A 71,927-nucleotide genomic window follows, 5' to 3' on the forward strand; every position below is an offset into this window, starting at 1 on the left:
ACTGGGGTACAGTTCCACACACACTGACTCTCACTGGGGTACAATTCCACACACACTGACTCTCACTGGGGTACAGTTCCACACACACTGACTCTCACTTGGGTACATTTCCACACACACTGACTCTCACTTAGGTATAATTCCACACACACTGACTCTCACTGGGTTACGGATTCCACACACACTGACTCTCACTGGGGTACAGTTCCACACACACTGACTCTCACTGGGGAACGGGTCCCACACACACTGACTCTCACTGGGGTACAGTTCCACACACACTGACTCTCACTGGGATACAGTTCCACACACACTGACTCTCACTGGGGTACAGTTCCACACACACTGACTCTCACTGGGGTATGGGTTCCACACACACTGACTCTCACTGGGGTACGGGTCTCACACACACTGTCTCTCACTGGGGTACGGGTCCCACACACACTGACTCTCACTGGGGTACAGTTCCACACACACTGACTCTCACTGGGGTACAGTTCCACACACACTGACTCTCACTGGGGTACGGATTCCACACACACTGACTCTCACTGGGGTACTGTTCCACACACACTGACTCTCACTGGGGTACGGATTCCACACACACTGACTCTCACTGGGGTACAGTTCCACACACACTGACTCTCACTGGGGTACTGTTCCACACACACTGACTCTCACTGGGGTACAATTCCACACACACTGACTCTCACTGGGGTACAGTTCCACACACACTGACTCTCACTGGGGTACAGTTCCACACACACTGACTCTCACTGGGGTACAATTCCACACACACTGACTCTCACTGGGGTACGGATTCCACACACACTGACTCTCACTGGGGTACAGTTCCACACGCACTGACTCTCACTGGGGAACGGGTCCCACACACACTGACTCTCACTGGGGTACAGTTCCACACACACTGACTCTCACTGGGATACAGTTCCACACACACTGACTCTCACTGGGGTACAGTTCCACACACACTGACTCTCACTGGGATACAGTTCCACACACACTGACTCTCACTGGGGTACAGTTCCACACACACTGACTCTCACTGGGGTACAGTTCCACACACACTGACTCTCACTGGGATACAGTTCCACACACACTGACTCTCACTGGGGTACAGTTCCACACACACTGACTCTCACTGGGGTACAGGATCCACACACACTGACTCTCACTGGGATACAGTATCACACACACTGACTCTCACTGGGATACAGTTCCACACACACTGACTCTCACTGGGGTACAGTTCCACACACACTGACTCTCACTGGGGTACCTCACTGTACCCCAGTGAGAGTCAGTGTGTGTGGAACTGTACCCCAGTGAGAGTCAGTGTGTGTGGAACCCGTACCCCAGTGAGAGTCAGTGTGTGTGGAACCCGTACCCCAGTGAGAGTCAGTGTTTGTGGAACTGTACCCCAGTGAGAGTCATTGTGTGTGGGACCCGTACCCCAGTGAGAGTCGGTGTGTGTGGAACCCGTACCCCAGTGAGAGTCAGTGTGTGTGGGACCCGTACCCCAGTGAGAGTCAGTGTGTTTGGAACCCGTACCCCAGTGAGAGACATTGTGTGTGGGACCCGTACCCCAGTGAGAGTCGGTGTGTGTGGAACCCGTACCCCAGTGAGAGTCAGTGTGTGTGGAACCCGTACCCCAGTGACAGTCAGTGTGTGTGGAACCCATACCCAAGTGAGAGTCAGTGTGTGTGGAACTGTACCCCAGTGAGAGTCATTGTGTGTGGGACCCGTACCCCAGTGAGAGTCAGTGTGTGTGGAACCCGTACCCCAGTGAGAGTCAGTGTTTGTGGAACTGTACCCCAGTGAGGGTCATTGTGTGTGGGACCCGTACCCCAGTGAGAGTCATTGTGTGTGGAACCCGTACCCCAGTGAGAGTCAGTGTGTGTGGAACCCTTACCCCAGTGAGAGTCAGTTTGTGTGGAACCTGGACCCCAGTTAAAGTTGGTATGCTGGATTTTATTGCCCCCCCCCCCGAGATGTGGTTGGATGCGAGGGGGCACGAGTATCACGGCAGGTGGCGGGGGGGTGGTTGAGATTCCATCTGACTGGGAGGCAATGTTGGTCAGTGAGCACTGGGGAGATGGGTAAATGGGACTTGGTGCGAGTTAAGACATGGACAGCAGAGTGTTGGATCAGCTCGGGTTTACAGAGGGTAAAGTTTGGGCGACAGGATGCATTGCAATGGTTAATCTGGAGGTAACAAAGACATGGATGAAGGTTTCAGCAGCAGATCAGCTCACCCACGGGTGCTGACTCGCGATAGTGCAGAGATGGAAAAAGATGTTCTTCGTGATGTAGAGGATACGGAGTCAGGAGCTAACCTCGGGTCAGTTAGATTGTGAAGGCTGTGAGTGCAAGACTCCCCACTCTGAGAGTTAGAGTCTCCCCACCCTCAGCACAAAATTCACTGCATTCCCACCCTTTTCTTACTTTGAAACAACTTTTGCCCCAAGTGACAGGCGGGTGCTGAGGCTTGGGGTTCTGTGCCTTTAAGGAGAAACTTTCGAAAGATCATGGCCCATGGATAACTCTCTCTCTCACTCGCTCTCTCTCTCATCTTATTTGGAGGAAAAAGGGCTTTGGTGAGCAGCAGAACGGCAGGAAATGAGCAAGAGCGGGTTGAGAATCAACTGCGTGCAGAGAAAGAGGAAGGAACTGGTCGGCCAGTTAGACACAAATAAACTATCAGAATTAGACGGTCAGTCTCTGACCCCCACCCCCCCACTTCTGCCAGTCCTCTTAAAGGGGCTCCCGTCAATCAGGGGATTCCAATCGTGGGCTCACCAACTGTGTCTTTGCTTTGGAACCGGGGGCTGCCCGGAGGTGAGTGACTCTCATTCCTGTGTGTCTCTCCCTCTCACAGACACCAGCACTGTGCTGGCTTGCAGTTCCTCCTCACAGTCCTCCTGCTGTTGTTCTCTTGTGTCTCCCCCACCCTCGCACCCCCCCCTGCCCCCAACCCCGGCTGAGAATTTGAAAGGAATGTCTGTGGCGCCCTCACCGAGAGCTGTCACTAAGCCATGAGGCTTAGGGGTAGGTGGGGGATGGGGATTTAAGGTAGGCTGGAGTGAGGGGGCTTTTTTAAGGTGGTCCTGGATTGAACTTTGTTGAAAGGAACAGTTAACAGAGAATTTGAATGATAGGGTCATAATCAGATGGAATTTACCAAGATCTGGGAAAGCTTGGGATTAACTGTTGTGTGTATGTGTGTGTGTGCACGTGCACATGGAGTATGTAACACAACAATAACTTCTTGCATTTATCTAGCACCTTGGGGCATTTTACTATGTTAAAGGTTCTTATTCATTCATCGGATGTGGGCGTCACTGGCTAGGCCAGCATTTATTGCCCATCCCTAATTGTCCTTGAGAAGGTCATAGTCATACAGTTATACAACACAGAAAAAGGCCCTTCGGCCCATTGTGTCTGTGCCGGCCATCAAGCACCTAACTATTCTAATCCCATTTTCCTGCACTTGGCCCATAGCCTTGTATGCTACGGTGTTTCAAGTGCTCATCTCAATACTTCGTAAGTGTTGTGAGGGTTCCTGCCTCTACCACCCCTTCAGGCAGTGTGCTCCAGATTCCAACCCCCCTCTGAGCGAAAAAAATCTTTCCTCAAATCCCCTCTAAACCTCCTGCCCCTTACCTTAAATCTATGCCCCCTGGTTATTGACATCTCCGCTAAGGGAAAAAGGTTATTCCTGTCTACCCTATCAATGCCCTCATAATTTTGTATACCTCAATCATATCTCCCCTCAGCCTTCTCTGCTCCAAGGAAAACAACCCTAGCCTTTTCAGTCTCTCTTCATAGCTGAAATGCTCCAGCCCAGGCAACATCCTGGTGAATCTCCTCTGCACCCTCTCCAGTGCAATCACATCCTTCCTATAGTGTGGTGACCAGAACTGTACACAATACTCCAACTGTGGCCTAACTAGCGTTTTATACAGCTCCATAATAACCTCCCTGCTCTTATATTCTATGCCTCGGCTAATAAAAGCAAGTATCCCATATGCCTTCCTAACCACCTTATCTACCTGTGCTGCTGCCTTCAGTGATCTATAGACAAGTACACCAAGGTCCCTCTGACCCTCTGTACTTCCTAGGGTCCTACCATCCATTGTATATTCCCTTACCTTGTTAGTCCTCCCTAAGGTGGTGGTGAGCTGCCTTCTTAAACCACTGCAGTCCATGTGGGGTAGGTACACCCACACTGCTGTTAGGAAGGCAGTTCCAAGGTGCTATATAAATGCAAGTTTTTGTGTGTTATTATTGTGGATTTTTACACATCCGGTTTTGCTCTCAGGAGCTCCCCTAACTGAACACTTTTCCCACAATCCAGAATCTGGACATTCCCCATAATCTGGCCTTGTAGGCCCTTGAATTACTGTAATGGGTCCATTCATTAACCTCATACTACACCCCAACATTCACATCAGAGGGAAAATGTTAAAAAGCAACTAAATATTTATTATACTATTCAATCCCACCTTCTCCCCGTATCCCTCAATCCCACCTTCTCCCCGTATCCCTCAATCCCACCTTCTCCCCGTATCCTTCAATCCCACCTTCTCCCCGTATCCCTCAATCCCACCTTCTCCCCGTATCCCTCAATCCCACCTTCTCCCCGTATCCCTCAATCCCCTTCTCTCTCCACAAACACATCCTTTGACACTGTTTATACCGTCTGCTTCTATATCCTTCTTTTCTGGGAGATTAATGTACAGTTTGATTTGTCTTTGGATGTTTACGTTCCCTGGATTCGCATCTTACTCCATGCTTCCTCATTTTCCAACATCTATTTGAACCACAACTGAACAACAATTTGCATTTATATAACACCTTTTTCACAGTCAGATGTCCTAAGGACCTCAATAATATATAATATAAAAGCAAAAAGTGCTGGAAATACTCATCAGGTCTGGCAGCGTCTGTGGAGAGAGAAGCAGAGTTAATGTTTCAGGTCAGTGACCCTTCATCAGAACTGGCAAAGGTTAGAAAAGAATTAGAATTTTAGCAAGTGAAGGGGAGGGGGGTGGGGAAGAGAACAAAGGGGAAGGTATTTGATAGGGCAGAGGGCAGGAGAGATTAAATAACAAAGCTATCCTGGGACAAAGGCAAAGAGTGTGTTAATGCTTGTGGTGAAAGACAAATCATTCGTCCAGAGAGAGTTAATGGCAGAATAATGAGCAGATTTGACCTCATGAAAAACAGGCACATGATTAAAAAATAAAATATTAAAAAAAGGGCCAGTCAAGCTCTGAAGTTATTGAACTCAATGTTCAGTCTGTAAGGCTGTAGAGAGCTTAATCGAAAGATCAGGTGCTGCTCCTCGAGCTTGCGTTGATGTTCACTGGAACACTGCAGCAATCCCAGGACAGAGATGTGAGCATGAGAGCAGGGGTGGGAGTGTTGAAATGGCAAGCAACCGGAAGCTCAGGGTCACGCTTTCGGACTGAGCGGAGGTGTTCAGCAAAGTGGTCACCCAGTCTGCATTTGGTCTCCCCAATGTAGAGGAGACCACATTGTGAACAGCAAATACAGTATACTACATTGAAAGAAGTACAAGTAAATCGTAGCTGCACCTGAAAGGAGTGTTTGGGGCCTGGGATAGTGAGGAGAGAGGAGGTAAATGGGCAGGTATTACACCTCCTGCGATTGCAGGGGAAGGTGCCGTAGGAAGGGGACGAGGTGTTGGGGGTAATGGAGGAGTGGACCAGGTTGTCACGGAGGGAACGTTCCCTTTGGAATGCTGACAGGGGAGGGGAAGATGTGTTTGGTAGTGGCATCACGCTGGAGGTGGCGGAAATGGCAGAGGATGATCCTTTGGATATGGAGGCTGATGGGGTGGAAAGTGAGGACAAGGGGAACCCTGTCGCGGTTCTGGGAGTGAGGGGAAGGGGTGAGGGTAGAGGTGCAGGAAATGGGCCGGACACAGTTGAGAGCCCTGTCAACCACAGTGGGGGGAAATCCTCGATTGAGGAGAAAGGAAGACATATCAGAAGCGCTGTCACGGAAGGTAGCATCATCAGAGGAGATGCGTTGGAGACAGAGAAACTGGGAGAATGGAATGGAGTCCTTACAGGAGGTAGGGTGTGAAGAAGTGTAGTCGAGGTAGCTGTGGGAGTCGGTGGGCTTATAATGGATATTAGTAGACAACCTATCACCAGAGATGGAGACAGAGAAGTTGAGGAAGGGAAGGGAAGTGTCAGAGATGGACCATGTAAAGGTGAGAGAAGGGTGGAAATTAGAAGCATAGTTGATAAAGTTGTCCAGTTCGGGGCGGGAGCAGGAAATGGCACCAATACAGTCATCAATGTACTGGAAAAAGAGTTGGGGGAGGGGGCCTGAGTAGGACTGGAACAAGGAATGTTCAACATATCCCACAAAAAGACAGGCATAACTAGGACCCATGCGGGTACCCATAGCAATACCTTTACTTGAAGGAAGTGAGTGGAGTTGAAGGAGAAGTTGTTCAATGTGAGAACAAGTTCAGCCAGGCGGAGGAGGGTGGTGGTGGATGGGGACTGGTTGGGCCTCTGTTCCAGGAAGAAGCGGAGAGCCCTCAGACCATCCTGGTGGGGGATGGAGGTGTAGAGCGATTGGACGTCCATAGTGAAGAGGAGGTGGTTGGGGCCAGGAAACTGGAAATTGTCAAAATGACGTAGGGCGTCAGAAGAGTCACGGATGGAGGTGGGAAGAGACTGGACCAGGGGAGAAAAGATAGAGTCAAGATAGGAAGAAATAAGTTCAGTGGGGCAGGAGCAGGCTGACACAATGGGTCTGTTGGGACAGTCCTGTCTGTGGATTTTGGGAAGGAGGTAGAAGCGGGCTGTCTGGGGTTGTGGGACTATGAGGTTGGAAGCTGTAGAAGGAAGATCTCCAGAGGAGATGAGGTCACTGACAGTCCTGTGGACAGTAGCTTGATGTTCGGTGGTGGGGTCATGGTCCAGAGGGAAGTAGGAAGAAGTGTCTGTGAGTTGGCGTTGAGCTTCTGCAAGGTAGAGGTCAGTACGCCAGACAACAACAGCACCACCCTTGTCTGCAGGTTTGATGACAATGTCGGCCTGAGAGAACGGATTGCGGCAAGTTCAGAGGGAGACAGGTTAGAGTGAGTGAGGGGGGCAGAGAAATTGAGATGGCTGATGTCTCGCCGACAGTTTTCAATGAAAAGAGTGGATAAGAGGCCAGAGGGAGGGGTCCAGGTAGAGGGAGAATGCTGGAGGCGGGTGAATGGGTCTGCTGGTTGGTCGGGGAGGACTCCTGGTCAAAGATGTGAGCCCGGAGGTGGAGGCAACGGAAGAAGAGCTCAACGTCATGCTGAGCACGGAATTCATTGGGGTGGGGGCGTAAGGGAATAAAACTGAGACCTTTGCTAAGTACAGAATGTTCAGCGTCAGAGAGGAGAAGGTCAGAGGGTATTGTGAATACACGGTAAAGGGTCAGATTAGGAGAAGGGACGGGGTCAGAGGGAAGTGAAGGGGAAGAAGGATCTGGAGGGGTATTAGTCCCCATCAGCTGCTGGAGCTTGCGTTCCTTAACATCTGAAAGGAAGAAAAAAGTTTTTTGTTAATGCGTCGGATGAGACGAAGGATGAAATGAAATTGCGGAGTAGAACAGCTTTGAGATAAGGTATTGTCCTAAGGAGGTTCACAGGCACATTATCAGTCAGACAACGATGGAGATATTAAGACAGGTGATCAAAAGCTTGGTTAAAGAGGTAGGTTTTAAGGAGCATCTTTAGGGGGGAGAGGGTGATTTATGGAGTGAATTCCACAGCCTAGGGCCCAGGCAGCTGCAAGCACAGCCACCAATGGTGAAGCGAAGGAAACGGGGCTTTGACCCAAAATCATCTGACTCAGGGGTGAGACGGAGATCACTGAGTCTCGGATGACACACGAAAACTACACGGGACTTGATGTGAGTTAGGATACAGGCGGAAGGGTTTTGGATGAGTTCAGGATTACGGACGGTTGAAATGTGCGAGAACAGCCAGGAGAAATTAGAAATAATCAAGTCTGGAGGTAACAGAAGTGTGGACGAGGGTTTCGTCAGCAGATGAGCTGAAGCAGGGGTGCGGTCAGGCACTCTGACTGAGGTGGAAATAGTTGGTCTTGTGACGAAGAGGATATGGGGTCAGAAACTCATCTCGGGGTCAAATAGGACGCCAGCTCTGTGTATACTCTCACTGACAGAGTGCTGTGTATACTCTCACTGACAGGGTGCTGTGTATACTCTCACTGACAGGGTGCTGTGCATATTCTCACTGACAGAGTGCTGTGTATACTCTCACTGACAGGGTGCTGTGTATATTCTCACTGACAGGGTGCTGTGTATACTCTCACTGACAGAGTGCTGTGTATACTCTCACTGACAGAGTGCTGTGTATACTCTCACTGACAGGGTGCTGTGTATACTCTCACTGACAGGGTGCTGTGCATATTCTCACTGACAGAGTGCTGTGTATACTCTCACTGACAGGGTGCTGTGTATATTCTCACTGACAGGGTGCTGTGTATACTCTCACTGACAGGGTGCTGTGTATACTCTCACTGACAGGGTGCTGTGCATATTCTCACTGACAGAGTGCTGTGTATACTCTCACTGACAGGGTGCTGTGTATATTCTCACTGACAGGGTGCTGTGTATACTCTCATTAACAGTGTGCTGTGTATACTCTCACTGACAGAGTGCTGTGTATATTCTCTGACAGAGTGCTGTGTATACTCTCACTGACAGAGTGCTGTGTATATTCTCTGACAGAGTGCTGTGTATACTCTCACTGACAGGGTGCTGTGTATCCTTCTGTACTAAGACATTTTCTCTTTCTCAGTTTATCTCTCTTACTATTTCTTTCTGTCTGTCCCTTCTACATTCAAGTCCACCCAAGCCCAAATTCCTGTGAATCGTGAACTCACTCCACTGGAATCTGACACGTGCGATCTCTATTCCTATTTTGAATTCTCTAGCCTGTTCCTTTTAATAATTGTAATAGGGGATTCTATAGTCAGGGGAACAGATAGGCACTACTGTGGCCGTCAACATGACTCCAGGATGGTGTGTTGCCTCCCTGGTGCCAGGGTCCGGGATGTCACTGAACGGCTGCAGGGCATCCTGAATGGGGAGGGTGATAAGGCAGAGGTCATGGTACATGTTGGTACCAATGACATAGGTAGAAAGAGGGATGAGGTCTTGCATCAAGAATTCAGGGAGTTAGGCAGCAGACTAAAAAGCAGGACCTCTCAGGTTGTAATCTCTGGATTACTCCCAGTGCCACGTGCTAGCGAGTATAGAAATAGGAGAATAGCTTGGGTTGTTTTCACTGGAGCAGAGAAGACTGAGGGGTGACCTGATCGAGGTGTACAAGATTATGAGGGGCATGGACAGGGTGGATAGGGAGCAGCTGTTCTCCTTAGTTGAAGGGTCAGTTACGAGGGGTCACAAGTTTAAGGTGAGGGGCAGGATGTATAAGGGGGATTTGAGGAAGAACTTTTTTACCCAGAGGGTGGTGATGGTCTGGAATGTCCTGCCTGGGAGGGTGGTAGAGGCAGGTTGCCTCACATCCTTTAAAAAGTACCTGGATGAGCACTTGGCACGTCATAACATTCAAGGCTATGGGTCAAGTGCTGGCAAATGGGATTAGGTAGACAAGTCAGGTGTCTTCTTTAATGCATTGGTTCAGACTCGATGGGCCGAAGGGCCTCTTCTGCACTGTATTATTCTGTGATTCTGTGATCTCAGGTTTGGCTGTGCTGCACCTGACACTGCCATTCTGCATTACCTGACCTCAGGCTCTCCCTCACCTGCTCTGAGATCGCTGGGCTCTGAGTACTGACTGCTCCTAAGCTGCAGGGATGGGTGTAGTAGCTTAACCCTGAAGCCTACAGTCACAGTGTTAAGTTGATAACTGATACAGGACATCATGGGTTTGATTATTTGGGACCTGTGTAAGCCCCAGCTGTCTCGGAGTGGAGAGTGAGCCTCACCTCCATCAGAGAACAAAGACAATCATCCAGTCTGCACTTGCTTTAGAGGCAGATCATAGAGGTTAAGGATGTGTCTGCCCTAGTGCCCACTCAGTGCCCACTCAGTGCCCACTCAGTTCCCACTCAGTTCCCACTCAGTGTCCACTCAGTGCCCACTCAGTTCCCACTCAGTTCCCACTCAGTGTCCACTCAATGTCCACTCAGATCCCACTCAGTTCCCACTCAGTGCCCACTCAGTGTCCACTCAGTGTCCACTCAGTTCCCACTCAGTTCCCACACAGTTCCCACTCAGTGTCCACTCAGTTCCCACTCAGTGTCCACTCAGTGTCCACTCAGTTCCCACTCAGTGTCCACTCAATGTCCACTCAGTTCCCACTCAGTGTCCACTCAGTGTCCACTCAGTGTCCACTCAGTGTCCACTCAGTTCCCACTCAGTGTCCACTCAGTTCCCACTCAGTGTCCACTCAGTGTCCACTCAGTGCCCACTCAGTTCCCACTCAGTTCCCACTCAATGTCCACTCAGTTCCCACTCAGTTCCCACTCAGTTCCCACTCAGTGTCCACTCAATGTCCACTCAGTTCCCACTCAGTGTCCACTCAGTTCCCACTCAGTTCCCACTCAGTGCCCACTCAGTTCCCACTCAGTTGCCACACAGTTCCCACTCAGTGTCCACTCAGTGTCCACTCAGTTCCCACTCAGTGTCCACTCAGTGTCCACTCAATGTCCACTCAGTTCCCACTCAGTGTCCACTCAGTTCCCACTCAGTTCCCACTCAGTTCCCACTCAGTGTCCACTCAGTTCCCACTCAGTTCCCACTCAGTGCCCACTCAGTGTCCACTCAGTTCCCACTCAGTTCCCACTCAGTTCCCACTCAGTGTCCACTCAGTTCCCACTCAGTTCCCACTCAGTGTCCACTCAGTTCCCACACAGTTCCCACTCAGTGTCCACTCAGTTCCCACTCAGTTCCCACTCAGTGTCCACTCAGTGTCCACTCAGTTCCCACTCAGTGTCCACTCAGTGTCCACTCAGTGTCCACTCAGTTCCCACTCAGTGTCCGCTCAATGTCCACTCAGTGTCCACTCAGTTCCCACTCAGTGCCCACTCAGTGCCCACTCAGTGTCCACTCAGTGCCCACTCAGTGCCCACTCAGTGTCCACTCAGTGTCCACTCAGTTCCCACTCAGTGTCCACTCAGTTCCCACTCAGTGTCCACTCAGTGTCCACTCAGTGTCCACTCAGTTCCCACTCAGTGTCCGCTCAATGTCCACTCAGTGTCCACTCAGTTCCCACTCAGTGTCCACTCAGTGTCCACTCAGTTCCCACTCAGTGTCCACTCAGTGTCCACTCAGTGCCCACTCAGTTCCCACTCAGTGTCCACTCAGTGTCCACTCAGTGCCCACTCAGTGTACATTCAGTGTACATTCAATGTCCACTCAGTGTCCACACAATGTCCTTTGTGTTCACTCAGTGTCCATTCAGTGTCTACTCAGTGCCCACTCAGTGTCCACTCAATGTCCTTTCAACATTGACTCTGTGCCCACTCAGTGTCCACTCAGTGTCCACTCAGTGCCCACTCAGTTCCCACTCAGTGTCCACTCAGTGTCCACTCAGTGCCCACTCAGTGTACATTCAGTGTACATTCAATGTCCACTCAGTGTCCACACAATGTCCTTTGTGTTCACTCAGTGTCCATTCAGTGCCCACTCAGTGCCCACTCAGTGTCCATTCTGTGCCCATTCAGTCTCCACTCAGTGCCCACTCAGTGTCCACTCAGTGTCCATTCTGTGCCCATTCAGTCTCCACTCAGTCTCCACTCAGTGTCCACTCAGTGTCCATTCTGTGCCCACTCAGTGTCCATTCTGTGCCCATTCAGTCTCCACTCAGTGTCCATTCTGTGCCCATTCAGTCTCCACTCAGTGCCCACTCAGTGTCCACTCAGTGTCCATTCTGTGCCCATTCAGTCTCCACTCAGTGCCCACTCAATGTCCTATCAGCGTTGACTCTGTGCCCACTCAGTGCCCACTCAGTGTCCATCGGCCTTTTGGACTTTTCTCGAAGGTGTTGATCTGTGAGTATTGCTGGTGCTGGGAGGTTTAGCTCACAGTTATTCACTCAATAACAATGATTATTCCTTATTGTAGCATAGAGTAAACATCTGAGGCTGACTAGCTCCAGCCCAGTCTCATGGGTTAACTCCACACAGAGGTGTTCACGGGTGGGAAGATAGGAATTACCAAACAGGAGAAGAATGAGGTCACTCTCATTCGCCTCTCAACATCCTGCTAGTCACATGACAAAATGCTAATGGAATTATTGACCAATCACAGCGATCAATCTTTACTAATGGTCCACAACAGAGCCAGGCACAAGGTGCGGAAATCCCCCAGTGGGGGAAAGCTTTGGGAACCATTGGCCCTAAAGTTCCTCCCAGCACGTCACACGCACCACATGTCATGTCCCAAAATACTCAGATCTTAGATCCCAAAATTTTAATTTCTGGAAGAAATTGATCTAAGTTGCACAGGAAAATCAGAGAGAGCTGTGGCTGGGAAGTTTGATTCAGGACCCAGCTGACTGTGGGTACAGGGAGAGCGAGTATTGTACGTGTACTGGGGTGATTGTGTGTCCACCCAGGCTGCAGCAGACAAAGCCCTGGGGTGATAACTGGCTCAGGCCCGGGCTTACAGCTCCAGTCACCCTTTCCTACTGAACGTGGCACAGACAGCTGGATAAGCACATCCTGAGGCAAAGGAATCACAGGAGAAACTGGGGCTAATTAACCTTGAAAAGAGGGGCTGAGAGAGAGAATTACAGAGTATACAGACTAATAAAGAACAGTGAGGGAAACCTGCAGTGGGTAAAAACTTGAAAAAGAAAGTTTAAACGGGCTGGGTGACTGGGACTAATGTGGGAGAACTTTTCATTAGAGTCAACACAGACATGATGGGCTGAATGGCACCTTCTGCTGTGTAAAGTTCTATAATTCTGCCTTCAGCTGCCTGGGCCCTAAGCTCTGGGATTCCATCACCAAACCTCTCTGTCTCTCTCTCTCCCTTCCAACATGGTGCTTCTTAAAACCTGCCTGTTTGATCAAGCTTTTGATCATCTCTGCTGATATCTCCAAAAGTGGCTCGGTATGAAACTTTGTTCGATAACGTTCCTGTGAAGGACCTTGGGACATTTTATTACTATAAGTGCAGGTTGTACAGAAATATTACTTCAAAATAAGCATGACAACAGCTGAAGGTGTGCAGCTGGGAGGAGAAGCCGAATACAGTGTGTGAAATGGGGGTGGAGGGGGATATAGATGCCTCTATTGGGGGCTGGGAGGGGCAGTAAACATTTCTCTGGAAGGAAACATCCAGCTTAGTCACACAGGCCCCTCCTCTCCCAGGCACACTGACAGCTCGGAGGTTTTACCTCAGTCACACATCACTGTCACCTCTGGACAGAATTCTAGAAAATGTATTTTCAAACAAGCCCTTTGTACGTACTGATGACTACAAAACCAACTGAAAAGGATACAAAAAATCCCAAAACTATTGTTAGCAGAAGCTAATAATTAAATGTTGTAGCTTTAGTGAACACCCAACCAAGCCTCCCCCTCCCTGAGGGAGCGCTGCACTGTCAGAGGATCAGTACTGAGGGAGTGCTGCACTGTCAGAGGGTCAGTACTGAGGCAGTGCTGCACTGTCAGAGGGTCAGTACTGAGGGACTGCTGCGCTGTCGGAGGGTCAGAACTGAGGGACTGCTGCACTGTCGGAGGGTCAGAACTGAGGGACTGCTGCACTGTCGGAGGGTCATTACTGAGGGAGTGCTGCACTGTCAGAGGGTCAGTACTGAGGGAGTGCTGCACTGTCAGAGGGTCAGTACTGAGGAAGTGCTGCACTGTCAGAGGGTCATTACTGAGGGAGTGCTGCACTGTCAGAGGGTCAGTACTGAGGGAGTGCTGCACTGTCAGAGGGTCATTACTGAGGGAGTGCTGCACTGTCGGAGGGTCAGTCCTGAGGGTCATGTGTTCTGAGGATCCAGTGTTTGATCCAGCGTTTGGTACTGTGTTAGGCCCTGTGTTTTGTTCCTCTGTTTTTTTTTTTATTTGGTATTATATTTTGCTCCTGTGTTGGGTCCTGTCTTTGGTCCTGTGGTTTGCTCTTGTATTTGATCCTGTGCTTGGTCCTGTGTTTGATCCTGTGCTTGGTCCTGTGCTTCGTCCTGCGCTTCGTCCTGCGCTTGGTCCTGCGCTTGGTCCTGCGCTTGATCCTGTGTTTGATCCTGTGTTTGGTCCTGTGATTCTTTGCTTGGTCCTGTGTTTGATCCTGTGTTTGGTCCTGTGATTCTTTGCTTGGTCCTGTGTTTGATCCTGTGTTTGATCCTGTGTTTGATCCTGTGCTTGGTCCTGTGTTTGCGATGTTTCTCTTTCCCTTGGATTTTCTATCCGGGGGTTTGCATTTTCCAATTTGATTCTGATTTTTCTCTTTTCCTCTGCACAGATTTGGCTGGCCATGCCGGTCGGGATTTTAGCCGTGTGCCTGCTCATGGCTGCGACAGTGATTGATCACCCGTTCACCTTCCAGCAGTCCAGATGGAGCGTGGAGCGGGAAAGGGAGAGGGAGGCTCTGAGCAGGATGAAGGAGCGGGAGGAACAGCTCCGAGACGAGATGCAGCGGCTGGAGGAGGAATTTGAGGAGTCGTTCCCAGCAGGAATGGGATCGGGATCTGGCGGGGAGCTGGGAAGCGAGCAGGAGCACAGCTGGAATCTGTGGACTGCTCTGTACATCGCAGTGTTCCTCCTGCTGGAGGTCTGGAGACAGGACACAGACCCCCAGTCCTCGCAGGAACCGAGTGGCGAGGATGAAGATTCAGATGCCATTGGATTCTCGACGAGGTTTGCGGTGCTCCCAGACCATCAGGCACTGACCTGGTTTTACGACAAGTGTATCTGGGTGCCGGGTAATGAATTGTCTAGGACCCAGGAGCTGGTGGAGGGATGTGCTGATGATTTGCTAGAGGCCCTACGGAGTGTATGTAACCGGGATCTGGACATGGAGGTGGAGGAATGTATTGGCATTGGGAGTCTGTATGAGAATTGGAGGGTGAAGAAGCCCCTGGTGTGTGATTTGATCGTGCCCTTCACTCCCCCTGAGCCTTACTGTTTCAGGGCCGACCTGATGTGCTCGGGGGAGGGTGGGCCGGGTGAGCTCGGCTATGGGAAGATTCATGTGATCAACCCACGAGACGACTTGTCTGCTTGCCTCTGTGGCCGAACCCACTTGGGGGAGGACATGTTGTGTCTGGTACATGGTGAGCAGAGCCTGGGGTGCAAGCCGGATGGGAGTGAGCAGAAAGAGGAGCTAATCTGGTCAGCAACTGCTCCCTATTTGGCCAAGGGTCAGGTGATGAGGTGGTTCCAGACAGCCTTGACCAAAGCTTGGGCCAAAATCTCACACAAGTACGACTTTGATCTTTCCTTTCAGGATCTGGAGAGACCTGGTGCCCTGAAGATCAGATTTCGTTCCGGGAAGGCTGTACTTTTTAACATCTCCCCTGTTGTGGAGTTTGAAAACTCCGATGTTTACTTCATGCCCATTTTTGCAAGTGACACTCAGCCAGGCACCGTCCAATCAAATGACACATCCTGGCCCTTTACATTCGCTGTCTATGAGAAACGGTTTCTCAAAATGATGGCAAAGAAGCTTCCGGAAAGCTCCTGCCACCTGATGTGTTTACAAATCGTCTCCTTTCTGCACGAGAAGCAATGTAACCTAACAGGGGCCAGTGGCCTCACACACTATCACTTCAAGACAGCCCTGTTGCACCTGTTGTCCAGCCAGCCCCTGGGAGACTGGCACCATTCCCATCTCCAGCTTCGCCTGCGGGATCTCCTTAGCTACCTGGAAAAGGCTCTGCTTGAGAAGCGTCTAAACCATTTCATTGTCGGCAACACCTCCGCCCTCCCCGACTTCGACATCCCAGCTATCTTCCGCTCGGCCGAGCCTCTCAACCTGTTCTGTGTGTTTATCATGCAGCAGGCCTTGTACCGAAGGGCACGAGAGACCTTGGCGGAGATGCTGAGGAACACTGCCGTCCTGATTCAGGAATACAGTCTGCAAAGTCTCAGCAGAGACGGTGTCAGAGTGAGGCAGAATGCAGCAACGACAGAACCGAGCTAGTCTCAGACATCAGGATGTACAGCCAGTCCCTCAGCATTGCACTGTATAAGGAGCAGCTTCTGGTCAGGCTGAGCAACGGCTGAATTTGCAGCACTTGCACCAAACAGTAAGGATTGTACTGGGAAAACAAACGGAGGGACTCGGAGTGACTAACGTTCCGTTACAAAACAGTGGCCCTTTACCCAGTGAGATTGGCTCGGAATCCAGACTACTCCAGAGAGAGGGGTCTCTGTATGTGCCGGGGGTAGAGCTGTGAGTGGGGACAGTGTGAGCCCGAGGACCCAAAGAATTGCACTGACAATAAGTGAGCAATCTGAGAGCACTGCAAATAAAATTCACACTGTGCATTCAGGTGCTTTTCTGAACTTGCAGTTAAGGTTTCCGATGAGCAAGGTGTAGAGGGAGCTTTACTCTGTATCTAACCCCCGTACTGTACCTGTCCTGGGAGTGTTTGATGGGGACAGTGTAGAGGGAGCTTTACTCTGTATCTAACCCCCGTACTGTACCTGTCCTGGGAGTGTTTGATGGGGACAGTGTAGAGGGAGCTTTACTCTGTATCTAACCCCCGTACTGTACCTGTCCTGGGAGTGTTTGATGGGGACAGTGTAGAGGGAGCTTTACTCTGTATCTAACCCCATGCTGTACCTGTCCTGGGAGTCTTTGATGGGGACAGTGTAGAGGAAGCTTTACTCTGTATCTAACCCCTGTTTTTTTTTTATAACTTTATTAAAAAACAGAAATAAACAAAAACTCTAATTAAAATGCCATTCTCGGCGTCGACGATGCACTCCAGTCCCTGCGGTGCCCACCGGTCGCGGAAGGCCTCAAGCGTACCGGCGGACACCGCATGCTCCTTCTCCAGGGACACCCGGGCGCGAACGTAACCGCGGAAGAGGGGCAGGCAATCGGGGAGGACGGAACCCCCGACGGCCCGCAACCTGGACCTGTGAATTGCCACCTTGGCCAGGCCCAGGAGCAGACCGACGAGGAGATCCTCCTCCCGGCCCAAGCCCCTCCGCACTGGGTGCCCAAAGATCAGGAGCGTGGGACTGAACTGCAGCCAAAATTTGAGGAGCAGCCTCTTCAGATACTCAAAGAGGGGCTGCAACCTCACACACTCCGTATAAACATGGAACACGGACTCGTCCAGGCCGCAGAAAGTACAGGTGGCCTGGGAGTCCGTGAACCTACTTAAAAGCCTATTGCACGGGACTGCCCTGTGCAACACCCTCCACCCCAGGTCCCCAATGTAAAGGGGGAGGACTCCCGTGTAGAGAGACCTCCATCGGGGTTTCCCCTCGCCGCCAGATGGCAACGTGGACCGCCAGGGCGTGTCCGGCCGGCTGACGAGGGCGAGGAAGTGGAGAGTGTGCAGGAGCAGCCCGTACAGGAAACCCCTCCGCACCGATTGGAATGGCACGGAGGGCATTCCCGAGAGGCGGCTCGGGTTGTGCGGGACCGTCTCCCGAGGAGGGTTTCGGGGCCTGGGTCCGATGAGCAGTTCTGGCCGAGCGGGTGATCAGCTCGTCCGGGAGCGCTCCACACTCCCGAGCCCCTTCGCCACCCGCAGTGAGGGGTGACCCGGGGCTTTCGGCTACTCCTCCGCCCGCCGGACCGTCCCCGGAGTCAGCCGCCTGGACAGCCGAGGCGCTCCCCTCCGCCGGCGGGGAAGCGCCCTGACTGGAGGCGACCATGTTCCAGACTCAGAATAGATCCCGGTAAAAGACAGGCAACTCCCTCAGAGAGGCGCGGCTAATGGACTCCGCCGGGAGCTGCGTGTCGTCTTGAAGGCAGTGACACTGGCAGAAAAAATACGTCGCCAGCGCACACCATCTGGGAGGACGCTCGACGTTCAGGTATCTCTGCAGGGTCCGAAGGCGGACTGTCGCAGAATTTGAACTCACGTCTCTGAATTATTAGCCAAGACCTCTGGATTACTAGCCCAGTAACAGAACCACTCCCGCTGCTGTCCCACTATACCGACAACGAGCTGGCCAAGTGCACAGTAAAAGCTTTTGGAAATTTTGTCAGGACTTTGGGTGCTCAAAGGATTAACCTCCAATTGTTGAAATATATTTATCTATTTATCTTGTTGAAATGCACCTGTTGCAAAGTATCTGCCTTTCTGTTTTGTAGGAGCACAGGAACAGGAGGAGGCCATTCAACCCCTCTATCCTGTTACACAGGAACAGGAGGAGGCCATTCAACCCCTCTATCCTGTTACACAGGAACAGGAGGAGGCCATTCAGCCCCTCAAGCCTGTCCAGGCAGTTTCAGATGGCTGTCTTCTCCCATGTGGATACCTTTTATAACTAAGCCCATTTGTTTTGTACTCGTGACACTCCGAGCCACTCAGTGAGACACTTGGAGAGACTACTGACACTCAGCAGTACTTCTTCATCTTGTCTGTTTGCATTTTTGTTGCTGACAGAATTCTCACAGAAGTTCATGAGGAGGAAAACATTGCAGCCACTTTCTGAACTGCCTGGGTGAGCCATTACTTCACTTGAAGGAGGCTCTGATACTAACTGCAGTGATTCAGGTTCCACCAACTGCCCTCCAATAGCTCTGCCAAGTGTTTGTTATCATGTGTGAGTGTAAACACTGAGTGACTGTGGGATATTCAACTGTGTGGGTCATCGCAGGTGATTCTGCCCTTCACTTAACATCCAATATTGCACATAGACCTCAGATACCATGCAGGAGTGAGACTCCTGGCTGCGCATTGCCATGTCTACCGGGCAAAGTTTTAGGGTGGTCTGTAACAGATTATTATTATCTCACATAGCACAGTTCAGGAGTGGAATGGGGAGTTAACTCACGTGGGGGTGGGGCAGGGGGGCGTGGGGAATGGAATCTGCGGTGGAACTGGGAGTGGAACCAGTTTCCTATGATCTCTGTGGCTCAGCTTCTTCCAGCTTTAAGCAGCCAAGGATTCCTTTACCTGGGGGATGATAGGGCTGGTAATGAAGTGTTTTAACCTTCGCTGTTGCCTGTTCTCGAAACACTCCCTCCCATTACCTTGGAAATCGGAAATAAAAACAGAAAGTGCTGGAAATACTCAGCAGGTCTGGCAGCATCTGTGGAGAGAGAAACAGAGTTAACGTTTCAAATCAGTGACCTTTCAGAACTCCTGCAATTCAAATGTAGCAGGATCCGGGCAAAGGGTCACTGCCCTGAAACGTTAACTCTGTTTCTCCCTCCACAGATGCTGCCAGACCTGCTGAGTATTTCCAGCAAGTGTTTTTATTTCAGATTTCCAGCATCTGCTGTATTTTGCTTTTATTACCCCGGACGCTGACTTGGACAGAGCATCACACAGTCATACAACACAGAGTGTCACAGCATCTGACACTACTGGAATCCTGGAGCCCAGGAACTGCCCAATGAACGAGTGGCAGTTCAGAGCTTGTTGCCTGCAGCAGGTGTTGGAGTCATTTAAACAGAATCTATTTTGTATTAAATGTGTATTTGTTACTGAATAAGAATAAATATTACTGCTGAACATCTTCAATTTATAAAGTAAGTTGTAAGTTCAACCGGAGAGTGATTGCAGGGAGAGCCTTGGCAATACAGATCCTGCTGGTCATCCAGTCAGTGATAGAAAAGAGTAGGGAAAAAAAAGAAAAATCATAGAAAATGTATAACACAGAAGGAAGCCATTCAGCCCATCTCATCTGTGCTGGTTGACAAAGAGTTACCCAGCCTAATCCTACCTTCCTGCAATAGTTTGTCGCCCTGCACATCACAGCTCTTCAAGTAGACATCCAAGTACTTTTTAAATATGATGAGGGTTTCTGCCTCCACCACCCTTTCAGGCAGTGAGGGAGCCCCACCACCCCCTGGGTGAAAAATGTCTCCTCATCTCCCCTCTAATCCTTCTACCAATTACTTTAAATCTATGCCCCTGGTTTTTGACTCCTCTGCTAAGGTAAATATGTCATCATCCTTATTTACTCTATCCAGGCCCCTCATAATTTTATACCTCAGCCTTCTCTGTTCCAAGGAGAACAACCCCAGCCTATCCAATCTTTCCTCATAGCTAAAATTCTAGATTCCTGGCAACATTCTCATAAATCTCCTCTGTATCCTCCCTAGTGTGATCACATCCTTCCTGTAGTGTGGTGACCAGAATTGTATGCAGTACTCTAGCTGCAGTCTAACTAGTGTTTTATACAGTTGTAGCATAATGTCTCTGCTCTTATATTCTGTGCCTCGGCTAATAAAGGAAAGCATGCTATATGCCTTCTTAACCACCTTATCTAGCTGTCCTGTTACCTTTAAGAATCTGTGGACATTCACTCCAAGTGCCTCTGTTAATCCACACCATTTACTGGGTTCCCTTGCCTTGTTGCAACTCCCAAAATACATTACCTCACACTTCTGTGGATTGAATTCCATTTGCCACTTTTTGCCCACCTGACCAATCCATTGATATCTTCCTGCAGTCTCCAGCTTTTCTCCACACTATCAACCACACTGCCGATTTTTATATCATCTGCATCATCAACTCAACCAGAAGTTTAACAGAATCTTCCAATCCCGCAGACTCTGAGCAGATGTTGATTTTAGGGCTGACAGATAACTACAATCCCTCACTGCAGAGGCAATTTTCAGCTGAGTCTAGACAGTGAGGACCTGAAAGTAGTCAAGCTACAACCTTGCCTGTTTGCCCCTCAGGAATCTCTGCTGCCCAGTAACCCCCCAGGCCTGCACCCTTCACTTTTCACAGACTCTCCTGCTCCCACCGAGCCCGAGGGAACTCTCATCCCCTTTGGGTAACCTTCCTCGAAGGCTTCACCCCTGATGGTGCTGACTGGAACTCCCAGTGTACATCAACATCTGGGCTATCTAGGTTTGGCCTGTGTTTTTGAACCCGCCTGTTACTGTTGTGGGACCACCTAAAGAGGCTGTAAGTGAAGGAAACCGGAGGAAGTGATTTCACATCTCACATGACCAGGGAGTTGTGGCTGTAGTCAGACAGAGTGAGATGTATTGGTGTGGCTCCTGTAGTATATATATGTACATTCCAGTTAAGTTATAATGAAACCCACATATTCTTTGGATATTTCTTGGAGTCCTGTGAATCTTACAATAGTTCACGTGCCAAAGGAACCAGTAACATCACAGTTATGGTCAGTGATTCACAGAAAGGGGTTCCTATCTGCCACCCATTGGTCATGGTAAACAAAACAGCCCACACTAGGCTGAAACGTACAAGCCCGCAGTTCGCAGTTGAGCTGCTGGGTTGCAAGAATGTTCCAAGATAGTCCCTCTGCCTGGCACAGGGTGTTGGGGATTATTGCAGCCCCCATCCCCCCACCCACTGCTGCCCTTTCCACATCAACTACCTCAACACCCACCAGGGAAAGGATTGACACACACACCCACATGAGTTTGCAACATCCTTGTTTAATCTGTCTTCATCTTTCCATTAACATATTGACAGCAGTGACCTCGAGACATTCATCATCTTCACCAGGTACCCTGTCAGGCTGTTACACAAACTCTGAGATCAGTCTGACCTTGGATTATCAGTCAGGCTTGCCAGTTTAATCGGTCGAGATAGATAAAGGTGAGAGCACAAACTGCTCAGCAGCTTCAGCGCACCGAGCATGGGGCCAGAAGAGAACAGAAGATAATTGACCAGGACGCTTGAAAAGACGGACGTGAGGCTCTGTGCAGCGATGGGGGGAATGTAGAATGTGTTATCGGAAGAGGGATGATGGCCAAGAGACTAGTGACTGCTCAAATGGAAAAGAAACTCAAACTTGCTCAGGTTTTCCTCGAGTCCCAGTCCATTTCTGGCTGGAATGGGGCCCTGGATAGGTTACTAACTACAAACTGGAATCATGTGGATAATGAAATGATCTGAGCTGTTTTAGCCAGTGTTGTTGTAGGAAACAGCCACAGTTAGACTAAATCTTTATAAAATACTGTAGCTAGATTAATTTCTCCAATACTGGCCAACACATTGTCAGAAGGAAGGCAGGGAACTGAAGAGATTTACCAGAGTGGTTCCAGGGAACAAAGAAACACAAGTATTTGTGTTCTTGATGTGGCGGAAAGTTCTGGTGACTGTCAGAGAGTTAATAATCATTCAGGGGAGGGAGGAAGAGTAATTACATGGAAAGATATTCACATGATATTAATCCTGCCCAGGTCTGCTGACAGGCAGAGAAATAATGTACAAACACCAGGAGGAAGGCATTTCGATAAAAAAAACTCAGGGGATTTGTTGAGTATTTCTGGCATGGAAATTTATCTGATACTGTTCACAAACAACAGGCATGTAGCCAAAATAAATCTTTCCAAAAACTGTTTGCTAATTCAGCAGTGAGCTGAACTGTGGACTCTTTTTAAACTTTGCTGAACTGCAATCAAATTTTCCCCTTTTCTCAGATCTCCAAGGAAACAAGCCACCTCTACCGGCCAGACAGCACAGTCCCAGACAGACAGCACAGGCCCAGACAGACAGCACAGTCCCAGACAGACAGCACAGGCCCAGACAGACCATACAGTCCCAGACAGACAGCACAGGCCCAGACAGACCACACAGTCCCAGACAGACAGCACAGGCCCAGAAAGATCATACAGTCCCAGACAGACAGCACAGGCCCAGAAAGATCATACAGTCCCAGACAGACAGCACAGGTCCAGACAGACAGCACAGGCCCAGACAGACCATACAGTCCCAGACAGACAGCACAGTCCCAGACAGACAGCACAGGCCCAGACAGACCATACAGTCCCAGACAGACAGCACAGTCCCAGACAGACAGTACAGGCCCAGAAAGATCATACAGTCCCAGAAAGACAGCACAGTCCCAGACACCCAGACAGCACAGTCCCAGCCAAACAGCACAGTCCCAGACAGCACTGTCCCAGACACCCAGACAGCATAGTCCCAGACATCCAGACAGCACAGACCTAGACAGCACAGACCCAGACACCTAGACAACACAGTCCTAGACACCCAGTCTGCACAGACCCAGACAGCACAGACCCAGGCACCCAGAAAGCACAGACCCACTCAGCACAGACCCAGACACACAGACAGCACAAACCCAGACACCCAGACAGAACAGACCCAAACACCCAAACAGTACAGTCCCAGACAACACAGTCCCAGACACCCAGACAGTCCAGTCCAAACAGCACAGACAGTACAGACCCAGATAGCACAGTCCCAGACACCCAGACAGCACAGACCTCCAGACAGCACAATCCCAGACAGCATAGACCCAGACACCCAGACAGCAGAGACCCAGACAGCATAGACCCAGACAGCACAGTCCCAGACACCACAGATCCAGACACGCAGACAGCATAGACCCAGACATCACAGACTCAGACGGCACAGACCCAGACGGCACAGTCGCAGATTGCACAGACCCAGACGGCACAGTCTCAACCGTTGCTCTGAGAAAAGAACACATTCAGTAACAATAAAAAGCCGGGATACTGGCAGCACCAGAGCAGCTCCATAAACATTGGGAAGGACTGAAATAAGTCAGACAGGTGAAACCCAGTATTTATTATCTTCAGACCCTCCTGCTCAGTGAATGCCTCCAGTATTCGACTTTCTATTTCTGGCTTCCAGCATCTGCAGGTTTCTGTCCAGGGTTAATATAAAATTAGATTGAATCGGGGATGAGGGAACAGTCAATGTGATTCAGGATCAGTTTTATATCAGCTCCTTGATGTCAGTGACCTCACCTGTCTGCAGAATGTGCTGCAAAGGGAAGAGTGAGTGTACTGGTTACTGGTTACCGATTACTGGTTCCCGGTTACTGATTACTGGTTCCCGGTTACAGGTTAATGATTACTGGTTACCAGTTACCGCTTACTGATTACTAGTTACTGGTTACGGGTTAATGATTACTGGTTACCGGTTACTGATTACTAGTTACCGATTACAGGTCAATGATTACTGGTTACCAGTTACCGCTTACTGATTACTAGTTACTGGTTACGGGTTAATGATTACTGGTTACCGGTTACTGATTACTAGTTACCGATTACAGGTTAATGATTACTGGTTACCAGTTACCGGTTACTGATTACTAGTTACTGGTTACGGGTTAATGATTACTGGTTACCGGTTACTGATTACTAGTTACCGATTACAGGTTAATGATTACTGGTTACCAGTTACCGGTTACTGATTACTAGTTACTGGTTACGGATTGTGGCCTGTTCAGTCCCGGTGAAGTAGGCAGGGACCAGTGCTCAGAGGGTGTAGTCACAGGCTTCGGGATTTCCCTGAGCATACAGCTCATAGAAACCACGATAGGCTTCGATGTCAGCGGCAGTTGCCTTGACAGCAGGATCTTTCTGCATTTCCTGCATCCAGCGCTTGAGTGTAGGCGTCTGGTCCAAGAACCTGTGAGATTCAGTGAAAAACAGAGAAGAGAATCATTAACCAGCACTGGTCCTGAAATAGCCCAGCTCTGGATTTTATACACATCCTCCCTCCACTGAGGATGGCCCACGCTCAGAACTCAGCTGCTTTGTAAACGTGGGGTCATTGAGATACATCCATACATAGAACGTACAAAACAAAATCAGGCCATTCGGCCCAACCAGTCTGTGTTAGCCTTCACCCTACACGTGAGTAAATAGTTCTATTCCCATATCCCCTCCCTTTTCCTTCATCCACCCAGTCAACCTGATCTTCAATGTTCATATAGCTTCTGCCTCACCATTAACCCTGGGAGTGAATCCCACAGACTCAAACTCTCAGTGTGAAGACATTTCTCCTGTCCTCTGGTTATAATCTCTTACGTTTAATTATATTTAGATTGCTCATCCTAAAACCCTCATCCCAGATCCCAAACCACCAGACTCCTCGTCCCATTCCCTCATCCCAGATCCTTCACACAAGATCCCTCGTCCCAGACCCCCCGTCCCAGACCCCTCGTCCCAGACTCCTCACCCAAGATCCCTCGTCCCATTCCCTTGTCCCAGATCCCTCACCCAAGATCCCTCGTCCCAGACCCCCCGTCCCAGACTCCTCGTCCCATTCCCTCGTTCAAGATCCCTCGTCCCAGACCCCTCGTCCCAGATCCTTCACCCAAGATCCCTCGTCCCAGATCCCTCGTCCCAAATCCCTCGTCCCAGATCCCTTGTCCCAGATCCCTCGCCCAAGATCCGACATCCCAGATCCATCGTCCCAGATCCCTCGTCCTAGATCCCTCATCCCAGATCCCTCATCCCAGATCCCTCATCCAAGATCCCTCATCCAAGATCCCTCGTCCTAGACCCCCTTGTCCCAGATCCCTCATCCCAGAACCCTCATCCAAGATCCATCGTCCTACACCCCTTGTCCCAGATCCCTTGTCCCAGATCCCTCAGCCAAGATCCCTCAGCCAAGATCCCTCAGCCAAGACCCCCTTGTCCCAGATCCCTCGTCCCAGATCCCTCACCCTAGATCCCTCACCCAAGATCCCTCGTCCTAGACCCCTAGTCCCAGATCCCTCGTCCCAGATCCCTCGTCCCAGTCCCTTGTCCCATTCCCTTGTCCCAGATCCCTCACCCAAGATCCCTCGTCCCAGACCCCCCGTCCCAGACCCCTCGTCCCAGAACCCTCGTCCCAGAACCCTTGTCCCAGATCCCTCGACCCAGATCCCTCGTCCCAGACCCCTCGTCCCAGACCCCTGATCCCAGATCCTTCACCCAAGATCCCTCATCCAAGATCCCTCATCCCAGATCCCTTGTCCCAGATCCCTCACCCAAGATCCCTCATCCCAGACCCCTCGTCCTAGACCCCTTGTCCAAGATCCCTCGTCCAAGATCCCTCGTCCAAGACCCCTTGTCCCAGATCCCTCGTCCAAGATCCCTCGTCCAAGATCCCTCATCCCAGACCCCTTGTCCCAGATCCCTCATCCAAGATCCCTCATCCAAGATCCCTCATCCCAGATCCCTTGTCCCAGATCCCTCACCCAAGATCCCTCATCCCAGACCCCTCGTCCTAGACCCCTTGTCCAAGATCCCTCGTCCAAGATCCCTCGTCCAAGACCCCTCGTCCAAGATCCCTCATCCCAGACCCCTTGTCCCAGATCCCTCATCCAAGATCCCTCACCCAAGATCCCTCATCCTAGACCCCTTGTCCCAGATCCCTCATCCCAGATCCCTCACCCAAGATCCCTCGCCCAAGATCCCTCACCCAAGATCCCTCGTCCGAGATCGCTCGTCCCAGATCCCTCTTCCCAGATCCCTCTTCTCAGTTCCCTCGTCCAAGATCCCTCACCCAAGATCCCTTGTCCCAGATCCCTCGTCCCAGATCCCTCGTCCCAGATCCCTCAACCAAGATCCCTCGTCCCAGACCCCCCATCCCAGACTCATGTCCCATTGCCTTGTCCCAGATCCTTCGTCCCAGACCCCTCGTCTGAGATCCCTTGTCCCAGATCCCTCACCCAAGATCCTTCACCCAAGATCCCTCGTCCCAGATCGCTCGTCCCAGCTCCCTCGTCCCAGATCCCTCGCCCAAGATCCCTCATCCCAGATCCCTCGTCCTAGATCCCTTATCCCAGATCCCTCATCCCAGATCCCTCGTCCTAGATCCCTTATCCCAGATCCCTCATCCCAGATCCCTCGTCCCAGATCCTTCGTCCCAGATCCCTCGCCCAAGATCCCTCTTCCCAGATCCCTCGTCCCAGATCCCTCATCCTAGAACCCTTGTCCCAGATCCCTCACCCAAGATTCCTCGTCCCAGATCCTTCGTCCCAGATCTCTCATCCCATATCCCTTGTCCCAGATCTCTCGTCCCAGATCCCTCGTCCCAGATCCCTCATTCAGTGTCTCACATTCTGGGCCTCTTGTTCCAGAACCCTCGGTAGTAGTGAACCCTGAATGTACCTCATCTCTCAGCTTTTTAGTGATCATTAGTGGCCAACCTGTAATGCTTGCAGTCATTATTAATTGATCACTAGTTGTAGCAGTCATTAATTACTGGTCACTAGGTGTTGTAGACTGCATTGATCTGGTGCCTTAGGTCTCTGTAGCCAGGGTCCTTGTGCAGCTCATGTCTGTCTGAACTGGTTAAAGATGGAGAAACAGCAGGGGAGGCGGTGGTGTAGTGGTATTATCACTGGACTAGTAACCCAGAGACCCAAGGTATTGCTCTGGGGACATGGGTTCAAATCCCACCACAGCAGAAGGTGGAATTTGAATTCAATTAATTAAAAATCTGGAATTAAAAAGCTAGTCTAATGATGGCCATGAAACCATTGTCGATTGTTGTAAAAACCCATCTGGTTCACTAATGTCCTTTCAGGAAGGAAATCTGCTGTCCTTACCTGGTCTGGCCGACATGTGACTCCAGACCCACAGAAATGTGGTTAACTCTTACATACCCTCTGAAATGGCCTAGCAAACATTCAGTTGTATCTAACTGCTAGCACAGTGGGTGTACCTACCCCACATGGACTGCAGCGGTTCAAGAAGGCAGCTCACCACCACCTTCTCAAGGGCAATTAGGGATGGGTAATAAATGTTGGCCTGGCCAGGTTCGTCCACATCCCATGAATAAAATTTTAAAAAACCCAGAGCTGGCTATGAGACTCAGTAATGTGTACTATTTCCTCAACAATGAGTGGGCCAAATGAACTCTCCCGGTCTGTACATTGCTGTTATCAAAGCAGCTTTATAAATTAAGATTGCAATGTAAAGCAGCAATATTACTCAACAAATGTTAACCTCATCCGGATCACATTCCTCCCTGCAAATTAAGCGGAGGATATTGATACAAGACCATTAAACAATTGGACAGTAACGTCATAGACAGTATTCCTCATTGGTTGGCCTTGACTGTTGGGATTATGTGTGTCCGGAGGTTTGGGAAGGCGGTCCTTATTCCTGTTGACTCATTGAGGAATAAATCCAAAATCAGAAGACTGACCTCTGTCAGTATCTGCAACTTGAGAGGTGTGGGAATTGCTTGGACAAGGACTGAAAAGGTCAAAGTCTCCCTGGTGCCACCGAGCAGGACAGAAACGTGACCAGTGCTTTAAAATCATTCCTGTCTCAATCTTTAAGGGTGAGGCTTCCTCCTTTTCCCCTTCCTGCTCCTAGGTTTCCTCCTGTTGTGTAGCTAAATGACCAGATCCCGGACCCCACCACTCAGCATGACCTCCTCCCCTCCTCCCAGGACAGGTACAGGGTTAGATACAGAATAAAGCTCCCTCTACACTGTCCCATCAAACACCCCCAGGACAGGTACAGCATGGGGTTAGATACAGAATAAAGCTCCCTCTACACTGTCCACATCAAACACTCCCAGGACAGGTACAGCATGGGGTTAGATACAGAGTGAAGCTCCCTCTACACTGTCCCCATCAAACACTCCCAGGACAGGTACAGCACGGGGTTAGATACAGAGTAAAGCTCCCTCTGCACTGTCCCCATCAAACACCCCCAGGACAGGTACAGCATGGGGTTAGATACAGAGTAAAGCTCCCTCTGCACTGTCCCCATCAAACACTCCCAGGACAGGTACAGCAAAACGGGGGTTAGATACAGAATAAAGCTCCCTCTACACTGTCCCCATCAAACACTCCCAGGACAGGTACAGCACGGGGTTAGATACAGAGTAAAGCTCCCTCTACACAGTTCCTGAAGAACATTCTCCATTACACCAGCCAATCAATGTTCTCTATGAGCAAGGCTATGAAGTTAGTTTCAGTTTAGGGCAGCTTTGCACTGCAGGTTTGAACCCACTTGGAAGAGTTCTGTGACTTTCCAAACTCATTTCACATCGGCCCCTAACAATGAGCAGACAGACGAAGCATTTATGTCATTGGCCTGGGTCGGATTTGACCCACATTGCAGCAGTACCTGAACCATGCTCCACCCCCCACCCCCACTCCCCCGTTAACACCAGTTTAATGTTGCTTACTCACTTGCTCAGCAAGAGGGCCTCCAGGCGTTCGAACCAGGGCCACAGCAGGTAGTCGATCATTGTCACTGAGTCACCAGCAATGAAACGAGTCTTCAACCCACCTAATTGCTGCAACAAATCAGAGGTCAGGACAGCAGAGGAAAGAGTGATACTCAAGGGCTGAACGTGCAAGGAGAATTGGAATGTACCTTTACAAAGCAGGTGTGGAAAGAGATGCAGTGGTTTTTGTCGAGGTTCATCCCAAGCAGCTCTGTAACAGGAGTCTGTGCTCTACGGGCTATTCCCAGGGACGTATACCAAGATAAACATCAACTGCTGCTGGACGACTATCGGTTCAGTGAAAGACGCTCTTTGGTCTGCCTGAAACTTGCTGGTCTTCCAGCGCAAAGAGTTGTCCATGACCGAGTGTTGCAGACTGGCACATTCCAAGGTCCAGGACAACGTGCTGAGGGACAGACTAAACCTTGGGGCAGCCACAGCAAAGGCTCAATGGGGAAAGGCCCTCCCGCCATAGTATATTGAGGGTCTGGAACCCGTGTAAAATCCCTCGGGCTGTATGCACCAAAATGTTTTTTACGATGTCACGCCAATGTACATTGCATTTAAAATGGAATGGCAAGAATTGTGAGGCACTTCATGTTTTTCTGTATGGCAGAAATCTGATCTCGATTGTACTTTCCGGAATGTGAAAATTGAACTGTTTTGAACTGTTTTGTAATGGAGTTTTGCAAATTTTTATGAAGAAGGTATATTTTAGGGGGAAAAAAGTACAAGGAGAACTGGAATGGGACATGACTAGTGAGTCCTTCCATCACTGGTTCCTTGTGAGCATTCCCAGGTACCACCAGGATCTCTCATGTACAGGCCAATCATGGAGGCTCCAGGGCATGAGGTGACCGTTCCAATCTCCAGTCCTGACCACTGCACAGGAAACATGAAGAAAAGTGTCAACCTGGTTGCTCGCACAGACTGTATCTGAAGTAGCCCAGCATGTACTTGGTCCACCCATTCACACTCCAGAGGAAAGGTTCTGTTGCCGAGAGATAGTCAAGATAAACTCCCAACTCTACACCCATCCTCACATCTCCACTGTTAAAGCCTGCACTACAGCCCAATGCTTCCCATAGTCAGGATTTATTCCGTAATTAAGCTTTGGATTCTTAGAATAAGGCTTTTTTCCCCTCCTCGTCTCCCTGCTGCCTACATTCTCGACACCACAATGTTCTGCTTCCTCAGCCGTGCCCTTTCCTAAGTGATAAAGTAGAGATTGCAATGCAGCCTCAGGCTTCTTACAGCTGATGGACATCAACACCTTGAATCCTTTAAGAAAGTCTGTTCAGCAATTGCAAGCCTTTCGCCCTGGAACATACACATTGCTGCTGTTCCAACCCACAAACAGGTTAACTCTTCGCAAATGTTCCTAAGTGTTGTGATTTGAAAGTAAGATGCTCCCTGTCCTTTCCCAGGCAGCTCCAAGTCTGGTTACATCAGAGAGAAATCTCATGTTATCAGCTGCTTTAGACGTCTGCCTGACCTTGGGGATGACCTGCCTTGGGTAGAGTTGCTGATTGGGGTGTTCCCTGTGGTTTGTTGGCAGGTCTGGGTTTCAGAGCTCATGACCTCATTGTGGCTCGGTGGGTATTTTCACCTCTGAGTCAGCAGATCATGGGTTAAAGTCTCACTCCAGAGATTTGAACACAAAATCCAGGCTGAAACTCTATTGCAGGAGGATTGATGAGGGTAGTGCAGTGGATGTGGTCTACATGGATTTTAGTAAGGCATCTGACAAGGTCCCACATGGCAGGCTGGTCAGTAAAATGAAAGCCCATGGGATACAGGGGAATGTGGCAGGTTGGATCCAGAATTGGCTCAGTGACAGGAAACAAAGGATAGTAGTTGACGGATATTTTTGTGAATGGAAAGCTGTTTCCAGTGGCGTTCCACAGGGCTCAGTGTTGGGTCCTTGCTGTTTGTGGTATATGTTAACGATTTGGACTTAAACGTGAGAGGCATGATTGGGAAATTTGCAGATGACACAAAAATTGGCCGTGTAGTTGATAGTGAAGAGGATAGCTGTAGACTCCAGAATTATATCAATGAATTGGTTGAGTGGGCGGAAAAGTGGCAAATGGAATTCAATCCAGAGAAGTGTGAGGTAATGCGTTTGGGGAGGGCAAATAAAGCGAGGGAATACACAATAAACGGGAGGATATTGAGAGAGGTAGAAGAAGTGCGAGACCTTGGAGTGCATGTCCACAGGTCCTTGAAGATGACAGGACAGGTAGATAGAGTGGTGAAGAAGGCATATGGAATGTTATCCTTGATTGGCCGAGGTATAGAATACAAAAGCAGGGATGTAATACTGGAACTGTATAAAACGCTGGTTAGGCCACAGCTGGAGTATTGTGTACAGTTCTGGTCACCACATTACAGGAGGACATAATTGCTCTGGAGAGAGTACAGAGGAGATTTACAAGAATGTTGCCAGGTCTCGAAAGTTGCAGCGATGAGGAAAGATTGGATAGGCGAGGGTTGTTTTCCCTGGAACTGAGGAGGCTGAGGGGTGACTTAATAGAGGTATACAAAATTATGAGGGGCCTAGATAGAGTAGACAGGAAGGACCTGTTTCCCCTAGCGCAGAGGTCAATTACCAGGGGGCAGAGATTTAAGGTGATTGGTAGAAGGATTAGAGGGGACATGAGGAAAAACCTATTCACCCAGAGGGTGGTGGGTGTCTGGAATTCACTGCCAGGAATGGTGGTGGAGGCAGAAATCCTCAACTCTTTAGAAAGGTACCTGGACATGCACCTGAAGTGCTGTAACCTGCAAGGCTACGGACCAGGTGTTGGAAGGTGGGATTGGATTGGACGGCAAGTTTTTTCAGCCAGCGCAGACAGGATGGGCTGAATGGCCTCTTTTGGTGCCGTAAATGTTCTATGGTTCTAGGGAGTACTGCACTGTCAGAGGGTCAGTACTGAGGGAGTGCTGCACTGTCGGAGGGTCAGTACTGAGGGAGCGCTGCACTGTCAGAGGGTCAGTACTGAGGGAGTGCTGCACTGTCGGAGGGTCAGTACTGAGGGAGCGCTGCACTGTCAGAGGGTCAGTACTGAGGGAGTGCTGCACTGTCGGAGGGTCAGTACTGAGGGAGAGCTGCACTGTCGGAGGGTCAGTACTGAGGGAGAGCTGCACTGTCGGAGGGTCAGTACTGAGGGAGTGCTGCACTGTCGGAGGGTCTGTACTGAGGGAGAGCTGCACTGTAGGAGGGTCAGTACTGAGGGAGTGCTGCACTGTCGGAGGGTCTGTACTGAGGGAGAGCTGCACTGTCAGAGGGTCAGTACTGAGGGAGTGCTGCACTGTTGGAGGGTCTGTACTGAGGGAGAGCTGCACTGTCGGAGGGTCAGTACTGAGGGAGTGCTGCACGGTCAGAGGGTCAGTACTGAGGGAGTGCAGCACTGTCAGAGGGTCAGTATTGAGGGAGAGCTGCACTGTCGGAGGGTCAGTACTGAGGGAGTGCTGCACTGTCGGGGGGTCTGTACTGAGGGAGAGCTGCACTGTCGGAGGGTCTGTGCTGAGGGAGAGCTGCACTGTCGGAGGGTCAGTACTGAGGGAGTGCTGCACTGTCGGAGGGTCAGTACTGAGGGAGTGCTGCACTGTCAGAGGGTCAGTACTGAGGGAGAACTGCACTGTCAGAGGGTCAGTACTGAGGGAGTGCTGCACTGTCGGAGGGTCAGTACTGAGGGAGTGCTGCACTGTCAGCGGTTCAGTACTGAGGGAGTGCTGCACTGTCAGAGGGTCTGTACTGAGGGAGTGCTGCACTGTCGGAGGGACAGTACTGAGGGAGTGCTGCACTGTCGGAGGGTCAGTACTGAGGGAGTGCTGCACTGTCGGAGGGTCAGTACTGAGAGAGTGCTGCACTGTCGGAGGGTCTGTACTGAGGGAGAGCTGCACTGTCGGAGGGTCAGTACTGAGGGAGTGCTGCACGGTCAGAGGGTCAGTACTGAAGGAGAGCTGCACTGTCAGAGGGTCAGTACTGAGGGAGAACTGCACTGTCAGAGGGTCAGTACTGAGAGAGTGCTGCACTGTCAGAGGGTCTGTACTGAGGGAGTGCTGCACTGTCGGAGGGACAGTACTGAGGGAGTGCTGCACTGTCGGAGGGTCAGTACTGAGGGAGTGCTGCACTGTCGGAGGGTCAGTACTGAGAGAGTGCTGCACTGTCAGAGGGTCTGCACTGAGGGAGAGCTGCACTGTCAGATGTTCAGTACTGAGGGAGTGCTGCACTGTCGGAGGGTCAGTACTGAGGGAGAGCTGCACTGTCGGAGGGTCTGTACTGAGGGAGTGCTGCACAGTCGGAGGGTCAGTACTGAGGGAGTGCTGCACTGTCGGAGGGTCAGTACTGAGGGAGTGCTGCACTGTCAGAGGGTCTGTACTGAGGGAGTGCTGCACTGTCAGAAGGTCACTACTGAGGGAATGCTGCACTGTCAGAAGGTCAGTACTGAGGGAGTGCTGCACAATTGGAAGGTTGGTACTGAGGCTGTGCTGCACTGTCAGCATCGGGTCAGTACCGAGGGAGCGCTGCACTGTCGGAGGTGCCGTCTTTCAGATAAGATGGTAAACTGAGGCCCTGTCTGTCCTCTCAGATGGATGTAAAAGATCCCATGGCCACAATTCGAAGAAGAGGGTCCATTATCCAGGCCTTAACCAACATCACTGATACAGATGATCTGGGCCATTATCTCATTGCAATTTGTGGGATCTTGCTGTGCACAAAGTTTCGAATTCAGCAAAGGAGGACCAAGGGATTGATTAAGAAGGGGTAAATAGAGTACGAGGACAAGTTTGCAGGGAACATAAAAACTGACTGTAAAAGTTTCTATAGGTATGTGAAGAGAAAAAGATTGGTGAAGACAAAGTGGCTGCTGAGTTTCCTACATTACAACAGTGACTACACTTCAAAAATACTTTGTTGGCTGTGAAGAGCTTTGGGCTGTTCTGAGGTTGTGAAAGGTGCTGTAGAAATGCAAGTCTGTCTTCTCATTTATATTTGTATTCAGTATATCGTCCTGTCAGTGTGGCAGCTTGGCTTTATCTTCGATTTCAGGAGTTTGTTAGAAGCGGAGAGCGTGTTGGCCTGTTGGGTCCTGAATCTTAGGAAAGGAAACTACGAAGGTATGAGGCGCGGGTTGGCTATGACAGATTGGGAAACGTTACTTAAAGGGATGACGGTGGATAGGCAATGGCAAACGTTCAAAGAGTGCATGGATGAACTGCAACAATTGCTTATTCCTGTCTGGCGCAAAAGTAAAACGGGAAAGGTAGCCAAACCACGGCTTACACGGGGAAATTAGAGATAGCATTAGATCCAAGGAAGAGGTATATAAATTCACCAGAAAAAACAACAGACCTGAGGATTGGGAGCAGTTTCGAATTCAGCAAAGGAGGACCAAGGGATTGATTAAGAAGGGGTAAATAGAGTACGAGAGTAAGCTTGCGGGGAACATAAAAACTGACTGTAAAAGTTTCTATCGATATGTGAAGAGAAAAAGATTGGTGAAGATAAATATAGATCCCTTACAGTCACAAACAGGGAAATTTATTATGGGGAACAAAGAAATGGCTGACCAACTAAATGCATACTTTGGTTCTGTCTTCACAAAGGAGGACACAAATATCATACCAGAAATGTTGGGGAACACAGGGCTTAGTGAGAGAGAGGAACGGGAGGAAATCGTTATTAGTAGAGAAATGGTGTTGGGGAAATTGATGGGATTGAAGGCCGATAAATCCCCAGGGCCTGATGGTATGCATCCCAGAGTACTTAAGGAAGTGGCCCTAGAAATAGTGGATGCATTGGTGGTCATCTTCCAAGATTCTATAGACTCTGGAACAGTTCCTACAGATTGGAGGGTAGCTAATGTAACCCCACTATTTAAAAAGGGAGGTAGAGAGAAAGCAGGGAATTATAGACCAGTCAGCCTGATGTCAGTAGTGGGGAAAATTCCAGAGTCCATTATCAAAGATTTTATAGCAGAGCACTTAGAGAACAGTGGTAGAATCGGACAGAGTCAGCATGGATGTATGAAAGGGAAATCATGCTTGACAAATCTACTAGAATTCTTCGAGGATGTAACTCGTAAAGTTGATGAGGGGGAGCCAGTGGATATGGTTTATTTGAACTTTCAGAAGGCTTTTGACAAAGTCCCACATAAGAGATTAGCGTGTAAAATTAAAGCGCATAGGATTGGGGGTAGTGTATTGCGATGGATAGAAAATTGTTTGGTGGACAGGAAACAAAGAGTAGGGGTAAATGGGTCCTTTTCCGAATGGCAGGCAGTGACTAGTGGGGTACCGCAGGGATCGGTGCTAGGACCCCAGCTATTCACAATATATATTAATGATTCAGATGAGGGAACTAAATGTAATATCTCCAAATTTGCAGATGACACAAAACTGGGTGGAGGGTGAGTTGTGAGGAGGATGCAGAGAGGCTTCAGGGTGATTTGGACAAGTTGAGTGAGTGGGAAATGCATGGCAGATGCAGTATAATGTGGATAAATGTGAGGTTATCCACTTTGGTAGAAAAAACAGGAAGGTAGATTATTATCTGAACGGCTATAAACTGAGAGAGGGGAATAGACAGAGACCTGGGTGTTCTTGTGCAGCAGTCACTGAAGGTAAGCATGCAGGTGCAACAGGCAGTAAAAAAGACAAATGGTATGTTGGCCTTCATAGCGAGAGGATTCGAGTACAGGAGCAGGGATGTCTTGCTGCAATTATACAGGGCCTTGGTGAGGCCACCCCTGGAATATTGTGTGCAGTTTTGGTCTCCTTATCTGAGGAAGGATGTTCTTGCTATAGAGGGAGTGCAGTGAAGGTTTACCAGACTGATTCCTGGGATGGCGGGACTGACGTATGAGGAGAGATTGAGTCGGTTAGGATTATATTCACTGGAGTTCAGAAGAGTAGGGGGGGATCTCATAGAAACCTATAAAATTCTAACAGGACTTGACAGGGTAGATGCAGGAAGGATGTTCCCGATGGTGAGGGAGTCCAGAACCAGGGGTCACACAATCACAGAATCACAGAATAATACAGTGCAGAAGAGGCCCTTTGGCCCATCAAGTCTGCACCGATGCATTAAAAAAGACACCTGACCTGTCTACCTAAACCCATTTGCCAGCACTTGGCCCATAGCCTTGAATGTTATGATGTGCCAAGTGCTCATCCAGGTACTTTTTAAAGGATGTGAGGCAACCTGCCTCTACCACCCTCCCAGGCAGGGCATTCCAGACCGTCACCACCCTCTGGGTAAAAAAGTTCTTCCTCAAATCTCCCTTAATCCTCCCATCCCTCACCTTAAACTTGTGACCCCTCGTAACTGACCCTTCAACTAAGGGGAACAGCTGCTCCCTATCCACCCTGTCCATGCCCCTCATAATCTTGTACACCTCAATCTGGTCCCCCCTCAGTCTTCTCTGCTCCAGTGAAAACAACCCAAGCCTATCCAACCTCTCTTCATAGCTTAAATGTTCCATCCCAGGCAACATCCTGGTGAATCGCCTCTGCACCCCCTCCAATGCAATCACATCCTTCCTATAATGTGGTGACCAGAATTGCACACAGTACTCCAGCTGTGGCCTTACCAAAGTTCTGTACAACTCCAACATGACCTCCCTGCTTTTGTAATCTATGCCTCGATTGATAAAGGCAAGTGTCCCATATGCCTTTTTCACCACCCTATTAACCTGCCCTTCTGCCTTCAGAGATCTATGGACAAACACGCCAAGGTCCCTTTGTTCCTCAGAACTTCCCAGTGTCAGGCCATTCTTTGAATACTTCCGTGTCACATTACTCCTTCCAAAGTGTATCACCTCACACTTTTCAGGGTTAAATTCCATCTGCCACTTCTCTGCCCATTTGACCATCCCGTCTATATCTTCCTGTAACCCAAGACACTCAACCTCACTGTTAATCACTCGGCCAATCTTTGTGTCATCCGCGAACTTACTGATCCTACCCCCCACATAGTCATCTATGTCGTTTATATAAATGACAAACAATAGGGGACCCAGCACAGATCCCTGTGGTACGCCACTGGACACTGGCTTCCAGTCACTAAAACAGCCGTCTGTCATCACTCTCTGTCTCCTGCAGCTGAGCCAATTTTGAATCCACCTTATCAAGTTACCCTGTATCCCATGTGCATTTGCTTTCTTGATAAGTCTCCCATGTGGGACCTTGTCAAAGGCTTTGCTGAAATCCATGTAAACTACATCAACTGCACTACCTTCATCTACACACCTGGTCACATGCTCAAAAAATTCAATCAAATTTGTTAGGCATGACCTCCCTCTGACAAAGCCATCCTAATCAAATTTTGCCTCTCCAAGTGGAGATAGATTCTCTCCTTCAGAATTTTCTCCAATAGTTTCCCTACCACTGACGTGAGACTCACCGGTCTGTAATTCCCTGGCTTATCTCTACAACCTTTCTTAAATAGTGGGACCACATTAGCTGTTCTCCAGTCCTCTGGCACCTCCCCCGTGGCCAGAGAGGAATTAAAAATTTGGGTCAGAGCCCCTGCAATCTCCACCCTCGCCTCCCACAGAATCCTGGGACACAAATCGTCCAGACCTGGAGATTTGTCCACTTTTAAGCCTTCCAAAACCTCCAATACCTTGTCACTCCCTATGACTATTTGCTCAAGAACCTCACAGTCTCTCTCTCTGAGTTCTATATCTACATCCTCTTTCTCTTGGGTGAAGACAGATGTGAAGTATTCGTTTAAAACCCTACCAATGTCCTCTTGCTCCACCCACAAATTTCCCCCTTGGTCCCTAATGGGTCCTACTCTTTCCCTGGTTATCCTCTTCCCATTGATATACTTATAGAATATCTTGGGAATTCCCCTACTTTTACCAGCCAGAGCTTTCTCATATCCCCTCTTTGCTCTCCTAATTGCTTTCTTAAGCTCCATCCTACACTTTCTGTACTCCACTAATGCTTCCATTGATTTGCTCTCCTTGTATTTGCTAAAAGCCTCTCTTTTCCTTCTCATCATACCCTGAATGTTTCTGGTCATCCATGGTTCTCTGGGCTTGTTGCTCCTACCTATTATCCTAGAGGGAACATGTTGGGCCTGTACCCTCCCCATTTCCTTTTTGAATGCCCCCCACTGCTCTTCTGTAGATTTCCCGACAAGTAACTCTTTCCAGTCTACCTTGGCCAGATCCTGCCTTATTTTACTAAAGTCCGCTCTCCCCCAATCCAAAACCTTTTTCGCAACTTGTCTATTTCTTTCTCCATAACAAGCTTAAATTGTACCATGTTGTGGTCGCTATCACCAAAATTATCCCCCACCAACACATCAACCACCTGTCCGGCTTCATTCCCCAGAATTAGGTCCAGCACTGCACCCTCCCTTGTTGGATCCTCTACATATTGAGCTAAAAAGTTCTCCTGTATACATTTTAAGAACTCCACTCCATCTAAGCCCTTAACACGACGACTATCCCAATTAATGTTGGGAAAGTTGAAATCACCTAATATAATTACCCTATTATTTTTACACACCTCTGCAAATTGCGCAAATATTTGCTCCTCAATTTCCCGCTGACTATCTGGGGGTCTATAATAAACACCTAGCAATGTGGCTGTCCCTTTTTTATTCCTAAACTCCACCCATAAAGCTTCATTTGATGCCCCCTCCAAGATATCATCTCTCCTTACTGCAGTAACTGACTCCTTAACTAATATTGCAATGCCCCCTCCTCTTTTACCCCCTCCTCTGTCTCGCCTGAAGATTCTATATCCCGGGATATTGAGCTGCCAATCCTGCCCCTCCCTCAACCATGTCTCCGTGATGGCTACTATATCACAGTTCCACGTGTCAATCATTGCCCTTAACTCATCCGTTTTACCTGTAATACTCCTGGCATTAAAGTAGAGGCCTTCCATCCTGGTCTTACTCCCTTGAAACTTACTTCCGCTGTATTCCCTCTGACTGGTTTGCTTTCCTGTGTTTAGCTGTGTCCCTATTCTGCTAGGAGTCTGTGTCCCCTCCCCCTGCCAAATTAGTTTAAACTCTTCCCAACAGCACTAGCAAACCCGCCAGCAAGGATGTTAGTCCCCCTCTGGTTCAGATGTAGACCGTCCCGCTTGTACAGATCCCACCTTCCCCAGAAACGGTCCCAGTGGTCCAGGAATCTAAAACCCTCCCTCCTGCACCAACTCTTAAGCCACGCATTCATCTGTGCTATTCTCCTATTTCTATACTCGCTAGCACGTGGCACTGGGAGTAATCCAGAGATCACAACCCGAGAGGTCCTGCATTTTAGTCCACTTCCTAACTCCCTGAATTCTTGATGCAAGACCTCATCCCTCTTTCTACCTATGTCATTGGTACCAACATGTACCATGACCTACGCCTCATCACCCTCCCCTTCAGGATGCCCTGCAGCCATTCAGTGATAGTCATAGTCTAAGGATACGGGGTAAACCTTTCAGGACTGAGATGAGGAGGTGTCTCACCCAGAGAGTGGTGAGCCTGTGGAATTCGCTACCACAGAAAGCAGTTGAGGTCAAAACATTGCATGTTTTCAAGAAGGAGCTAGATATAGCTCTTGGGTCTAAAGGGATCAAAGGGTATGGGGCGAAAGCAGGAACAGGTTACTGAGTTGGATGATCAGCCATGATCATAATGAATGGTGGAGCAGACTCGAAGGGCCGAATGGCCTACTCCTGCTCCTATTTTCTATGTTTTCCACTAGCTCAGGGGAATATTAAATATTCAGCAGCAATTCTCATAAACCCTGAATTCTGTGTCAAATTCCCACACCATCATAATCCAAAGTTCGCTCAGTTCCTGCTCCCAACACTGCCAGCCGATGTATTATTACAGCGTTTCATTGATTCCCCCTTTACCTCTTCAAATTTGCTGAGCTGAACCTGGAAGTCCTCTTCCATTTTAGACGTATCCACGGATTTTCTCTTTTCCATCGGAATCTTGTACATGTAACCCATCACCTGGTGACAGAACAGGTGGAGACATTAACAAGCAGCACTGGAGCACTCAATGATGAAGGTAACACTCAGCATCATAGTTCAGTATAACATCCACAGACACTCACTCACCAGCATTGTTTAAAACCAAGGGTTCAATGAATGTGCCGAGCAGGCTGTGTACTGACTCTACTGGCAGATTTGAACAGCCGCTCACTCACACCTCTGAGACAGAAAGTTTTACATTTGTGTGCTACTCCAGAAATTTGAGCACAAAACCTGGGCGTACTCTCCAGTGCAGTACTGAAGGAGTGCTGCACTGTCGGAAGTTCCATCTTTCAAAAGAGATGTTAAACCAAGGTCCCATCTGCCTCCCAGATAGAAGATCCCATGACACTATTTTGAAGAGCAGGGGCATTCTCCCCAGTGCCCCTGACCAATATTTATCCCTCAATCAACATCACTAAAACAGAGTCAGTTCATGATTGTTTGTGGGATCTTGCTGTTCACAAACTGGCTGCTGTGTTTGCCAACACAACACCTGTGATTAAAACTACTTCACTGGCTGTGAAGAACTTTGGCACATCCTGAGGACATGGAAGTTTTTGGATAAATGCAAGAATTCCCTGCCTTCCCGTCACGGTCAGGGAGATGACAGACACTTTAAAAGGTATTGCTGATGAATAGTAACAGGCCATTGAGTGGAGAAATTGACTGGGAAAGGTGAGAATTACAGGATCTGTCTCAGGACATTATGGTCTGCCAATTCAGCAATAAACAGCTGAGGGTCCAGTTCAGGAAGGAGTTGAGCTGGATAAAGATTATACTGTGACCTTTGCCAGTTATGGCAATGAAACCGGTGGTAGAAGCATGTAACTCTCTCCAAAAGCAGTCAGTTAGCTCAATTAATAACTTTAAATTGGAGAATGATAGCTATTTACTAGCCAAGGATATTGAGGCATATGGGCCCAGGTAGGTGGGTGGGTGGAGTTAGGATACAGATCACCCGTTATCTCATTGAATGGCTGAATGCGCTGGAGGCATTGCATGATCTCCTCCTTTTCTACTCGAACTATCTCAGTGTGTCTGCGAGAGGGAAGAGTTAGAAGACATTGTTCCTGCTCAGGACAGGACCTGGTAACACTGCATGGTCTCCACACTTCACCAACATTCATGTCCAGACTAGCATGTCCTCACCCAGCACAGATCTAATATCAGTGAGAAACGTGTAGGAGTGGAGCTGACCACATGCTGGAGATTTTAACCCTCTCCCTCAATTCCTGCCAGCTTCACCTATACACGTTACATTTCACCTCTCTCTTTTTGAGCTGTTTCTTTCCCCATTGTCTTTTCAATGCCTTATTGAAATGCTCTCTGTAAAGCATTATTTAAACAAAATCCATCTCCAGTTGTTCACCCATTACCTGCTCTTAATGTCAATACCCAGCATTCCGATTGGACATCTTTGGCTGGTGTTCTCTCCTCCCTCCTGTGTTCTGATCAGCCTGAAAGAGGAATCACCCACCTTCCTATCTCAATTCTAACAAAAGGTATTGTAAGGAGGCACAGGTGGGAAAGGGTTAAAAGTGAAGATATGGACTCCAGCAAACAGCGTGCTAGAAAGGGGTTTAGACCAGTTTTGAAGGGGAATGATTGCAGCACCAGAAGTCAAGCAGCAGATGGAGTATAATGTGGGAAAGTGTGAACTTGTCCACTTTGGCCGTAAAAATGGAAAAGCAACATATTATTTAAATGGAGAGAGATTGCAGAACTCTGAGATACAGAGAGATCTGGGTGTCTTCGTACACGAAACACAAAAAGTTAGTATGCAGGTACAGCAAGTGATTAAGAAGGCAAATGCAATATTCTCGTTTAGTTCAAGGGGAATGAACATAAAAGCAGAGATGTTTTGTTACAGTTGTACAAGGCATTGGTGAGACCACATCTAGAGTATTGTGTACAGTTTTGGGCCCCTTACTTAAGAAAGGATATAATTGCATTGGAAGCAGTTCAGAGAAGGTTCACTCGACTGATTCCTGGGATGAGAGGGTTATCTTATGAGGAAAGGTTGGACAGGTTGGGTCTGTATTCATTGGAGTTTCGAAGGATGAGAGGTGATCTTATTGAAACATATAAGATCCTGAGGGGACTTGACAGGGTGGATGTTGAAAAGCTATTTCCCTTTGTGGGAGAGAATAAAACTAGGGGTCACTGTTTAAAAATAACGGGTCTCCCATTTAAGACAGAGATGAGGAGGAATTTTTCTCTCAGAGGGTTGTGAGTCTGTGAAACTCTCTTCCCCAGAGAGTGGTGGAGGCAGGGTCATTGAATGATTTTAAGGCAGAGGTAGACAGATTCTTGACAAACAATGCAGTCAGAGAGTATCAGGGGGAGACAGGAAAGTGAAGTTGAGTACACAAACAGATCAGCCATGATCTTATAGAATGGTGGAGCAGGCTCGAGGGGCCGAATGGCTTATTCCTGCTTCAAGTTCATATGTTCTTAAGACAGAGGAGCTGCTGGATGGAGAAAGACCAAGATCCATCGAGTTTGCCTTCTACCATCCTGGCAGTTCCAGGAAACAATGTTAATAGAGTTTCTGACTCATCACAGCAATCAATCAATGTCTATCAGTTAGTTTCCAATGTACTGGTTATGGGGACAGAGTAAGGGACTATTGAATAGCTTGTTCAAAGAGCTGGCACAGGCACGATGGGTTGAATGGCCCACTTCTGATCTGCATGATTCTATGATCTAACCAAAGGCCACTGGCCCCTTCACTCTCCCTCTGATTCCACTCATGGTTAAAAGGAAAGGCACATTACATACAGTCCAATAAATACATCCACTCCCATTAGTACCTTACTGAAATGTTCTAACAACATCTTCTGCTTGGCCTTCTCGTAGGGATCTGTGGGCAGGAGCCGTCTCGCAGAGTGCATGTCATCCAGAAACTCGCACGTGATTGGAGAATCGTAGACCAGTTGATTCTGGCAGGTCTCCAATACTGGCACCAAACCAAGAGGATTCTTCTCAAAGAACCAGTCAGGCTTTTTCAACAGATTGATGTTGACTGTTTCATACCTTAAAGAGAACAGAGTTGGAATTGAAATCTCAGTACCATCAAAAGATGACACTGCCATCACCATCCCCAGGTATGACCTGTCCCACCGGCAGGACAGACCCACCAGAGGTGGTGGCACAGTGGTATACAGTAGGGAGGGAGTTGCCCTGGGAGTCCTCAACATCGACTCCGGACCCCATGAAGTGTCATGGCAGCAGATCAAACATGGGCAAGGTAACCTCCTACTGATTACCACCTACCGCCCTCCCTCAGCTGATGAGTCAGTACTCCTCCATGTTGAACACCACTTGGAGAAAGCACTGAGGGCGGCAAGGGCACAAAATGTACTCTGGGTGGGGGACTTCAATGTCCATCACCAAGAGTGGCTCAGTAGCACCACGATTGACCGAGCTGGCCGAGTCCTAAAGGACATAGCTGCGAGACTGGGTCTGGAGCAGGTGGTGAAGGAACCAACACGAGGGAAAAACATACTTGACCTCATCCTCACCAATCTGCCGGCCGCAGATGCTTCTGTCCATGACTGTATTGGTAGGAGTGACCACCACACAGTCCTTGTGGAGACGAAGTCCCACCTTCAAATTGAGGATACCGTCCATCGTGTTGTGTGGCACCATCACCGTGCTAAATGGGATAGATTTCGAACAGATCTAGCAATGCAAAACTGGGCATCCATGAGGCGTTGTGGACCATCAACAGCAGCAGAATTGTACTCGACCACAATCTGTAACCTCCTGGCCCAGCATATCCCCCACTCTACCATGACCATCAAGCCAGGAGACCAACCCTGATTCAATGAAGAGTGCAGGAGGGCATGCCTCGAGCAAAGAACAAAGAACAGTACAGCACAAGAACAGGTCATTCAGCCCGCCAAGCCTGCACCGATCCTGATGCCTGCCTAAACTAACACCTTCTGCACTTCCGGGGCCCATATCCCTCTATTCCCTTCCTATTCATATATTTGTCAAGAAGTCTCCTAAACATCGCTATCGTATCTGCTTCCACCACCTCCCCTGGCAGCAAGTTCCAGGCACTCACCACCCACTGTGTAAAAAACCTGCCTCGCACATCCCCTCTAAACTTTGCCCCTCGCACCTTAAACCTATGTCCCCTAGTAACTGACTCTTCCACCCTGGGAAAAAGCTTCTGACTATCCACTCTGTCCATGCCGCTTATAACTTTGTAAACCTCTATCATGTCGCCCCTCCACCTCCATCGTTCCAGTGAAAACAATTCGAGTTTTTCCAACCTCAGCTAATGCCCTCCAGACCAGGCAACATCCTGGTAAACCTCTTCTGTACCCTCTCCAAAGCCTCCACGTCCTTCGAGTAGTGTGGCGACCAGAATTGCACGCAATATTCTAAGTGTGGCCTAACTAAGGTTCTGTACAGCTGCAACATGACTTGCCTATTTTTATACTCTATGCCCCGACCGATGAAGGCAAGCATGCTGTATGCCTTCTTGACTACATTATCCACCTGCGTTGCCACTTTCAGTGTCCTGTGGACCTGTACGCCCAGATCTCTCTGCCTGTCAATACTCCTAAAGGTTCTGCCATTTACTGTATACTTCCCACCTGCATTAGACCTTCCAAAATGCATTACCTCACATTTGTCCGGATTAAACTCCATCTGCCATTTCTCCGCCCAAGTCTCCAACCGATCTATATCCTGCTGTATCCTCTGATTTTCCTCATTACTGTCCGCAACGCCACCAACCTTTGTGCCGTCCGCAAACTTACTAATCAAACCAGCTACATTTTCCTCCAAATCATTTATATATACTACAAACAGCAAAGGTCCCAGCACTGATCCCTGCGGAACACCACTAGTCACATCCCTCCATTCAGAAAAACACCCATCCACTGATACCCTCTGTCTTCTATGACCGAGCCAGTTCTGTATCCATCTTGCCAGCTCACCTCTGATCCCGTGTGGCATCACCTTTTTTACCAGTCTGCCATGCGGGACCTTGTAAAATGCTTTACTAAAGTCCAGATAGATAACATCCACTGCCCTTCCTTCATCAATCATCTTCATCACTTCCTCAAAAAACTCAATCAAATTAGTAAGACACGACCTCCCTTCACAAAACCATGCTGTCTCTCGCTAATAAGTTTGTTTGTTTCCAAATGGGAGTAAATCCTGTCCCGAAGAATCCTCTCTAATAGTTTCCCTACCACTGACGTAAAGCTCACCGGCCTATAATTTCCTGGATTATCCTTGCCACCCTTCTTAAACAAAGGAACAACATTGGCTATTCTCCTCTGGGACCTCACCTGTAGCCAATGAGGATGCAAAGATTTCTGTCAAGGCCCCAGCAATTTCTGCCCTTGCCTCCCTCAGTATTCTAGGGTAGATCCCATCAGGCCCTGGGGACTTATCTACCTTAATGTTTTGCAAGACACCCAACACCTCCTCCTTTTTGATAATGAGATGAGTGAGACTATCTGCACTCCCTTCCCTAGGCTCATCATCCACCAAGTCCTTCTCTTTGGTGAATACTGATGCAAAGTACTCATTTAGCACCTCACCCATTTCCTCTGGCTCCACACATAGATTCCCTTCTCTGTCCTTGAGTGGGCCAACCCTTTCCCTGGTTACCCTCTTGCTCTTTATATATGTATAAAAAGCCTTGGGATTTTCCTTAATCCTGTTTGCCAATGACTTTTCATGACCCCTTTTAGCCCTCCTAATTCCTTGCTTAAGTTCCTTCCTACTGTCTTTATATTCCTCAAGTGCTTCATCTGTTCCTAGCCTTCCAGCCCTAACAAGTTATTCCTTTTTCTTTTTGACTAGGCTCACAATATCCCGTGTTATCCAAGCTTCCTGAAACTTGCCAAACTTGTCTTTCTTCCTCACAGGAAGATGCTGGTCCTGGATTCTAATCAGCTGACGTTTGAAAGACTCCCACATGTCAGATGTTGATTTACCCTCAAACAGCCGCCCTCAATCTAAATTCTTCAGTTCCTGCCTAATATTGTTATAATTAGCCTTCCCCCAATTGAGCACCTTCACCCGAGGACTACTCTTATCCTTATCCACAAGTACCTTAAAACTTATGGAATTATGGTCACTGCTCCCGAAATGCTCCCCCACTGAAACTTGGACCACCTGGCCGGGCTCATTCCCCAATACTAGGTCCAGAATGGCCACATCCCTAGTTGGACTATCTACATACTGTTTCAAGAAGCCCTCCTGGATGCTCCTCACAAATTCTGCCCCATCCAAGACCCTAGCACTAAGTGAGTCCCAGTCAATATTGGGGAAGTTAAAATCACCCACCACCACAACACTGTTACCTTTACATCTTTCCAAAATCTGTCTACATATCTGCTCCTCTATCTCCCGCTGGCTGTTGGGAGGCCTGTAGTAAACCCCCAACATCGTGACTGCACCCTTCCTATTCCTGAGCTCCACCCATATTGCCTCGCTGCATGACCCCTCTGAGGTGTCCTCCCGCAGTACAGCTGTGATATTCTCCTTAACCAGTAATGCAACTCCCCCATCCCTTTTACATCCTCCTCTATCCTGCCTGAAGCTTCTAAATCCTGGAACATTTAGCTGCCAATCCTGTCCTTCCCTCAACCAAGTCTCTGGAATAGCAACATCATATTTCCAAGTACTAATCCAAGCTCTAAGTTCATCTGCCTTACCTGTTATGCTTCTCGCATTGAAACAAATGCATTTCAGACCACCAGTCCCGCTGTGCTCAGCAACATCTCCCTGCCTGCTCTTCCTCTTAATCCTACTGGTCTTATTTACTATGTCCTCCTCATTTATTTCACTAGCTGTCCTACTGCTCTGGTTCCCACCCCCCTGCCACACTAGTTTAAACCCTCCCGAGTGACGCTAGCAAACCTTGCAGCCAGGATATTAGTGCCCTTCCAGTTTAGATGCAACCCGTCCTTCTTGTACAGGTCCCATCTGTCCCTGAAGAGAGCCCAATGGTCCAGATAGCCCAATGGTGGCACAGTGGCGCAGTGGTTAGCACCGCAGCCTCACAGCTCCAGCAACCTGGGTTCAATTCTGGGTACTGCCTGTGTGGAGTTTGCAAGTTCTCCCTGTGTCTGCGTGGGTTTCCTCCGGTTGCTCCAGTTTCCTCCCACAGCTTGCAGGTTGATAGGTAAATTGGCCATTAGCAATTGCCCCTGGTATAGGTAGGTGGTAGGGAAATATAGGGACAGGTGAGGATGTGGTAGGAATATGGGATTAGTGTCGGATTAGTATAAATGGGTGGTTGATGGTCGGCACAGACTCGGTGGGCCGAAGGGCCTGTTTCAGTGCTGTATTTCTAAACTAAACTGAACTAAAACGAAACATATCTGAAACCCTCCCTTCTACACCAGCTGCTCAGCCACGTGTTTAGCTGCACTATCTTCCTATTTCTAGCCTCACTGACACGTGGCACAGGGAGTAATCCAGAGATTACAACCCTAGAGGTCCTGTTTTTTAACTTACTACCTAACTCCCTAAACTCCCCCTGCAGGACCTTGTCACTCTTCCTGCCCATGTCATTGGTACCGATGTGTACCACAACCTCTGGCTGTTCACCCTCCCCCTTCAGAATGCCCCCTGTCCGTTCAGAGACATCCTTGACCCTGGCACCAGGGAGGCAACATACCATCCTGGAGTCTCTTTCATGTCCACAGAAGCGCCTATCTGTGCCCCTGACTATAGAGTCCCCTATAACTATTGCTCTTCTGCACTTTGTCCCTCCCTGCTGAACAACAGTGCCAGCCGTGGTGCCACTGCTCTGGCTGCTGCTGTTTTCCCTTGATAGGCCATCCCCCCCAACAGTGTCCAAAATGGTATACCTGTTAGAGAGGGGGATAGCCACAGGGGATTCCTGCACTGACTACCTGCCCCTTCTAGCGGTCACCCATCTATCTGCCTGCACCTTGGGTGTAACCACATCTCTAAAACTCCTGCACCAGGCATACCTCAAAATGAGGTGTCAACCTGGTGAAGCTACAACACAGGACTATCTGCATGCCAAACTGTATAAGCAGCATGCGATAGACAGAGCTAAGCGATCCCATAACCAACGGATTAGGTCTAAGCTCTGCAGTCCTGCCACATCCAGCTGTGAATGGTGGTGGACAATTAAACAACTAACTGGAGGAGGTGGCTCCACAAATATCCCCATCCTCAATGATGGGGGAGCCCAGCACATCAGTGTGAAAGATAAGGCAGACGCATTTGCAACAATCTTCAGCCAGAAATGCCGAATTGATGATCCATCTCGGCCTCCTCCTGAAGTCCCCGGCATCACAGATGCCAGTCTTCAGCCAATTCAATTCACTCCCCATGATATGAAGAAATGACTGAAGGCACTGGATACTGCAAAAGCTATGGGCCCTGACAATATTCCGGTGATAGTACGAGGACCTGTGCTCCAGAACTTGCTGCACCCCTAGCCAAGCTGTTCCAGTACAGCTACAACACTGGCATCTACACTGCAATGTGGAAAATTGCCCAGGTATGTCCTGTACACAAAAAGCAGGACAAGTCCAACCGGCCAATTACCGGCCCATCAGCCCACTCTCAATCATCAGTAAAGTGATGGAAGGTGTCATCAACAGTGCCATCAAGCGGCACTTGCTTAGCAATAACTTGCTCAGTGACGCTCAGTTTGGGTTCTGCCAGGGCCACTCAGCTCCTGACCTCATTACAGCCTTGGTTCAAACATGGACAAAAGAGCTGAACTCAAGAGGTGAGGTGAGAGTGACTGCCCTTGACATCAAGGCAGCATTTGACCGAGTATGGCATCAAGGAGCCCTAGCAAAACTGAGGTCAATGGGAATCAGGGGGAAAACCCTCCGCTGGTTGCAGTCATATCTAGCACAAATGAAGATGGTTGTGGTTGTTGGAGGTCAATCATCTGAGCTCCAGGACATCACTGCAGGAGTTCCTCAGGATAGTGTCCTAGGCCCAACCATCTTCAGCTGCTTCATCAATGACCTTCCTTCAATCATAAGGTCAGAAGTGGGGATGTTCGTGGATGATTACACAATGTTCAGCACCATTCGTGACTCCTCAGATACTGAAGCAGTCAGTGTAGAAATGCAGCAAGACCTGGTCAATATCCAGACTTGGGCTGATAATTGGCAAGTAACATTCGCGCCACACAAGTGCCAGGCAATGACCATCTCCAACAAGAGAGAATCTAACCATCTCCCCTTGACATTCAACAGCATTACCATCGCTGAATCCCCCACTATCAACATCCTAGGGGTTACCATTGACCAGAAACTGAACTGGAGTAGCCATATAAATACCGTGGCTACAAAAGCAGGTCAGAGGCTAAGAATCCTGCGGCGAGCAACTCACCTCCTGACTCCCCAAAGCCTGTCCACCATCTACAAGGCACAAATAAAGTGTGTAATGAAATACTCTCCACTTACCTGGATGGGTGCGGCTCCAACAACACTCAAGAAGCTCAGCACCATCCAGGGCAAAGCAGCCCATTTGATTGGCACCCCATTCACCACCTTAAATGTTCACTCGCCCCACCACCGACGCACAGTGGCAGCAGTGTGTACCATCTACAAGATGCACTGCAGCAATGCACCAAGGCTCCTTAGACAGCACCTTCCAAACCCGCGACCTCTATCACCTCGAAGGCCAAGGGCAGCAGATGCATGGGAACACCACCACCTGCAAGTTCCCCTCCAAGTCACACACCATCCTGACTTGGAACTATATCGCCGTTCCTTCACTGTCACTGGGTCAAAATCCTGGAACTCCCTTCCTAACAGCACTGTGGGTGTACCTACCCCAAATGGACTGCAGCAGTTCAAGAAGGCAGCTCACCACCACCTTCTCAAGGGCAATTAGAGATGGGCAATAAATGCTGGTCTCACCAGCGATGCCTACATCCCATGAACGAATAACAAAAGTTCCACATCATGTCACATTCAGTTGGTCTGCTCCAGAGGGCAGGAACGCTGACATTTCTAGTTGCTCTGAGAAGTAGTTGGTGACTTTGCTTTTTGAATTGTTGCAGTCCATTGACGCAGTGACACTAAAGGATCGGGAATGAGGAAGGTGATGGTGATCCCACAACTTTGCTGCTGTTCTGCTGAATGGCAGACGTTGCAGAGGAGGGAAGTGCTGTCAAAATTACCATGGTGGGTTGCATGGCGTTTTCTGTAGATAGTACACACTGCAGCCACAGTGCAGCAGTGAGGGAGGCGGTAAATACCGAGGCTGCAGCATCAATCAAGGGATCAACCCTGCCTGGATGGGGTGAGTTTCTTGAGTGTTGCTGTAGCTGCTCCCTCTCAAGCAAGTCGTGAATATTCCAACATACTCCTGATTTCAATCTTGTAGATGGTGAAAATGAATTTGAGGAGTTGAGCGAGCAGTTCATCACAGCCTCTGCATGCTCTTGTACCTATGATGATGATATGACTGGTGATGGTACTGGGATAGTTCTGGACACATATAGCTGGCCAAGAATGGCCTCCCACATCGATTAGGGTGTTGGTTTGCTGTGTTACCTGGAACTTAATAGAAAGAATCGCAGCCCCAGTGACTGGTCCACACAATTGGGTCCCATTAATGGGCTTATATTTTCTGAAGTTTAGAAGAATGAGAGGTGATCTCTCTGAAACATACAGGATTCTAAGGGGGTTTGACAGGGTAGACAATGAGAGGTTGTTTCCCCTGCTCGAGGAATCTAGAACACAGGGGCACAGCCTCAGGATAAGGGGCTGATCATTGCGGACTGAGATGAGGAGAAATTTCTTCATTCAGAGGGTTGTGAATCTTTGGAATTCTCTAGCCCAGAAGGTTGTGGATGCTCCATTGTTGAGTATATTTAAGAACATACGAACAACTAGGAGTTGGAGTAGGCAGTTCAGTCCCTCGAGTCTGCTCCACCATTCAATACCATCATGACTGATCTCATCTTGGCCTCAACTCCACTTTCCTGCCCATTCTCCATAACCCTTCAACCCATTACTAATTAAAAATCTGTCTATCTCCTCCTTAAATTTACTCAATGTCCCGGCATCCACCACATTCTGGGGTAGTGAATTCCACAGACTCACGACCCTTTGAGAGAAGTAATTTCTCCTCATCTCTGTTTTAAATCTGCTACCCCTTATCCTAAAACTATGACCCGTCGTTCTAGATTGCCCCACAAGAGGAAACATCCTCTCTACGTCTACTTTGTCAATCCCCTTAATCATCTTATATACCTCAATTAGATCTCCACTCATTCTTCTAAACTCGAGAGAGTAAAGGCCTAAACTGCTCAATCTCTCTTCATAAGACAAACCCCTCATCTCTGAAATCAATCCAGTGAACCTCCTCTGAACTGCCTCCAATGCAACTACATCCCCCTCAAGTAAGGGGACCAAAACAGTACGCAATACTCCAGGTGTGGTCTCGCTAATGCCTTGTACAGTTGCAGCAACACTTCCCTACTTTTATACTCTATTCCTTTAGCAATAAATGCCAAAATTCCATTTGCCTTCCTTATTACCTGCTGCTCCTGCATACTAGTTTTCTGCGATTCATGCACGAGGACACCCAGATCCCTCTGCGCCGAAGCACTCTGAAGTTTCTCTCCATTTAGATAATAATTTGCCTTTCTATTCTTCCGACCAAAATGGATAATCTCACACTTATCCACGTTAAACTCCATCTGCCAGATTTTGGCCCATTCACCTAACCTATCCATATCCATTTGTAAATTTCTTATTTCTTTATTGCAACTTACTGTCCCACCTATTTTAGTGTCATCTGCAAATTTGGCTATAGTACCTTCTATCCCTGCATCCAAGTCATTTATATAGATTGTAAATAGTTGGGTCCTGAGGACCGAACCCTGTGGCATCCCACTAGTTACATCTTGCCAACCAGAAAAGGACCCATTTATCCCGACACTCTGTTTTCTGTTGGTTAGCCAATCCTCTATCCAAGCTAATAAATTGCCCCTAACCCCATGTGATCTTACCTTGTGTATTAACCTTTTGTGTGGCACCTTATCAAATGCCTTCTGGAAGTCCAGATAAACTACATCTACAGGATCCCCATTATCCACTTTACTTGTTACATCTTCAAAGAACTCTAACAAATTAGTCAAACACGATTTACCCTCATAAAACCATGCTGACTCTGATGGATTGTGTTTTGACTTTCTAAATGTCCTGTTATTACTTCCTTAATAATGGATTCTAACAATTTCCCAACAACAGATGTTAAACTAACTGGTCTGTAGTTTCTTACTTTCTGCCTCACTTCCTTTTTGAATAAGGGTGTTATGTTAGCATTTTTCCAATCCACTGGAATCTTTCCCACATCCAGGGAATTTTGGAATATTATAACCAATGGATCCACTATCTCTGCTGCCACTTCCTTTAAGACCTTAGGATGTAGGCCATCAGGCCCTGGGGACTTGTCTGCCTTCAATCCCAATAGTTTGCTCAGTACTTTTTCCCTTGTGATGATGGTTTTTCTAAGTTCCTCCCTTTCTATAACCTCTGCATTTCCTGTTAGTATTGGGATGGTACTAGTGTCCTCCACCGTGAAATCTGAGGCAAAATATTGATTTAGTGTCTCCGCCATTTCTGTGTTCCCTTTTATTAACTCCCCAATCTCATCCTCAAAGGGACCAACGTTCACTTTAGTTACTCTCTTCCCTTTTATATACTTCTAGAAGCTTTTGCTTCTGTTTTTATATTTTGTGCTAGTTTTCTTTCATAATTTACCTTTGCTCTTTTTATTACTTTTTTTAGCAACCCTTTGTTGATCTTTAAAGGTTTCCCAATCTTCCAGCCTGCCACTGGCCTTTGCAATATGTTTTTTAAAAATTCATTCAGAGATGTGGGCGTCGCTGGCCAGGCCAGCATTGATTGCCCATCCCTAATTACCCTTGAGAAGGTGGTGGTGAGCTGCCTTCTTGAACCGCTACAGTCCATTTGGGGTCGGTACACCCACAGTGCTGTTAGGAAGGGAGTTCCAGGATTTTGACCCAGTGACAGTGAAGGAACGGCGATATAGTTCCAAGTCAGGATGGTGTGTGACTTGGAGGGGAACTTGCAGGTGGTGATGTTCCCATGTATTTGCTGCCCTTGTCCTTCTAGTTGGTAGAGGTCACGGGTTTGGAAGGTGCTGTCTAAGGAGCCTTGGTGCATTGCTGCAGTGCATCTTGTAGATGGTACACACTGCTGCCACTGTGCGTCGGTGGTGGACGGAATGAATGTTTGTAGATGGGGTGCCAATCAAGCAGGCTGCTTTGTCCTGGATGGTGTCGAGCTTCTTGAGTGTTGTTGGAGCTGCACCCATCCAGGCACGTAGAGAGTATTCCATCACACTCCTGACTTGTGCCTTGTAGATGGTGGACAGGCTTTGGGGAGTCAGGAGGTGAGTTATTCACTGCAGGATTCCAAGCCTCTGACCTGCTCTTGTAGCCACGGTATTTATATGGCTACTCCAGTTCAGTTTCTGGTCAATGGTAGCCCCTAGGATGTTGATAGTGGGGGATTCAGTGATGGTAATGCCATTGAATGGCAAGGGGAGATGGTTAGATTCTCTCTTGTTGGAGATGGTCATTGCCTGGCACTTGTGTGGCACGAATGTTACTTGCCACTTATCAGCCAAGCCTGGATATTGTCCAGGTCTTGCTGCATTTCTACACGGACTGCTTCAGTATCTGAGGAGACACGAATAGTGCTGAACATTGTGCAATCATCAGTGAACATCCCCACTTCTGACCTTATGATTGAAGGAAGGTCATTGAAGAAGCAGCTGAAGATGGTTGGGCCTAGGACACTACCCTGAGGAACTCCTGCAGTGATGTCCTGGAGCTCAGATGATTGACCTCCAACAACCACAACCATCTTCCTTTGTGTTAGGTATGACTCCAACCAGCGGAGGGTTTTCCCCCTGATTCCCCTTTGACCTTAGTTTTGCTAGGGCTCCTTGATGCCATACTCGGTCAAATGCTGCCTTGATGTCAAGGGCGGTCTTGGTATGGTATGCCTTCGTTTTTGTCTTTATGTTATCCGTAACATCCTTGCTTAACCATGGATGCTTTTCCCCCTCTTACAATCTTTCTTCCTCTCTGGAATATATTTTTGTTGGGAGGAGTTGAAAATCCCCTTAAACATCTGCCTCTGTTCGTCAACTGTCCTACCTTGTAGTCTTCCTGCCCAGTCCACTAGGGCCAATTCTGTCCTCATGCCTATGTAATTACCTTTGTTTAACTCCAGAATGGTTGTGTGGAACTCCAGTTTCTCGCCCTCAAACTGAATTTGAAATTCTAGCATGCTATGATCACTTTTCCCGAGAAGGTCCATAACTATGAAATCATTAATCGATCCAACTTCATTACACAATACCAAATCTAGAATAGCCTGCTCCCTGGTTGGTTCCACAACATATTGCTCCAAAAAATGATCTCTAATACATTCAATGAACTCTCTCTCTCGAGGTTACCCTTGTGAATTTAATTAATCCAGTCTATATGCATATTAAAATCACCCATGATTATTGCCGTACCTTTCTTACAAGACTGAGATAGATAGATTTTTGATCTCTCAGGGAATGAAGCAATATGGGGAGAGGGCATGAAGGGAGGGTTGAGGCCAAGGATCAGTCATGATCATATTGAATGACGGAGCAGGTTTGATGAGCTGTCTGGTCTACTCCTGCTCCTATTTCTTATGTTCTTATATAGATTGGTGGGACAATCCAAGGGGGCATTAAGAGCTGCAGCCTTGGCTAGCTCAGGACTTGGATCACCAAGTCTGCCAAGACAGTGGCAAGTACCCCACATTAATGCAGACACCATCTTACTTGAGTCCCTTTGCTTCCAGGACAAGGCGGGTGCGATGAGCAAATGGACAGAATTTCATGCTGTATAGGCGAATCATTCCTGCAGCCACAGGGCCTGGGGCTGGGCTTCCTGCACAAGGAGAGGAAACAATCATTAGTCGGGAGACATTCCTGCAGCCACAGGGCCTGGGGCTGGGCTTCCTGCACAAGGAGAGGAAACAATCATTAGTCAGGAGAAAATGGACAAAGGATGTGATTGCACTGGAGAGGGTGCAGAGGAGATTCACCAGCATGTTGCCTGGGCTGGAGCATTTCAGCTATGAAGAGAGACTGGATAGGCTAGGGTGTTATCCTTGGAGCAGAGAAGGCTGAGGGGGGACCTGATTGAGGTATACAAAATTATGACGGGCATTGATAGGGTTGATAGGAAGAAACTTTTTTCCTTAGCGGAGGGGTCAATAACCAGGGGGCATAGATTTAGGGTAAGGGGCAGGAGGTTCAGGGGGAATTTGAGGAAAAAATTTTCACCCAGAGGGTGTTTGGAATCTGGAACACACTGCCTGAAGAGGTGGTAGAGGCAGGAACCCTCACAACATTTAAAAAATATTTCAATGAGCAGTTGAAACACCATAGCATACAAGGCTACGTGCCACGTGCTGGAATATGGGATGAGAATAGTTGGGTGCTCGATGGCCGGCAAAGACACGATGGGCCGAAGGGCCTGTTTCTGTGCTGTATAACTCGATGACTCTATAACAGTGAGATTTAGCTTTAAACTTCCAGGCATGGTGCAACAAATAGTTTGAAAATTGGCACAGTACTGGTCATAGAGTCATACAGAACGAAAACAGGTCCTTCAGCCTATCGTGCATTTGACAACATCTGTTGGATGGGTGTGGGATTACAGAACAGGGCAGAGACTGATAATAGAAACCAGAATCAACAGCAAGTGAGTTATGCTGTGATTTGCAATATTTGTTAAGGGCAATGGTGTTTAACTAACTTGATAATGTTCTTTGAGGAAGTAATGGATGATGAGGGTAGTGTGGTAGATGTGCATGTGGACTTTCCACAGGGTTTTGTTGAAATACAAAATTAGATGAGATTCAGAAAATAGACACCTGTGGTGAATGGATTTTTTTCAGGCTAGTTGGTGACCAGTGGGTCTTTTTGACCCAGACTTGGGTATACAGGCATAACTTCAGAGTCTGCAGGTTATACAAAACTTTGAAATGTAGCAAACAGTGAGCAGGACAGTGGCAGATTTCAGGAGGACATGGACAGACCTGTGAAATAAATACATGACAGATGAAATGTCATACAGAGAAGTGTGCAGTGATACATTTTGATAGGAAGAATGAGGAGAGGCAATATAGATTACAATTTTAAAGGGAGTACAGGAATAGAGAAACTAGGGAGTGTATGTACATAAATCTTTGAAAGTGGCAGCATAAGTAGATATGGCCATTAAAAAACACATGGGCATAAGGAATCCTGGGCTTTATAAACAGAGCACAAAAGCAAGGAAGTTATGCTAAACCTTTATAAAACACTGGAGTTTTGGTATAATTCTGGGCATCCCATTTTAGGAAGGATGGCAAGGCCTTAGAGAGGGCACAGAAGAGATTTACTAGAGTGGATGAGGAACTTCAGTTATAAGGAGTCGCTCATTTAAGACAGAGATGAGGAGAAATTCTTTCTCTCTGAGGATTGAGAGTCTTTGGAATTCTCCTCCTCAAAAGGCGGTAGAAGCAGAGTCTTTGAATATTTTTAAGGCAGAGGTAGATAGATTCTTGATAAGCAAGGGGGTGAAAGGTTATTGGGGGTAGGTGGGAATGTGGAGCCGAGGTTAAAATCAGATCAGCCATGATCTGGTTGAATGGCGAAGCAGGCTCGAGGGGCTGAGTGGCCTACTCCTACTCCTGCTCCTAATTCGTAGCTGGGGCTGTGCTCCTTACAGCAGAAAAATTTAAAGGGTGATTTAATAGAGGTGTTCAAAATCATGAAGAGTTTTTATAGAGTAAATAAGGAGAAACTGTTTCCAGTGGCAGGAGGGTTGGTAACCAGAGGACACAGATTTAAGGTGAGTGGAAAAATTACAACATAGTTGATAAAAATCCTTTCTACACAGCGACTTGTTGTGATATGGAAGGCACGGCCTGAAAGGCAGTGGAAGCAGATTCAATCGTAACTTTCAAAAGGGAATTGGGTTATAAACTTGAAATGGAAAGATTTGCAGAGTATGGGGAAAAATAGGAGAGGCTAATTGGATAGCTCTTCCAGAGAGCTGGCACAGGCCATGTGGGCTGAATGGCCTCGTTCTGTATTCTACACTTCTATAAAATATGTATAGTGTGGATTACTCAGAGCGAGATGAGAACGCTGGTGACCAAGTGCAAGACAGTGAGCTGGATTTTACCAGCCGTCTGGAGAGGGGCTGCGAGGTGGGAGAGCTGCTAAAATAGTGGTGGAAGGCATGGGCCAGAAGCCCAACGTCTTCGCACTGCCTCAGGATATTCCCGGAAGCGAGAAAGGCAGTGGCAAAGCCGCCTGCCAACCAGACCTTCAATTAAGTGGCCAATTAACTGCCACTAGATATATCAAGGTAGGCCCCCAATGGCAGGGGGGAGGTGGGCCTTCCTTTCTGGCTGCCCCACGGCCGACGAAGAGGCCCCGCCGGTGGCAATGGCTGCCCCGTGGCTTGGACACTGCCCACTGGAGGGTTCACCCCCTCCGATCACTGGGGCCTGCCTGCCTGCCTGCCTGCCTGGCCCCAGCAGATTCAAATAAAATTTACCCGCCCTTCAAGGATGCCTCAACATGGAGGCCTGCCGTCCGTCCGCACGGGCTCAGCACCCGCTTTCAGTCCCGTCAGCGGGACTTCATGGACTCACGTAAAATTCTAACCAAAATCACAAGCTGAAAGATACATCACACAAACACAGGAGTGAGGGCACACACAGACAAACAGAGGGACAGGGCAGAGAGAGATACCCACATCAGGACAGAAATAAAGATAGAGACAGCACATTAAGAGGATTTCCAGCACATGGAGACGGTCGTCTGCACAGAAAGCAATAAACAGAGGGACAGGAAGTGGATGATAGATAGGCAATGGTGAAATGAAGGCCACAAACATCCTGAAACAGACACATACACACACTCAAACAGACAAGGTCAAATAGACATGCAGAGGGACAGGGACAAAAGGAGAGAATGAGAAAGAGACAGACACACAGAGACAGAGACAGAAACTGGGACAGAGAGACACACAAGGTATTGACAGAGAGACAGAGAGTGCCTGGCAGAGTCTTTCTCTCGCACATACTCGGCCAGCTGTTGACCGCGTTACCTTTCGCCAGTGCTCTTCCAGACATAGCTCAGACTGTGATCAATTTGGACAACTTCAGAGTCAGGTGGCGGAGAGAAGTCGACTGCAGATTGAGTCACTCCAGAAGCAAGGTCTGTAAATGTAACCGGCAGTACCAGTCGGACGAGCCCAGCCCCATCAAAACGTCATAGTCATGATTAATCTCCAGTCTGACTCATTGTGCAAATATTGACACAGAAAAGCTGCTGCAAACATGGCCCAAATTAAAATAGGGGATACAGTAACTCATAGGAAGATAGTGCAGCTAAACAGGTTGCTGAACAGCTGGTGTAGAAGGGAGGGTTTCAGATATCTGGATCATTGGGATCTCTTCAGGGACAGATGGGACCTGTGCAAGAAGGACGGGTTGCATCTAAACTGGAAGGGCACTAATATCCTGGCTGCGAGGTTTGCTAGCGTCACTCGGGAGGGGTTAAACTAGTGTGGCAGGGGGGTGGGAACCAGAGCAGTAGGACAGCAAGTGAAATAAATGAGGGGGAACTAGTAAATAAGGCCAGTAGGACTAAGAGGAAGAGCAGGCAGGGAGATGTTGCAGAGAACAGCAGGACTGGTGGTCTGAAGTGCATTTGTTTCAATGCAAGAAGTATAACAGGTAAGGCAGATGAACTTAGAGCTTGGATTAGTACTTGGAACTATGATGTTGTTGCTATTACAGAGACTTGGTTGAAGGAAGGATAGGATTGGCAGCTAAATGTTCCAGGATTTAGAAGCTTCAGGCGGGATAGAGGGGGATGCAAAAGGGGTGGGGAGTTGCATTACTGGTTAAGGAGAATATCACAGCTGTACTGCGGGAGGACACCTCAGAGGGGTCATGCTGCGAGGCAATATGGGTGGAGCTCAGGAATACGAAGGGTGCAGTCACGATGTTGGGGGTTTACTACAGGCCTCCCAACAGCCAGCGGGAGGTAGAGGAGCAGATATATAGACAGATTTTGGAAAGATGTAAAGGAAACAGGGTTGTAGTGGCGGGTGATTTTAACTTCCCCAATATTGACTGGGACTCACTTAGTGCTAGGGGCTTAGATGGGGCAGAATTTGTAAGGAGCATCCAGGAGGGCTTCTTGAAACAATATGTAGATAGTCCAACTAGGAATGGGGCCGTACTGGACCTGGTATTGGGGAATGAGCCCGGCCAGGTGATCGAAGTTTCAGTAGGGGAGCATTTCGGGAACAGTAACCATAATTCCATACGTTTTAAGGTACTTGTGGATAAGGATAAGAGTAGTCCTCGGGTGAAGGTGCTAATTTGGGGGAAGACTAATTATAACAATATTAGGCAGGAACTGAAGAATTTAGATTGGGGGCGGCTGTTTGAGGGTAAATCAACATCTGACATGTGGGAGTCTTTCAAACGTCAGTTGATTAGAATCCAGGACCAGCATGTTCCTGTGAGGAAGAAAGACAAGTTTGGCAAGTTTCGGGAAGCTTGGATAACACGGGATATTGTGAGCCCAGTCAAAAAGAAAAAGGAAGCATTCGTAAGGGCTTGAAGGCTAGGAACAGACAAATCCCTTGAGGAATATAAAGACAGTAGGAAGGAACTTAAGCAAGGAGTCAGGAGGGCTAAAAGGGGTTATGAGAAGTCATTGGCAAACAGGATTAAGGAAAATCCCAAGGCTTTTTATACATATATAAAGAGCAAGAGGGTAACCAGGGAAAGGGTTAGCCCACTCAAGGACAGAGATGGGAATCTATGTGTGGAGCCAGAGGAAATGGGCGAGGTGCTAAATGAGTACTTTGCATCAGTATTCACCAAAGAGAAGGACTTGGTGGATGATGAGTCTAGGGAAGGGAGTGCAGATAGTCTCAGTCATCTCATTTTCAAAAAGGAGGAGGTGTTGGGTGTCTTGCAAAGCATTAAGGTAGATAAGTCCCCAGGGCCTGATGGGATCTACCCCAGAATACTGAGGGAGACAAGGGAAGAAATTGCTGGGGCCTTGACAGAAATCTTTGCATCCTCATTGGCTACAGGTGAGGTCCCAGAGGACTGGAGAATAGCCAATGTTGTTCCTTTGTTTAAGAAGGGTAGCAAGGATAATCCAGGAAATTATAGGCCGGTGAGCCTTAGGTCAGTGGTAGGGAAATTATTAGAGAGGATTCTTCGGGACAGGATTTACTCCCATTTGGAAACAAATGGACTTATTAGCGAGAGACAGCATGGTTTTGTGAAGGGAGGTCGTGTCTCACTAATTTGATTGAGTTTTTTGAGGAAGTGACAAAGATGATTGATGAAGGAAGGGCAGTGGATGTTATCTATATGGACTTTGACAAGGTTCCTCATGGCAGACTGGTACAAAAGGTGAAGTCACACGGGATCAGAGGTGAGCTGGCAAGATGGATACAGAACTGGCTCGGTCATAGAAGACAGAGGGTAGCAGTGGAAGGGTGCTTTTCTGAATGGAGGGATGTGACTAGTGGTGTTCCGCAGGGATCAGTGCTGGGACCTTTGCTCTTTGTAGTATATATAAATGATTTGGAGGAAAATGTAGCTGGTCTGATTAGTAAGTTTGCGGACGACACAAAGGTTGGTGGAGTTGCGGACAGTGATGAGGATTGTCAGAGGATACAGCAGGATATAGATCGGTTGGAGACTTGGGCGGAGAAATGGCAGATGGAGTTTAATTCGGACAAATGTGAGGTAATGCATTTTGGAAGGTCTAATGCAGGTGGGAAGTATACAGTAAATGGCAGAACCCTTAGGAGGATTGACAGGCAGAGAGATCTGAGCGTACAGGTCCACAGGTCACTGAAAGTGGCAACGCAGGTGGATAAGGTAGTCAAGAAGGCATACGGCATGCTTGCCTTCATCGGTCGGGGCATAGAGTATAAAAATTGGCAAGTCATGTTGCAGCTGTACAGAACTTCAGTTTGGCCACACTTAGAATATTGCGTGCAATTCTGGTCGCCACACTACCGGAAGGATGTGGAGGCTTTGGAGAGGGTACAGAAGAGGTTTACCAGGATGTTGCCTGGTCTGGAGGGCATTAGCTAATGGAGAGGTTGGAAAAACTCGGATTGTTTTCACTGGAACGACGGAGGTGGAGGGGCGACATGATAGAGGTTTACAAAGTTATGAGCGGCATGGACAGAGTGGATAGTCAGAAGCTTTTTCCCAGGGTGGAAGAGTCAGTGACTAGGGGGCATAGGTTTAAGGTGAGAGGGGCAAAGTTTAGAGGGGATGTGCGAGGCACGTTCTTGACACAGAGGGTGGTGAGTGCCTGGAACTTGCTGCCAGGGGAGGTGGTGGAAGCAGATACGATAGCGATGTTTAAGAGGCATCTTGACAAATACATGAATAGGATGGGAATAGAGGGATACAGACCCTGGAAGTGCAGAAGGTTTTAGTTTAGGCAGGCATCAAGATCGGCGCAGGCTTGGAGGGCCGAATGGCCTGTTCCTGTGCTGTACTGTTCTTTGTTCTTTGTATTCCACAGGCTAAAAAAAGCTGCAAGGGGAGGTTACTGAAAATTTCAGTAATAATCAAGTGGTACAGGTTAATTAAAAGTAGCAATTATAGTTTGAATATATAAATATACATAATAAATGCCGTGACAGACTGACAGATTTTAATCTCGTCTGGACAACTGTACATGTTGGAAATGATCAGAGTTTCAATGAACTCAAACTAATGAGAACATAAGGAATAGGAGCAGGAGTAGGCCATTCAGCCCTTCGAGCCTGCTCCGCCATTCAATAAGATCGCGGCTGATCTGATTGTGGCCTTTGACCTCCTTAGGTAGAGACAGTGGCGTCGTGGTAATGTCACTGGACTAGTAATCGAGAGGCCCAGGATAATGCCCTGGGGATACAGGTTCAAATCCTAGGATGGTAGCAAGTGGAATTTAAATTCAATCAATTAATAACAAATAATTCTGGAATTGAAAGCCGGTCTCAGTAATGGTGCCATGAAACTATCATCGATTGTTGTGGAAACCCATCTGGTTCACTCATGCTCTTTAGAGAAGGAAATCTGCCGTCCTTAGCTGGTCTGGCCTACATGTGGCTCCAGACACACAGTTATGTGATTGACTCTTAACTGCCCTCTGAAATGGCCCAGCAAGCCACTCAGTTCAAGGGTAACGAGGGATAGACAATAAATGTTGGCCTAGCCAGTGGCGCCCATATCCCATGAAAGAGTTAAAAAACTGTTTAACTCAGCCTTGAATATATTCAATGACCCAGCCTCCACTGCTCTCTGGGGAAGAATATTCCAAAGATTAACAACCCTCAGGGAAGAAATTCCTCCTCATCTCAGTCTTAAATGGGGGCAGCCCTTGAGGAGAATTTTATGTTCTCCCCTGCGGAGGGTTTGGATGTGGGGAGAGCATAAAATCAGGTGGGATGGTAGCGGGGCGTGGGACGGGGGGGATTCCTGCTGCCTTCCAGACTCCGCCAAAATTTAGCCTTGGGCGGGAAAGCCTGTGAATGGCCTTCCAATTGAGGCCATTTACTGGGCAATTAATCTACAATTAAGGGCCTTTTGCCTCCACCTCTCTCCACAATTAGCCGTGTAGCAGGAGGCACTGTCACCACGTGGGAAGCACGGCACAGGAAACCGTGCGGACTGCTTCCGGGCTCTGGGAGGTGGTGGGGGCGAGGTCTCTTGTTAAAAAGCACTTAGTGTCTGAATGAGGGACCTGGCATCAGGTAAAGGGAACCTGTTGAGAGCCACCCTCCCTGCCCTTGCTTTGGACCCCCCCGTCCCCACGCGACCCCCACCCCACCCCGCGAGACCCCTCCCACCCTGACCTTCCTGAGGCCTGGCTCCAGCGACGCTCCTCGGCCTCCAGGACGGTCACCTCCAGCAGCAGCCAGCTGCCAGCCTCTGATTGGCCAGCAACTCTCCAGAGGTGGGTCTTCCGGTGATGGGGTCCTGGATCCTATGGAAGGCTTGTGCTGTCCACCTAAGTGTCTGATTGGCACTAAATTCAGCTGGCCTTCTGGAAAAGAGGCAACATGGGGATCTCAGTGTCGGTTTCTCTGGACGTTGAAACCCCCGCTGCCAGGATAAAATTCCCCCCCCTTATTCTGAAACTCTGCCCCCTAGTTCTAGATTCCCCCATGAGGGGAAACATCCTCTCAGAGTCTATCCTGTCAAGCTCCCTCAGAATCTTATATGTTTCAATAAGATCACCTCTCATTCTTCTGAACTCCAATGAGTAAAGGCCCAACCTGCTCAACCTTTCCTCATAAGACAAACCCCTTCATCCCAGGAATCAACCTAGTGAACCTTCTCTTTACATGCTTCCAATACAAGTATATTCCTCCTTAAATAAGAAGACCACATCGGTTCACAGTACTCGAAGTGTGGTCTCACCAACGCCCTGTACAGTTGTAGCAAGACATCCTGACTTTTATATTCCATCCTCCTGGCCATCCAGTTGGGTGCTATGGAAGAGCTGAGGGATTTGGGGGTTCAGGTTACAAGACCAAGGCCAAAGCAGCATGCTATAGGCAGAGCTCAGGGATCCCACAATCAACGAATCAGGTCTAAGCACTGTAGTCCCGCTACATCCAGATGGAATGGTGGTGGACAATCAAACAATGAATGGGAGGAGGAGGCTGCAAAAATATTCCCGTCCTCATTGATGGGGGAGGCCATCACATCAGGATGAAGCATTTGCAACAATCTTGCAACAATACCACACTGCAGGAAAGATGCAATTAAGCTAGAGAGGGTGCAGAAAAGATTCACAAGGATGTTGCCTGGTTTGGAGGGCTTGAGTTATAAAGAGAGATTGGATAGGCTGGGTCTGTTTTCCCTGGAGCGAAGGAAGCTGAGAGGGGACATGATAGAGGTATATAAAATTATGAGAGGCATAGATAGGGTAGATAGCCAGAGTCTGTTTTCCATGGTAGGGGTGACTAAAACTAGAGGGCATAGATTTAAGGTGAGAGGGAAGAGGTTTAAAGGGGATCAAAGGGGTAAATTTTTCACACAAATAATAGTGGGTATCTAGAATGAGCTGCCTGAGGAGGTGGTGGAGGCAGGAACAGTAGCGACATTTAAGAGGCATCTGGACAGGTACTTGAATGAGCAAGGCATAGAGGGATATGGAATTAATGCAGGCAGGTGGGATTAGCATTGATAGGAATTATGGTTGGCATGGACGCGGTGGGCCCAAAGGCCTGTTTCTATGCTGTATGAAACTATGATTCTATGTCTCTAATCTTCAGCCAGAAGTGCTGAGTTGATGATCCATCTCGGCCTTCTCCTGAGGTCCCCAGCATCACAGATGCCAGACTTCAGCCAATCCGAATCACTCCACGTGATATTATGAAACAGCAAAGCGCGCTGGATACTGCAAAGGCTATGGGCCCCAACTATGTGTGAGAGAGAGAGAGAGAGAAAGAGTGATGTGGTCCTGGAAATTCAAAGGTTAACCGGCCTACTCAGCTCCTACAATGGGCAGAAAGCAGAGGCATATTTCTGTCTGGATCTACACCACTCAGACTGGTGCAAGTGGATGTGCTGGTATCGGGAGTGTTTGCTGAGATTCTTTAAAAGGCATAATCGTTTATTTAAACAAAGGTCCTGCACTTCGTACAGGACTTGTCCTCGACTCTGGAACACTATGTCATAGAGTCATAGAGGTCATAGAGTTATACAGCACAGAAACAGGCCCTTCGGCCCATCGTGTCTGTGCCGGCCATCAACATCTATCCAGTCTAATCCCATTTTCCAGCACGTGGCCCGTAGCCTTGTATGCTATGGCGTTTTGAGTGCTCATCTAAATACTTCGAAATATTGTGAGGGTTCCTGCCTCTACCACCTCTTCAGGCAGTGTGTTCCAGAATCCAACCACCCTCTGGGTGAAAAACGTTTTCCTCAAAACCCCTCGAAACCTCCTGCCCTTTACCTTAAATCTATGCCCCCTGGTTATTGAGCCCTCCGCTAAGGGAAAACGTTTCTTCCTATGCACCCTATCTCTGCCCCTCATAATTTTGTATACCTCAATCAGGTCCCCCCTCAGCCTTCTCTGCTCTGAGGAAAACAACCCTAGCCTTTTCAATCTCTCTTCATAGCTGAAATGCTCCAGCCCAGGCAACATCCTGGTGAATCTCCTCTGCACCCTCTCCAGTGCAATCACATCCTTCCTATAGTGTGGTGCCCAGAACTGTACACAGTACTCCAACTGTGGCCTAACCAGCATTTTATACAGCTCCATCATAACCTCCCTGTTCTTATATTCTATGTATCGGCTGATAAAGGCAAGTATCCCATATGCCTTCCTAACCACCTTATCTACCTGTGCTGCTGCCTTCAGTGATCTATGGACAAGTACACCAAGGTCCCTCTGACCCTCTGTACTTGCTAGGGTCCTACCATCCATTGTATATTCCCTTGCCTTGTTAGTCCTCTCAAAATGCATCACCTCACACTTCTCAGGATTAAATTCCATTTGCCATAGCTCCGCTCATCTTACCAGCCCATCTATATTGTCCTGTAATCTAAGGCTTTCCTCCTCACTATTTACGACACCATCAATTGTCGTGTCATCTGCGAACTTACTGATCATACCTCCTATATTCACGTCTAAATCATTAATGTACACTACAAACAGCAACGGTCGCAGCACCGATCCCTGTGGTACACCACTGGTCACAGGCTTCCACTCGCAAAAACAACCCTCGACCATCACCCTCTGCCTCCTGCCACTAAGCCAATTTTGGATCCAATTTGCGAAATTGCCCTGGATCCCATGGGCTCTTACCTTCTTAACCAATCTCCCATGCCGGACCTTATCAAAAGCCTTCCTGAAATCCATGTAGACTACCCTCATCTACACATCTACACATCTAGTCACCTCCTCGAAAAATTCAATCACGTTAGTGAGACATGATCTCCCCCTGACAAAGTCATGCTGACTATCCCTGATTAATCCCTGCCTCTCCAAGTGGAGATTAATCCTGTCCCTCAGAAATTTTTTCCAATAGTTTCCCAACCACTGATGTTAGACTCACCGGCCTGTAATCACCTGGTTTATCCCTGATACCCTTCTTGAATAATGGTACCACATTCGCTGTCCTCCAGTCCTCTGGTACCTCTCCTGTGGCCAGACAGGATTTGAAAATTTGTGTCAGAGCTCCCGCAATCTCCTCCCTCGCCTCACATAACAGCCTGGGATACATCTCATCTGGGCTTGGAGATTTATCCACTTTTAAGCCCGCTAAAACAGCTAATACTTCCTCCCTTTCAATGCTAATTTGTTCAGTATATCACAATCCCCCTCCCTGATCTCTACACCTACATCGTCCTTCTCCATAGTGAACACAGATGAAAAGTAATCATTTAAAACCTCACCTATATCCTCCGGCTCCACGCACAGATTGCCACTTTGGTCCTGAATGGGCCCTACTCTTTCCCTGCTTATCCTCTTGCCCAGCTATTTAGAGTTATTCCCTAACAGAAGTAATTCACCAACCAATCACCTTGTAGCTTTACTGTGACGTCACTGCTCACTTTGTTTTCAAACTCCGGCACGTCTAGACTGTTCTCTGCTCCGCTCCCGGAAGATAAGTGACTGGGCCTCGATCCTCAGGCTCAATTTATCGGTTTTGCTCGCAGTGGATGCCTTTCACATCAAGGCAGCATTTGAAAGAGTATGGCATCAAGGAACCCGAGCCAAATTGAAGTCAATTAGTTGACTCTTAAATGCCCTCTGAAATGGCCTAGCATGTTACTCAGTTGTACCTAACTGCTAAAAAGTCAATAAGGAATGAAACCGGACAGACCACCCGGCATCGACCTAGGCACTGGAAACGACAACGTCAAACCCAGCCCTGTCGACCCTGCAAAGTCCTCCTTAGGAGCAACTGAGGGCTTGTGCCAAAGTTGGGAGAGCTGTCCCACAGACTAGTCAAGCAACAGCCAGACATAGTCAGACTCACGGAATCATACCTGAAAGACAATGTCCTAGAGACTGCCATCACCATCCCCGGGTATGTCCTGTCCCACCAGCAGGACAGAAGCAGAGGTCGTGGCACAGTGGTATACAGTCAGGAGGGCGTTGCCCTGGGAGTCCTCAACATCAACTCCGGACCCCATGAAGTCTCATGGCATCAGGCCAATCATGGGCAAGGAAACCTCCTAATAATTACCACCTACCGCCCTCCCTCAGCTGATGACTCAGTACTCCTTCTTGTTGAACACCACGTGGAGAAAGCACTGAGGGTGGCAAGGGCACAGAATGTACTCTAGGTAGGGGACTTCAATGTCCATCACCAAGAGTGGCTCAGTAGCACCACTACAGGACATAGCTGCTAGACTGGGTCTGCAGTAGATGGTGAGGGAACCAACAAGAAGGAAAAACGTACTTGACCTCAAGCTACAACAGAGGACTATCTTTGTGCCAAATTTTGTAAGCAGCATGCGATAGACAGAACTAAGTGATCCCATAACCAACGGATCAGATCTAAGCTCTGCAGTCCTGCCACATCCAGCTGTGAATGGTGGTGGACAATTAAACAACTAACTGGAGGAGGGGGCTCCACAAATATCCCCATCCTCAATGATGGGGGAGCCCAGCACATCAGTGTGAAAGATAAGGCTGAAGCATTTGCAACAATCTTCAGCTAGAAGTGCTGAGTTGATGATCCATCTCGGCCTCCTCCTGAAGTCCCCAGCATCACAGATGCCAGACTGCAACCAATTCGATTCACTCCGTGTGATATCAAGAAACGACTGAAGGCACTGGATACTGCAAAAGCTACGGGCCCTGAAAATATTCCGGCAATAGTACTGAAGACCTGTGCTCCAGAACTTGCAGCACCCCTAGTCAAGCTGTTCCAGTACAGCTACAGCACTGGCATCTACCCTGCAATGTGGAAAATTGCCCAGGTATGTCCTGTACACAAAAAGCAGGACAAGTCCAACCCGGCCAATTACTGCCCCATCAGTCTACTCTCAATCATCAGTAAAGTGATGGAAGGTGTCATCGACAGTGCCATCAAGCAGCACTTGCTCAGCAATGACCTGCTCAGTGACGCTCAGTTTGGGTTCCGCCAGGGCCACTCAGCTCCTGACCTCATTACAGCCTTGGACAAAAGAGCTGAACTCAAAAGGTGAGGGGAGAGTGACTGCCCTTGACATCAAGGCAGCATTTGACCGAGTATGGCATCAAGGAGCCCTAGCAAAACTGAGGTCAATGGGAATCAGGGGGAAAACCCTCCGCTGGCTGGAGTCATACCTAGCGCAAAGGAAGATGGTTGTGGTTGTTGGAGGTCAATCATCTGAGCTCCAGGACATCACTGCAGGAGTTCCTCAGGGTAGTGTCCTGGGCCCAAACATCTTCAGCTGCTTCATCAATGATCTTCCCTCCATCATAAGGTTAGAAGTGGGGATGTTCGCTGATGATTGCACAATGTTCAGCACTTTTCGTGACTCCTCAGATACTGAAGCAGTCCGTGTAGAAATGCAGCAAGACCTGGACAATATCCAAGCTTGGGCTGATAAGTGGCAAGTAACATTCGTGCCACACAAGTGCCAGGCAATGACCATCTCCAACAAGAGAGAATCTAACCATCTCCCTTTGACATTCAATGGCATTATCATCGCTGAATCCCCTACTATCAACATCCTGGGGGTTACCATTGACCAGAAAGCCCTAACTGGAGTAGCCATATAAATACCATAGCTACAAGAGCAGGTCAGATACTGGGAATTCTGCAGCAAGTAACTCACCTCCTGACTCCACCATCTACAAGGCACAAGTCAGGAGTGTGCTGGAATACTCTCCACTTGCCTGGATGGGTGCAGCTCCAACAACACTCAAGAAGCTCAACACCATCCAGGACAAAGCAGCCCACTTGATTGGCACCCAATCTATCACCTTCAACATTCACTCCCTCCACCACCGACGCACAGTAGCAGCAGTGTGTACCATCTACAAGATGCACTGCAGCAACGCACCAAGGCTCCTTAGAGAGCACCTTCCAAACCCGCGACCTCTACCAACTAGAAGGACAAGGGCAGCAAATGCATGGAAACACCACCACCTGCAAGTTCCCCTCCAAGTCACACACCATCCTGACTTGGAACTATATCGCCGTTCCTTCACTGTCGCTGGGTCAAAATCCTGGAACTCCCTTCCTAACAGCACTGTGGGTGTACCTACACCATGCGGACTGCAGCATGCAGTTATGGTAATAGAGTCATTAATGGCACAAAAGGATGCCATTCGGCTTATCGAGTCCATGCCAGCTCTCCATAGAACTATTCAGTCAGTCCCACTCACTCACTGGGTCCCTGTAGCCCTGCAAGTCTATTTCTCTCAGGTGCCCATCCAATTTCAATTTAAAGTCATTGATTGTCTTCACTTTTAACACCCTTGTGGGCAGCAAGTTCCAGGTCATTACCACCCGTTGTATAAAAACATGCTTCCTCATATTCCTCTGCATCTCTTGCCCAAAACTTCCACCTGTGTCCCCCTAGTCCTTGTACCATTAGCTCATGGGAACAGTTTTTCCTTGCTCACACCACCTTCTCAATGGCAATTAGAGATGGCCTTTCCAGTGACACCCACATCCCCTGTTAGAAGAAAAAAATGGACATTAAAAGCAGCACCTCAAGTAAATAAGGCTGTAATTCGCTAATGTAAAGCAAGGTTATACGTCAAGAAATGTAGGCCTAGAAATGGGACCATGCTGCACTCATTTTTAAGGTGTTAAGCAGTCAGTTGAGTCCTCTAAGTCTCCTTTGTCCTTCAGCCCTGAAGGCAGTCCCACCCGTGACAGAAGTCAAACAGTGTGTGAGACTGCTAACAAAAGAGAAATCTTGCTCTGTGTGGACAAAGTGAATTTGCAGTCATGATGAAACAGACCAAACGCAGTCCAGCAGTCTGTCATAATAAACCAGTAACTGAGCTGTAAGTTTTTTGTATTTGTTCATGGAAGTGGGCATTGCTGGCCAGGCCAGCATTTATTGCCCATCCCTAATTGCCCTTGAGAAGGTGGTGGTGAGCTGCCTTCTTGAACCGCTGCAGTCCATTTGGGGTAGGTACACCCACAGTGCTATTAGGAAGGGAGTTCCAGGATTTTGACCCAGCGACAGTGAAGGAACGGTGATATAGTTCCAAGTCAGGATGGTGTGTGACTTGGAGGGGAACTTGCAGGTGGTGATGTTCCCATGTATTTGCTGCCCTTGTTCTTCTAGTTGATAGAGGTTGCGGGTTGGAAGGTGCTGTCTAAGGAGCCTTGGTGCATTGCTGCAGTGCATCTTGTAGATGGTACACACTGCTGCCACTGTGCGTCAGTGGTGGAGGGAGTGAATGTTGAAGGTGGTGGATGGGATGTCGAGTGGACCACGATCCCTTTAAATAGCGCTAATGAGGAGACCTTGTTGCAGTTAGAAGCATGTGTTGCTGGTGAATTTAACACATGGAGCTGGAATACTGTGTACAGTTCTGGGCACCACACTATAGGAAGGAAGTGATTGCACTGGAGAGGGTGCAGAGGAGATTCACCAGGATGTTGCCTGGGCTGGAGCATTTCAGCTATGAAGAGAGACTGAAAAGGCTAGGGTTGTTTTCCTTAAAGCAGAGAAGGCTGAGAGGGGACATGCTTGAAGTATACAGAATTATGAGGGGCATAGATAAGGTAGATAGGGAGAAACATTTTTCCTTAGCGGAGGTGTCAATAACCAGGGGCCGTAGATTTAAGGTAAAGGGCAGGAGGTTTAGAGGGGATTTGAGGAAACAATTTTTCACCCAGAGGGTGGTTAGAATCTGGAACACACTGCCTGAAAGGGTGGTAGAAGCAGGAACCCTCACAACATTTAAGAAGTATTTACATGAACACTTGATGTTCCCAATGGTGGGGGAGACCAGAACCAGGAGTCATAGTCTAAGGATATGGGGTAAACCTTTCAGGACTGAGATGAGGAGAAATTTCTTCACCCAGAGAGTGGTGAGCCTGTGGAATTCACTACCACAGAAAGCAGTTGCGGCCAAAACATTGAATGTTTTCAAAAAGGAGTTAGATATAGCTCTTGGGTCTAAAGGGATCAAAGGATATGGGGCAAAAGCGGGAACAGGTTACTGAGTTGGATGATCAGCCATGATCATAATGAATGGTGGAGCAGGTTCGAAGGGCCAAATGGCCTACTCCTGCTCCTATTTTCTATGTTTTCTATGAAATACCATAGCATACAAGGCTACGGGCTAAATGCTGGAAAATGGGATTAGGATTAGAATTATGTGTTTGATGGCTGTCATGGACACGATGGGCCGAAGGGCCTGTTTCTGTGCTGTATAACTCTATGACTCTATGACATAGTGTTCCATAGTCAAGGACAAGTCCTGTACGAAGTGCAGGACCTTTATTTAAATAAACGATTATGCCTTTTAAAGAATCTCAGCAAACACTCCCGATACCAGCACATCCACTTGCACCAGTCTGAGTGGTGTAGATCCAGACAGAAATATGCCTCTGCTTTCTGCCCATTGTAGGAGCTGAGTAGGCCGGTTAACCTTTGAATTTCCAGGACCACATCACTCTCTCTCTCTCTCTCTCACACATAGATCTATCTACATCTCTCTCTCCACACGTATCACACTCTCCTCTAATATTTATCTA

General features: G+C 48.5%; 2 protein-coding genes across 2 annotated transcripts; one reads left to right on the forward strand and one right to left on the reverse strand.

The window, feature by feature from the left end:
* The first annotated feature begins 2,628 nt into the window (after positions 1-2,628).
* LOC137380818 (inositol 1,4,5-trisphosphate receptor-interacting protein) lies at positions 2,629-20,454 on the forward strand. The gene is made up of 2 exons (XM_068053202.1): positions 2,629-2,859; positions 14,512-20,454. The coding sequence occupies exons 1-2, from the start codon at positions 2,641-2,643 to the stop codon at positions 16,189-16,191; spliced, it is 1,899 nt and encodes a 632-aa protein (XP_067909303.1). The 5' UTR covers positions 2,629-2,640; the 3' UTR covers positions 16,192-20,454.
* A 1,129-nt stretch (positions 20,455-21,583) lies between these two features.
* On the reverse strand, positions 21,584-58,456 carry LOC137380819 (glutathione S-transferase omega-1-like). Its single transcript, XM_068053203.1, has 6 exons — positions 58,314-58,456; positions 54,983-55,091; positions 42,952-43,174; positions 40,013-40,114; positions 29,094-29,200; positions 21,584-24,577 (listed from the first exon to the last, which is right to left on the reverse strand). The coding sequence occupies exons 1-6, from the start codon at positions 58,336-58,338 to the stop codon at positions 24,424-24,426; spliced, it is 720 nt and encodes a 239-aa protein (XP_067909304.1). The 5' UTR covers positions 58,339-58,456; the 3' UTR covers positions 21,584-24,423.
* Between the last annotated feature and the right edge of the window lie 13,471 nt (positions 58,457-71,927).

This window comes from Heterodontus francisci, chromosome 20 (genome assembly GCF_036365525.1).
Source record: "Heterodontus francisci isolate sHetFra1 chromosome 20, sHetFra1.hap1, whole genome shotgun sequence".
NCBI lineage: Eukaryota > Metazoa > Chordata > Chondrichthyes > Heterodontiformes > Heterodontidae > Heterodontus > Heterodontus francisci.

What these genes read in the sequence shown, in the direction of transcription:
- LOC137380818 (XM_068053202.1), top strand. Translation starts at nt 2,641, where the DNA reads ATGAGCAAGAGCGGGTTGAGAATCAACTGCGTGCAGAGAAAGAGGAAG. An exon ending in GAACCGGGGGCTGCCCGGAG is followed by an intron (nt 2,860 to 14,511) that starts GTGAGTGACTCT and finishes TCCTCTGCACAG; the next exon opens with ATTTGGCTGGCCATGCCGGT.
- LOC137380819 (XM_068053203.1), bottom strand. Translation starts at nt 58,338, where the DNA reads ATGTCTGGAAGAGCACTGGCGAAAG. An exon ending in TGGAAGAGCACTGGCGAAAG is followed by an intron (nt 55,092 to 58,313) that starts GTAACGCGGTCA and finishes CTCCTTGTGCAG; the next exon opens with GAAGCCCAGCCCCAGGCCCT. An exon ending in CTGGAAGCAAAGGGACTCAA is followed by an intron (nt 43,175 to 54,982) that starts GTAAGATGGTGT and finishes GTTCTCTTTAAG; the next exon opens with GTATGAAACAGTCAACATCA.